Here is a 72,089-nt window from a genome sequence, read left to right as displayed (position 1 = left end):
AGTCTGAAGGCTGACATCATAGAGGGCAACTATCATGTTCTTTTCTAAGTGTTCATCTCAAATTTATAACATACACTTAAAAAATAGTTTGTACAGTAACTACTGAGTGCATGTCTTATCCTTCTACTATACAACTGTAAAAACCCTTTTGGAGATTGGAAGGTTTGACTTATTCAGCTGCATCATCTAGAATAGTGGTTTACCAAACTTGGACTTGAGACCTCTAAATTTTAAAATAAAATAGTAATTGGGACGCCGCCATAAAATTACTAAATTTTTGTTTTGATGAGTAAGAACATAATAAAAACCACCATCATATACTACTGTTCTTATTTCACAAAAGGTAATTTTAAAAAATATATTTAACAAGCAAAATGGAGGGGAGTTCCCCAGTGGTGCAGTGGTTAGTACTCAGCACTTTCACTACAGTAGCATGGGTACAATCCATTAAGAGCCTCAAGCTGCAGCACAGCCAAGAAAAAAAAAAAAAAAAAGGAAAGGAAAATGGATAATTTAGCTATGTGAAAAACACCATACAAAACGTGCATATCTTCTCATTTCACTACAGAACAGTGAACAAATCAGCCTGCACCAATAAATATTTCACTGACTGACATTTGGGAACCATAACCCCTGAATATCTAGCACAATGCCTAGAATACAACTGAACATTAAATGAATGAGGACACGGGACTTCCCTGGTGGTGCAGCGGCTAAGACTCTGTGCTCCCAATGCAGGTGGCCAGGTTCGATCCCTGGTTAGGGAACTAGATCCCACATGGCACAACTAAGAGGTCGCGTGCCACAACTAAAAAAAGATCCTGCATGCCACAACGGAGATCCCCCACGTGGCAACAAAGATCCCACCTGCCACAACTAAGACCCGACGCAGCCAAATAAAATATAAATAAATATTAAAAAATAATAATAATAACAGGGGCTTCCCTGGTGGCACAGTGGTTGAGAGTCCGCCTGCCAGGGCAGGAGACACAGGTTCACGCCCCGCTCCGGGAAGATCCCATATGCCGCAGAGCAGTTAGGCCCGTGAGCCATGGCCGCTTAGTCTGCGCGTCCAGATCCTGTGTTCCGCAATGGGAGAGGCCACAACAGTGAGAGGCCCACGTACCGCAAAAACAAAAAAAAATAGTAATAATAATAAAATAAATGAATGAGGACAGAATGATGGTCTATGGTATTTATCCAAAATTATAAGAGAATACTTACTGCACATGATATTTAAAATAAAAACAGTACTAACCAGTTTTCCCACAAAACACATGTATCATTTAATCAGTCATGGGAACTATCCCAAACAAGGTATATCCTATAGTCTTGAATACAACTGGACCTTAATAAATTTTGACGACAGAATGGTGAGAAGTCATAATTGGCTAGGACTGCTTAAATATGCTTTTATTGCATCTTCTAAATATTAACAACTTACTAAATACAAGGGCACTACAAATTTAAATGTGATTGTTACCTGATAGTCTCGAAGACCAACCAATATAATGTCTGAGGTATTTATCCAAACCTATAAAATAAAATTTATTGTATATTATATTCAAAATAAAAACAAGTTATAGTGTGCAATGTTAAACCATTCTTCCTACAAAAAATATGTACTATTCACCCAGTGTGGAAAACGTATTTACTAGGAAATAGGGAAAAACTATAGAATATAGTATACTGTGGGTGTGTGTGTGTACACATGCGTGTGTGAGACAGACTCCAGTTATAGTTACAGTATATTAAGAAAAAGCTATAGTATACAGTTTGTGTCAAATTTTCTATTTTAGGATGTTAAAAATACATAATTATTTTATTTCAATTACCTGAGAGTTTAAAAATTACAAAAACATCATTATTTGTCAGGTAAATGAAAGACCTTTAATCACAAATCACTCCTGAGATATTTAGTTATTTAACATATATGAAAATCAGTCACCTACACAAATACAGCCACCCAGTCACCAATCTACATAAATACAGGACCAAATCCCACCATTAATTGGAAAAGAACGACTTAACAGACCAAATATATTTTTTAAATAAAAAAATTAGCGTTGAAGGAACTTTTAAACAATGTGATCAATAAACCCGCCTGAACTACTAAAAACTATGATCTAACATATTCCAAATTTTCCTAATATCATGTACAGCTGTTTCCCCCAAACCAAAATCTTAACCAAGGAACACATACTATATTTAATTAGCAATTACTTTAGTCTCCTTTAATCTTAAAACAATTCTCCAGCTTTTGTTGTTTCTTTCATGGCATAACATTTAAGAGTCTACATCATTTGTTTTATAGACTGAATCTGTCTAATTGTTTCCTCAATAGTATACATTTCTGGCATAAATCCAACATAGGTGAAGCAAATAATTCTTTGTAAATATAATCCTCTATTATGAAAGTTATCACGGATCTTCTGTAATTTTATGTATTTAGATTGCCATATAAATCACTATTTTTGAAGTCTTTGGGAACTCACAAAAATGAGTCGCTTGGCCCATATATTATCTAAAGCAGAGCCAAGTTTTTAAAAGGTAAATTTTGTATTGAAGTAAAATAAACCTCCATACCTACCTTTTTCCTCAATTTTCCTCTTATATGACATAACCTCTTCACACCATCAAAACACATTGCTTCCAATCTTCCATTTCCCAACATTTTGATTACCTGAGCATATTCTTAGGGAGGAAAAAAAACAAAAGAAAAAACTGTAAAATACTGTTTAATTTTTCTTAAAATGTTAACAATTGATATTAAGTTGGTAACTTCACTTTTACTGCTAACTTTGGATCAAACCGTAATTTTTTTAAAAAGAAAGGCTTGTTCAGTGAAAATTTTAAGTATTCTACCACGTGAGAGCTATCTGAAAGAGACATATAATAATCTTATCCAAGAAAATGAGACCACACTTCATCTGTTGAACCATTTCTATAGCCTTTTCCAGCTATGCTTATATACTTTACCCTCTTATTTTTAGAGCAAATAAAAACCTACAGAAGTTGAAAACACTGATATAAGCATTAGCCAGTATGGAGCAATCTCTTCTAGATTTAAATGACAAAAGCAGGCATGGGAGTAAGGAGAAAGAAACAGGTAATTAATATAAAACCTTCACACTACTAAATTTCTTCTAAGGACTAACATCACAGAGACCCTGGACTATTTATAATTACACTGAGAGGTAAATGAGATCTACACTGTGGGGCTGATAAGTTGAGTCCCTTTCACCACAGGCCAATGAACCTAGCTTTACTGCTCAGCTCTTCTTCAACATGGGAGAAAATGAGAGAGAAAAGAATTTAAAAATTGGCCCTGAAAACAAACTTCTAATGTAAGGAGACACTGTGAAGGCTAAGTAACTGATTATCTTTAGCCAGACAACATGTTTTCATATAATTAATAAAGATGCTGATTTTCTAGTGGCTTGCAGTATGGCATGAATAAGTACACAGTTTTTTAATAAAGTGCTGGAAATTACTAAAACAAACGGAGAAATGTGAATGTAGATTATACACTAGGTCAGCAATATTCAGTAGAATTTTTCCATTGAGGGAAAATTATATATCTGAATTAAACAATATGTTCATTGATAGCTCAAAATTTAATTTCAATTCATTTCAATAGCCACACATGGCTAGTGGCTACCATAAAAAACAGTACTTACTAAATAACAGTATAATCTTAAGGTTAAATTTCTAGTGACCATTCTACTGTAGCTATGCAGGAGAAAGCCCTTGTTCTTAGGAGACACACGCTGAAGGACTTAGCGCTAAAGTCTGTAACTGTATATAACTATATCTGCTAATAAGAAAGTTAAAAAGGTTAGTAAAAATTTTCATGTACATATACAAAGAGAAAATAAATACACAAAGAAAACTTTAAAAACTAGTGAATCTAGATAAAGAATAGATGGGAGTTTGGTGTACTCATATTCCAACTTTTCTGTAGGCTTAACTTTTCTTTTAAAAGGAAAAAGCTGCTTCAGTCAATTTAGTTTACTCATTTTTAATTTTAGTCTGCACTTACTTAAAAAGTCAGTCAACAATTATCAGTTGTTTTATTAAATTTTATGATCGTGTGCTAGCAGCAGTGGAGTAGTGAGGGTCTGATAGTCTTGGATGTATTTGTCATACTCTACTAAATAATGTATAACATTACCCACTATTACACTAGAGTAGGAAATTTTCAGTGTTGGCAGCCACCCTTACTCTGCTCTAAACCCTGAAATTCACTCTCACTTATATAATGCTTTTCCACATAGAACAAAGAAAACTATGTTTACAGAAATGCCACCAATTAATCCTCTATCAGAAATAGTATACAATGGGTTATTCAATAGACAAATTCTGAAGAAGTGTGGGGTACTATAAATGAATAAAAGCAACTCTTCTGGATTGTGACTAAGATCCATTTTAGGTTAAAGACTGGAATTCATATTATCAAAAAAAGACATTAATAACTTCAAAATTCTTACCTTGTCCATCTTCTTTAAACACTAATTCTCTTTTTTCAGATTCATTCTCATTCTTACCCCTGCGCCTGTTTTTACCTCCTTTACCTAATTGATTTAAAAAGTGAATAAAAAATTAAGTGTAATTATCTATATAATATCTTACAAACTAAACTTGAAACAAGCTAAAATAAGACTTTAAACTTTATAAAAACAGAAAAGTAAAAAAAAATATTTAAAGAGCAGTACGATATTAACAGAACTCTAAGTAAGATTTTTAAAATTTAACCTAATTTGGTTACCCAATAATTACAATTTGTCAAAGGTTTTCTTTTAAATCCCTTACCAGATAAACATATTATCAAGCACATATCTTACTTTGACATTTAGATTTGGATTTTTCTGATATAAAACTACTTATACGGAAGTAGAGAGAACAAAAATCCCATTAACAGGGATAACTATTAACATTTTATTGTCCATGCTTTCAAATTAAAGTTGTATTCCGTATAGTCTCTTCTACAACTTATTTTAATCCCACTCAATAATTTGTTTTGCATGACTTTTCATGTCAATTGAACAATAGAATAAGATGAACATTTTAACAGAGTAAACTTAATTCTTTATTTTGGTTACTTCTAATATTTTACTGTAATTTAGTAAGGCTGAGTTGAGATTATCCTACAAACAAGTGCCTTAGGATAAATTTATAGAAGTAGAATTTCCAGGATAAAGGTTATGTATCCACCTCCTTAGACTTCTGATAAGTATATTCACTTATACTACCATCAGCAAAGAACTATTATCTAGCCCTCTGCTACAACCATATCATGCTAAAGATTTAAAATCATACTTAGCTGTACTTTTGAATTTTTACTTTCACTAAAATTTAATGTAGTCTACTATAACATTATTTCCTTGTGAAACTTCCTACTACATAATCAAGGAATTAGGCTACTTCTTCATAGCATTTTATTCCCATTCCAAAACCTATGCAAGAGCACCCATTTCCAATAGATGGGAGAAAGGCTGTGACAGATAGTAATAAGGGACCCATGGGAAGTGTTTGAAACAAAAATCCCAAACAGAATTTAAAATGTGCACCTGGCACTGTAAAAACTGACATCTATCTTCTTGAATGCACCCTCTACCTGCTGGGGCAGCCTCACATTGCTGTGCTATACTAAAAGGTAGGTGGTCTTCACAATTCCCTGACGTATCTGGATTCACTATCCTATACATTAAGGACACATCATTCAAGAGGGAAAAAAGTGTTTATTTCAAGATATAAAACATGCCAGAACTTCAAAATACACTGGAAGCTCTGTTAGGACAAGGGTAATACCTGCTTTGCTTACTTAGTTATATATCACAGTTTGCCAGTTTTTCACATAAACCAAGAGTAGTTCCTATATTTCTAAATGAATGAAAATTTAAAAATCTTATGTCCTTAGTTTGGCATAATGCTTCAATAAAATGTAGATTTCCTGGAAGTATTAAAAAAAAAAAAAACCCTGGTGGTGCAGTGGTTAAGAATCCGCCTGCCAGTGCAGGGTTCACGGGTTCGATCCCTGATCCAGGAATATCCCACGTGCCGCAGAGCAACTAAGCTGTGCACCACAACTAACTACTCAGCCTGTGCTCTAGAGCCTGCGAGCCACAACACTGAGCCCACACACCACAACTACTGAAGCCCGCGGGCTCTAGGGCCTGCGGGCTGCAACTACTGAGCCTGCATGCTCCAACTACCGAATCCATGCGCCTAGAGCCCATGCTCTGCAACGAGAAGCCACCACAGTGAGAAGACTGCGCACCACAATGAAGAGCAGCCCCCACTCACTGCAACTAGAGAAAGCCCGCGCGCAGCCACGAAGACCCAACGCCGTCAGAAATAAGATATAATAAAATAAATTTTTTTAAAAAAAAGAAAAAAGTGATGTCTTTAAAGGGTAGGAGCATCTTACCCCAAATGTTCTTCTTAAGTGGGTCAGAGGATGTGTTGTTTTTTTTTCTGATTTAAGAATGGATTTCTAAGATTTCTAAAGAAAACAAGCCACATGAGTAAAGCAAAAGTTATTCAACATATGGTCCAAAGTAATTTTATATTCTTACTTGGGTAACCTTCACTGACACTATGTTCACAGGGTTTTTGAATTTTCAAATGAAGAAAAAATATCTATAGAGTTTTATTTCTACATTACTAAACTTCACCTCAAAAATTCAGGAGTCCTAACAACAGGTTTCAACTAAGTAACCTAGAAAATAACAGATTGGTTTTACATACACAGATTGAAATATCAAATTCAGGATGATTATCTCCAGAAAGAGAGGAAGAAAGGAGATTTCAGAGAGGTACACAGATGTCTTTAACTGAAGGTATGTTGTAATTCTTAAATTCAGAAGTATAATTTCCCGGAGTTTAGTCTATATTAACCATACCTTAAAAACCCCTTATTTTACTATCAAGTAATAAAATCCATTTAAAATTGTCTTTTGAAAGAACTGAGAATACAACAATGTATTGTATTCAATACAGATACTGAATATTTCAATATCAATATTGATACTGAAAGATAGTTCATCTTTCTTTCTAAAACTAAGTTCAGGCAAATTTCACAGATCTCTTCCTTAAATCAGATGTTGTAAATCAACTCTAATTAAAATTTCTAATAAAAAATAAGATGTGATTTGCAGATATTCTCTGATGTGATCTTACTTAGGCATCAGTTAGTTTAAAAGTCCTACAGAAGGAGGGAACTTACTATCTAAGTTCCTAAGGATGGAGAAAAGCATAGGAAGACAACATTAACAAAAATTTATTAGACATACAATAAGTGCCAAGTTGTAGTAATCCAAGATTCATAAAACAGGTATTATTCCCTTTAGAATATACAATCTAGTGAGGGAGGCTGAAACTTCATTACTAGAAATACGGGTGGAAACAAGATATTTTTTGAAATGTACTGTTATTTGTGAGATAATCATGAATTATATACATAAGGAAAACACTGGTATAAGCCTTATCTAATTTACCGAACATATGGTTAGAAAGACAACCCTACTGTTGCACTGAATAATTAGCAGGAAAACACTTGCTAGAAAAACAATCTGTGAGCTGGTTTGTGGGCCACAGAGAGCAGTGAACTCAACAGGGCAAGCAAAGAGCTGTGACCAAGTATCGCAAGGCAAAGTAAGTGGTGACAGCTACAAAGAGAAAATGAAGTAGAATCCGTGCAGCAAGCGGTTAAGTAGAAAGGAGACACAGTAGATATGAGTGTCAAGAATGAATAATGAAGGGACATTTCTTGTAGACTGTGAAATGTGGTGCTATGCTGCCTTCTTTGCCCTTATAGTTTCCTAGGAGACGCTGTAGAGATTAAAAATGACAGAACTCAGGTCTCTAGAAAGGAAAACTTCTTTAAGGAGTGACGGTCCGACTGCTCTGCTTTACTTAGGTTAGGACTCCCATTTTGGAAGTTCCAAGCAACGTTATTGTCGAATGTGATAATTCGTGAACGGTTTGCCTCAGAATAACGATGGGTAGAAATATTTACTACCAGAATCTATGCTATGAGAAAAGAAGGCTGAAAACTTTTGTAAATGTATAACATACCTTGTAAACAAGAATGTTCAAGTTTGTGACGGAAGGAGGAAAGTAAACAGGCAGAGCTGAACCTAAATACGTCACAAGCTTTCACCTAGTGTTTACACAGAAGCAATGTCTTCACCAACAGTCCACAAAGAGAATATGTACGAAGATTTAACGGTCACAAAAGCAAGAATCACTGGTTAAAAAGTGGTCCTGGTCAGTCCTGGGAAGGGCCCAACGCCGGAGAGGCCAGGCGGCCCAGGAGAGGCTCTCCAGGTTCGTGACGTGCCGCTAGTTAGCCTGCCGTGAACCAGGAACAAATTTTACACTCTCCGTCTAGAGGCCCTTAGAATAATGGCGTCGGTTGTATAGCAACGTGAGCAAAGTGGAAGGGAGATAGGAGTCGCTTCCCAGCTCCTGTCCCGACAACAGATTCCCACTCAGAGACACCAACCAAGCACGAGAAGGAAGAACTACCACCGCCGCGAGTCACTGCCAACGACACCAAGCCGAGCAAAACCATGGTTTCGGAAGCCAAGGCGTTACCTTTATTCTTGGGCATGGCGGTAACTAAGACCTCAGCGTTTCCAACTGGGTTCCGGTGTTGGTGGCGCTGCCAGGTAATCCTCCGAGGTGCCGAAAGAAATTAGTAGTTGCAGACTCCGAACAGACAACTCAAGCGAGCTCCGCAGGCAGCCACGCTTACTGGCAAGCAAACGGCTGCGCAGGTGGCTTCACGACTTCCCCATCCCCCAAGCTCGACCGCTCCCCTCCGTCCCCGCGACTGCGCAGGCGTAGCCCACAGCTAGTGACTTCCCGCTGCTAGAGAAAGTGAGACACACTGGGGGCGGTTCCGGTAGGAAAATGGAATCTTTAGAGCGCCAGGCCCTGCGCTGACAAGAGGAGGAATCAAGTATAGAGTAGGCCCACGACGTTATCCTACTTGGAAATCACCCGAGCTGTCTCCTGCTCTTGAATACACTTCTGCTACTCTGTAATAATTGCCTTTTCCAGAAAATTTCTTGACTGTTAACTTTTATGTTACCTGTCTTCCTTTTCAGAGAAACAAATTCCAGCATGATGCTCCTGTAAGAAGTCTCTGCCTAATACATGAAAAGCGGTGGAGGAAGCAGTGAGAAAAGGGTGTGTGTCTCTCAAAGCTCCCGAACAAAAGGGCATAGGTTCAGAGACAGGAACCTCTTGAGGTTCATTAGAGATCCCACTCTGAAAGATTTCAGTGATCCAAGGCAGGGGCTCTTGGTAGTAGAGGGGTAGAGCACCAAGAGTGTGACTCCAGTGCCAGTTAGGGCCGGAAGCAGGTTCATCCTGAGTGAGGAGAACTGCTTCCCCAAGCTGCTTAACAGGGAGGAGTGGGAAGAGCCCCTGTAGTTCCTCAGAGCTCCATCACTGAGAACTGGGAGGACGTGAAAGGCTGGTTACTGGGTCAAGGTGCCTGAAATGCCTAAATTAACAATCTCTTTTTCAATCTCTGCCTCTTGGCAAAAACAGTAGAAACTAGAGGGATTTTTTTTTTTTTTTTTTTCATTTAGGAGACTTCATTTGCTGGAGTTGAAGATGAAGAATTTCAGCAGTGTTCCTTTTAGGTGGCTTACCTAGAAGGTGAGAGAGCTGGTTTACCAGATTAACTAAATCTGCGTGGACATAGTTTCCCATTCCATCCTGGTCCTTTTAACCACAAGGGGAAAACAATCCTTATTTAGTCCATTAGTAAACAAGAGTTAAAAGCTACCCAGGGGAATCAACATTTAAAGGAAGAACAAGAATTCAACAATTATTTGAAGTCAATTGTAATAGTCATGAACAGGTTCATCAGATTTTGTGTGCGAGCCTGAATTTCGTTACAACCAGCAGGCTTTGGAAAAGCCCTAGGAATTTCTCCATGAAGTTGCCTGATGACCGTCTGAGCGTGATCATATAATAAGTTAGTGGGCTCATCTCCCAGTTGTAATTCTAGAGACCTTTGAGGACTTTCCCAATTAGGGGTTTTCATCTGAGGCTGGGCATGCCCTTCACAGCACATTATCAGCTGATATAAATCAGAGAAACTAGGTAAGTTTGAATGAATATATTAATTTCGTTAACAAATCTATGAGAGTCTTTGGTTATGTTAGGAAAATCTTTGACTATGGCTTGCAGTTCAGCTTTAGTCCAGTGAGAATAAGAAATTAAGGGTTTAGCTTCTGGATCCTTAGAAGGCTTAATTTTAAAGGGACAAGTTCCGATGGGTACAGAGGAAAAGGGGGTGGGGAGAGTTTCAGGGAAAAAGGAAGTTTGGTTAATAGAATTAGTATAGAGGATTTGAGGGTATAGGGGAGGCATAGGTACAAGAAAAGGAGGAAGATGGCACGGAGGCAGAGCCTGAGACAAAGAAGCCAAGGAAGAGAAGCCTGAGGCTTTGGAAACCATTTTATCTGTCTTTATCATTTCCTTGCCTCAGTTAATCTTAAAAATCTTGTTTTGCAGAAAGAAAATTTTAGACTGCTGATAATGTTCAGAAGCTTCAAAACACCAATCAAAACAAGCAATCCACTTTAGTTCTGGAAATTTTTGAGCCATTGTAGCCCAATGCAGTTTTAAGGAAATTAAGTTAAACTGAACTTTTTATTAGTTGTTCATATTGTTATCTGGGCAAGCCAGATCTAGCATTGGATGAAAACTGCTAAATGAAAAAATTCGGAAATGTCTCTAGAATTATAACCTGAGACCAGCTCACAAACTTAGTATATGATCAGGCTCAGGCAGTCACCAGGCAACTTAATGGAGAAATTCTTAGGGCTTTTCTAAAGCCTGTTGATTGGAACAATATTCAGGCTTGCACACAAAATCTGAAAAACCTGTTTATGAATATTACAATCAACTTCAGACTCTTTTTTTAAAGAAAATTCTGTTCTTCTTTCAGATACTGATTCCATCTGGGTAGATTTAAACTCTATGTTTAATAATGGACTGAATGAGAATTGTTTTCCCCTTCTTTTAAAAAGGACTAGGATGCAATGGGAAACTATGTCCACCCAGATTTAGTTAATCTGGTAAGCCAGCTCTCTCACCTTCTAGGTAAGTCACCTAAAAGCAACACTGCTGAAATTCTTCATCTTCAACTCCAGCAAATGAAGTATTCTACATGAAACAAAAATCCCCTTAGTTTCTACTGTTTTTGCAAAGAGGCAGGAGATTGAAAAAGAGGTTGTTAATTTAAGTATTTCAGGAGGCACTTTGACCCTGTAATCAGCCTTTCACATCCTCCTGAGGCAGGAGATAAGATGGGCCCCCAGATAAGATAAGATAGACATTTACAACTGGCCTCCTGTTTGTATTTCATAGGGCAGGAAAAGTGGGCTTCAGGCCAGACACAACTAGCCTCCTGTTTGCATTTCCTGAGGCAGGAGACAGGTGGGCTCCAGCTTAGGCATTTACAATCAGCCTGCTGTTTGCTCTCTAGAATGGAAGTTACTACAGAAACAGGGTAAACAATCAGGCTTTGTCTTTTGCAGATGCCTTAAGATAACAGTCATGGCTGGAACAGAGAGGGGCAAAACCTTGTTTGAGTAAAAGCCAAGGGATCTCCGCGACTCCCCTCCTTGGGGCAAGGGAGACACTACGCATGTGCAGAAAGACTCCTTGGGGGTTAAAAGTCAGGGAACAACTCCAGGCTATGGTGACTCTTGCTTCTCCCAGATGCCTGCGCGTCAGGGTCCATCTTGGCTGAGAGGTGCGTGCACACCTAGGGGAAAGGTCCTGAGACAAATTAGCCAGGGCTGGGGTGGGAGTAGGGGGACAAAACAAGACGACTGGCAAGAAGGAAGACAAAAGACCTGGAAGAGCTGCCCTTTTATAAAGAATTTAAGAGTTTCCCAAAGGCATGACTCTCTGAGTTCGCCCATGCACCTTTCTGCAAGTACTTTGCTTTTCCAATAAATTTTTACTTTTCTCTTTACCTTCTGCCTTCTCACCTGAATTCATTCTCGAGTAGGCAGGCAACAACTAGGGATCCAGGCCCTAGCCGCTGGCCCCTGTGGTTAGGACTCCTGGTCTGGAAGCTGAGATCTTGCTGTAAGCTTCCATTTACTGTTGCCTGCATCCAAAATCAATCCCAGTTCTCAGTGATGGAGCTCTGAGGAACTACAGGGGCTCTTCCCACTCCTCCCTGTTAAGCAGCTTGGGGAAGCAGTTCTCCTCACTCAGGATGAACCTGCTTCCGGCCCTAACTGGCACTGGAGCCACACTCTTGGTGCTCTACCCCTCTACTACCAAGAGCCCCTGCCTTGGATCACTGAAATCTTTCAGAGCGGGATCTCTAATGAACCTCAAGAGGTTCCTGTCTCTGAACCTATGCCCTTTTGTTCGGGCGCTTTGAGAGACACACACCCTTTTCTCACTGCTTCCTCCACCACTTTTCACGTATTAGGCAGAGGACTTCTTACAGGAGCATCATGCTGGGATTGCTCCTCCCCAAAATGGAAACTAATTATAGAATTGACAGTAGTCATCAACCAGGTGAATTAAATGACCCTTTGACATCTTTTATGTGTTGCATCTCTGTCAGTACGAGAGCACATTCTGGAAAAGCTGATCATTTGTCCCTATTGAATCAGCTACCACCTTTCCTACAGGCAAAAATCTTCAACTGATGTTGGCAAAATTTACAGCAAACTTTCCAAAAAGATTCAAATAAACCCCTCAATACCTCTTCCCATAAAAGGGTTAATAAAGAGGTGCTTCAAAACATAAAGGCCATTACAGAAGACTACGAGACTCAGGATCTTATTATCTCTTGTAATAGCTCCTGTAACACTCTCATATTATCAGTAAGAAAACCTAAGAGCCAGGCTTCCCTGGTGGCACAGTGGTTGGGAGTCTGCCTGCCGATGCAGGGAACACAGGTTCGTGCCCCAGTCTGGGAGGATCCCACATGCCGCGGAGTGGCTGGGCCCATGAGCCATGGCTGCTGAGCCTGAAAAAAAAAAAAAAAAAAAAGGGCCAAGAATGGAGGATTTTTAGGACCTGGGAGCAATGAATAACACTGTTATCCCTTGACATCCTGTCGTTGATACTACGGGGCCCTGTGGGGTTCCTGGGCACAAAGGCCTTCCTGTGTTCCCATTTCTTGATTACAGGAATTAGGCTTCATTCAGCCTCCGTGATTTTTCTTGAGTTCCAAGGAGCAGTTGAAACGGTTGCTAATTAGGGGAGGGAGGGGATGCAGAGACAAAGGAGGAACAGTCAAGGAACAACAGTGCAGCCTTGGGGCAGGGTCCTGGTTCCCCTCAAGGGATACACATAACAATATCTTTGAGCTGTTTTGCAGATGCTGAAACCCCCACCAGATGGGAGAAGTTTACTGTCTGCTGCCCACAAGCACACAGACCCCAGACCGGTTGGACCCATAAGGTGGATGGCTCTGACTACCACTTACCTCCCCACCAACCAATCAGAAGAATGTCCACGAGCTGATCACACCCTCTGTGAACCATTGCTATAAAACTCCTCACTACCCCCTCCAGGGTGGGACATGCAGTTTTGAGGGCATGAGCCCACTCTGGCCCCCTTTGCCTGGCAAAGCAATAAAGCTCTTCTGTTCTGCTTCACCCAAACTCTGTCTCTGAGATTTAATTTGGTGTTGGGGTACAGAAGCCAGATTTGGCTTCATGGTTCCCAACCTTCTTTTTACTAACATTCATTCTCACCGGAAGTAAGTTCTTTGGGCTTGAGCAGAGGAAAATTCAACATAGAATTGGATCAACAGAGTCCAAGTTGATTGAAGTCAGGCGGGTCAATAAAGTTGAACTTCATCATTCCTTAGGTTCCGGTTAGTCTGGTGATTTAGCCCTAGAGGATCCTGTAGCTCAAGAATATGCTTCAGACTAATCCTTACCTTTGAAATAGAAAGGGGAACCTGTACAGCTGATATTTTGTCTCTGGTGTGGTTAAGTTATCTCTCTGCCCTGGTAGTACCTTTTATTTTTACATTCTTTTGTTCCCTTAAAATCATTAACTGATGAGACCTATTCTTCTGTAAGGACAAGTATTGGGTTCAGGCTTAGATCACAAAATGACTTAGGCCTAAAATGCCTTCTCTTACATCAAGAAAGGCATGCCTGATTCTCTTTGTATGGTGACACCCTAACCTATATGCCTACCATGCCTCAGAGTTTTATTGAGTCCTTATTTCTCACAAATTCTGAAGGCTGATCTGGATAATACAGGCTTCCCTAGAGGTTCCCTTTTGTTGCAGTTGTGGACAAAGAATGTCACCTGACATTTCAGTAGATGAAGGATGTTTCAGCCATAAAGTTATCAGCTACTGGGCTTCCCTGGTGGCGCAGTGGTTGAGAGTCCGCCTGCCGATGCAGGGGACACGGGTTCGTGCCCCAGTCCGGGAAGATCCCACATGCCGCGGAGCGGCTGGGCCTGTGAGCCGATGGCCGCTGAGCCTGCGCGTCCGGAGCCTGTGCTCCACAATGGGAGAGGCCACGACAGTGAGAGGCCCCCATACCGCAAAAAAAAGAAGTTATCAGCCACTGCAACTGCCCCAGTGGTGCAACCTGAGGGGACTCAAGATAGAGAAAGACAGAATACTGGCCCTACATTGTTAAGGAATAACTTGAAAGGATTAATTCAGTGGAATTGAAATTCAAAGGAATAATTTCAGTGAGCCTGAGGCAGGAGGTAGATGGGCTCCAGGCTAGTCATTTACAACTAGCTTCCTGTTTACATATCTTGGGGTGAGAAAAAGATGAGCTTCAGACAGAACACTTAAAACTAGCCTCCTGTTCCCATTTTCTGAGGAAGGATGCAGATGGGTTCTAGGCTGGATATTTACAACCAGCCTCCTGTTTGCACTGTGAGATGGAAATAACAACAGAAACAGGGTAAATAGCTGGACTTCGTTTCCTGTGGACACTTTAAGATAACAGTTACAGCAGGGACAGAGGGGCTAAATGCTGTTTGAGAAATAGATCAAGAGGCCACATATTTCTCATCCTTGGGGCAAGGGAGACACTGCACATGCACATTCTCTCCTTCGGGCAAGGGAGATACTGCACATGCCAAGAAAGGCTCCTTGGAGGTGAAAAGGAGGGGTGTATCTCTGCCTTGCTTCAGTCTTAAATAAACAAACTGCTTCTCTGTGTGCTCTCCCACTTGTTGTTCTGTGCCTCTAATAATAAACTTCGCACCTGTTTTTAGAGCTTTTGCCTCCTTATAACATTCTTGCTTTCAAGTGGAGGCAAGAGCCAGGGAAACCTTGCTTCTAGCCTCTAGTCCTTGGTGTTCTAATGACTACGATTCCTGGTTTTCATCAAGGATACCCAGGTTCAATTCCTGGGCAGGGAACTAAGATCTCACTTCAAGCCACTGGTCACTGCTGCATCTCTGAGATCAAGCCCAGACATGCATTTTCACAGATAGAAAGGCATGAAAATTATTACCTTGAGATGTCTGTTTTTTACATGTTTGACTACATGTTTTTGGGTGTTTTTTTGTTTTTGTTTTTCAGCAAAAACTCCTTTATATCCTGGCTCCTCACTTACCTCTTTGGAGCCATACCTAAGAGCTGTCTGAGATGCTTTATCCCAGGCTATAGTCCTCAGTAAGTCCACCAAATAAAACATAATTCTCAACTATTAGGTTTGCTTTTTTTTTTTTAACTTGACAGTTTTGGTGACCAAAAAAGGGACCCAGAGCAGACTTCTCTCCTTTACCTGAACTCTAGGAGGATCCAGAGCCTTGGTCCCAACAACAGAGTCCTCTTCTGCCCATCAGCCTCATCAGAGAGTCCAGACAAATTTGGGTGATTCTCTACTGATCCTTGGGTCTCCTGATTACTGGTTGACAATCCTGAGTTTTTTCAGGTGGTGTTAAACCACTCTCTGGAAGAATAAGTTATCCTCAAAACTTAATTTCAAGAAGAGGTACCTGGGTTATCCTCAGCTCAAAGACTGGGAAGACTTTGCTCAGCTGAAAGACACCAAGTAGAGGCTGGAGTAGGTAGTTAGGTGGGAGAATGACCTGTCATTTTTCCCTTGAATTGGCTTTTTTAATAGAGTTTGTTGGAATAAAAGTGAAGATATCTCATGAAACTTGCAGCTCTGATGAAGGGACATCTCCTCCTGGCTTTCTCAGGCAACTGGGAAACTTGTGGGAGATCTGGAGACAAGACCCTATATCATGCAGCCATCCCTATAGGGTAACCCACTCATTTTAATTAAAAACTTGCTGCACTGGGGAGCCACATAAGAGCTGGCCACTCAATGATCTGAACACCCACATAGTCTCAGGCTACTGAAGGGAAAAACTGAAATAGGTAAGAGAGCTGAAAAAACTCAGGGGTAAAACCTAGAGGTGTCAGCTTTCACTGCAGGTCTGAAGGCTTAAAGCCTGGAGGATTTTCTTGCACAGTAGCTTACACACATGATTGGAAAATTGTTACTGTGTGTGTGTGTGTGTGTGTGTGTGTGTGTGTGTGTGTGTGTGAGACAGCGCTTACTTTCTGCCCATGCAGATCTCTTCTCAAGTTTCTCCAGTGACCGTATGATAAAATGGTTTTCTTCCTCCAGAGTAAGAAGTCTAAAAGACGAAGGCTGAAGTAGGATGTTTCTTATAGCCTCACCTCAGACACCACACATAATAATTTCTGCTGCTTTCTGTTGGTAACACGGAAAAATTCTGCTGCAGTGTGGAAAGGGACTATACAAAGCCATGAATATCAGGTAAGGATAACTGGCACCTTCCTTCAATACTACAAAGGACACTGAAGAAATGATTTCACTGAAGGATATGCACCTTAGTCTACTTTCTGCCCATAAAACATTTAAGTTTCAAGTCTCTTCTATTGAGAAAGGTAGGTCTTTGGTAATGCAACTATCAAAAACTTACAAGCCCTGAACTTATCCCTTATCCCTCTACCACCCAAATAAGAACTACTTCAACCTGAGAAATACATAATAAGATAGAGAAAATATATTTTTTTAATAACTAAATGAACAGAAGTAAAAGGAAGTTGCCACAACATAACTAAAGCCATATGTGAATTCCCACAGCTTGCCTTAGAAGCATAACAAAAATGTCTTTTGCCACTTCTATTCAACATAGCTCTGGAGGTCTGAGATGGAGCAATAATGCAACGAAACTAAACAAAAAATATCTAAATTGGATAAATAAAATGAAAATATTTCTGTTAATAGATTACAAAATTTATTTGTAGAAAATCTAAAAATTCTGCAGAAAAACTGTTAAGCCAAATAGAAAACTCAGCAAAGTTGCAAATTAACATTGAAAATCAGTTGCGTTTCTATACACTAAAAATACAGAATTCTAAGAAAGAGTAAGAAAATAATTCCAGTTACAACAGCATAAAAGGAATATTATTCTTAGTTGTAAGTTTAATCAAAGAGGTGAAAACATACATTTAAAACTATAGAACATTGTTAAATTAATTAAAGACATAAATAAATAAAAATATTCCTTGTATTCATGAATTGGAAGTCTTACTGTAATTATGATGCCACTACTACCTGAAGCAATTGACAAATTTATTCACTCCCTCTCAAAATCCCAAAGGTGTCTTGAAAAAAAAATCCTACATTTATATGAAATGTCAAGGGACTCTCAATTGCAAAATAATCATTTAAAAATAATAAATTTGGAAGTCTTACATTTCCTGTTTTTAAAAATTATTATAAACTTACAGTAATCAAGACAATGTGGTATTGGCATAAAGACAGACATACTGACCAAAGGAATATAATAGAGAACTCAGAAATGAATCCTCATTAATAAATCCTCATATATATGGTCAAGTGATGATTCAATAGGGAAAGGACAGTGTTTGCAACAAGTGGTGTTGGGAAAACTGTATATTCACATTTAAAAGAATGAAGTTGGATGAATTAAATCAAAATGTATAAAGACCTAAACATAGTACCTAAAACTATAAAACTCTCTGAGGAAAACATAGTGGAAAAGTTTTTATGACACCAGCAATAATTTTTGTGTGTGTGACACCAAAAGCACATGCAACAAAAGCAAAAATAAAGAAACTACATCAAAATGTAATACTTCTGTGCACCAAAGAACATAGTCAACAAGGCAGACTAAGGAACTGAAGAAAGTATTTGCCAATCATATATCTAATAATGATTCAATTTCTGGAATATATAAAGAACTCCTAACTCAACAAAAACAAGCAACCCAATTCAAAAATGGACACATGATTTAAATGGACGTTTCTTCAAAGAAGTATGTGAAAAGATGCTCAACACCAATAAATACTAGGAAAATTAACACAAAAAAACAAAATGAGGGGACTTCCCTGGTGGCGCAGTGGTTAAGACTCCATGCTCCCAATGCAGGGGGCCTGGGTTCGGTCCCTAGTCAGACAAGGATATCCCACATACATGCCACAACTAAGAGTTCACATGCTTCAACTAAGGAGCCCGCAAGATGCAACTAAAGGAGCCCACCTGCCACAACTAAGACCTGGCACAACCAAATAAATAAATATTTTAAAAAACCACATTGAGAAATGACCTCATACCCATTAAGATCGTTATTTTAAAACAATTATAAGAGAAAATAAAAGTGTTGGCAATAATGTGGAGAAATTGGAACACTTGTGCACTATTGATTGGAAATGTAAAATGGTATAGCCAAAATGGAAAACACTACCGTAGTTCTTAAAATTAAACTTACAAATTTCATATGATCTAGCAATACCACCTCTCAGTACACAACCCAAAGAATTAAAATCAGAGTCTCAAATAGATATTTGTACACCCCTAAACACAGCATCATTATTCACAATAACCAAAAGGTGGGAGCAATCCAAATATCAATTGATAAATGAATGAATGATATGTAGTAAATACATACAATGGAATATTATACAGCCAAAAAAAGAAGGAAATCATGTGTAATGTTACAACATGAATTGGCCCTGTGGACAGTATGCAAAGTGAAATAAGCATCACAAAAGAAAAAACTGTATGATTCACCTATATGAAGTACCTAAGGTAGTAAAATTTACAAAATCAGAGCAGCAGATTAATGGTTACCAGGAGGTGAGAAGAAAAGGGAAATAGGCTGTTGTGTAATGAGCGTGAGATTTCAGATTTGCAAGAAGAAAGTTCTTGAGATCTGTTTCACAATAATGTAAACATATTTAACACTACCAAACTGTACATCTAAAGATGGTTAAAATATAAATATTATGTGCTTTATCATAATCAAAAAGTGTTCACCAACAGGTGGATAAATAGAATCTGTTATATGCATACGAAGAAATATTCAGTTTTAAAAAGGAAAAAAATCTGAGACCTTCCCTGGTGGCACAGTGGTTGAGAATCTGCCTGCTAATGCAGGGGACATGGGTTCGAGCCCTGGTCTGGGAAGATCCCACATACCGCAGAGCAACTAGGCCCGTGAGCCACAACTACTGAGACTGCGCGTCTGGAGCCTGTGCTCTGCAGCAAGAGAGGCCGCGATAGTGAGAGGCCTGCGCACCGCGATGAAGAGTGGTCCCCACTTGCCACAACTAGAGAAAGCCCTCACACAGAAACGAAGACCCAACACAGCCATAGATAAATAAATTAATAAAATTCTATCCCCAACATCTTCTAAAAAAAACCAAATCTGAGATATGCCACAATATGTGTAAGTCTTGAGGACATTATGCAAAATAAAATGACCCAGTTACAAAATGACAAATTCTGTAAAATTTCACTTATATTAAGTATCGAGAGAGAGAGTCAGACTAAGACAGGGATGGTGGGGAGTGCTAGCTCTTTCTTTAAAAGGATACTATTTCTATCAAATTAGAGCCCCATTTTTATGGCATCATTCAGCCTTAATTATGTCCTTGAATTTTTTTTAATACAAAAGACTTTATTTGTCAAGACCTAAAAAATAAACAAACAAACAAGAACAACGAAAATAAAACACTAAGGTAAATTCATACCAGACCTCTGTGGTTTCCAAATGCAGACACACTGAGGATTAAGGTGTTAAGGCTTCAACATACAAACCTCAGAGAAGGGCAGACAAACATTCAATCCCTAACAACAAGTATTATCAAAATTAGGAAAAAACATTGTCATAATACTCCTTTGTGATATCAGAATTTATTCAAGTTTCTGCAATTATCCCAATGATGTCTTTCATATGAAAAAAAGTGAATTTTTCTTATCCAGAAAACAATCTAAAATTATGCATAGCATTTAATTATCATTATCCTTGTCACCTTCTCTATAATCATTTATCAGTTTTTCCTTATATTTTATGATCTTAACATTTGTCAAGAGCACAGGACATTTATTTTGCAGAAAGTCCCTCATTTTAGATTTCTGGTATTTTCTCTTGATTATAATCAGGAACTCATTCTTCACAAGAATATTACAGAAGAGATGTGTCCTCAGGACAACTGAAAACACGTGATGTTAGCATCATCTTTTTGTTAACTTCTATCCCTCAATTAAAATGGTGTCTGCTAGAACTCTCCAAGAAAATTACTGTTCTTCCTTGGTAACTAGTAATTAACTTATAGGTATTTACTCTGAAACAATATAAATGTCTTGTTTCTTATCAAACTATCACCCACAAACTACAGCTTTCTTTGATGATTCTTTCCTGAATCAAGGGCATACGATGATTGCAAAAATTAATAGCTGGTATTCTACTGAAGGAAAGTGCTTTTTTCTTCTACATAATTAATTAATAAATTAGTATTTCTTGAACATGGATTCATGGATTTTTTTTGCTGAATGGATTAGGATCTATTACAATTTATAATTATTTAATATACAAATCTCCCCATATTTGATAAGTGGAAATGCTTACATGCTGTTGTCCATATCCTTTCAAAATGTCAGTTTCTTACTTTCCGGAAGTGTATTCTAGAATATCTGAAAATACTTCAGTTTCATTTTTTACTTCCCTTGCCCTATCCTGGAATCAGTCATTTTCCCAATAAGTCCTACATTTAGTGGGGATAAAATTTATTTAAAAGTTTACATTGCAGGGCAAAATGGCATGTATCTGTTTCCTCTTGCTTTTTGCCATTAAGCATAATCATGTACCCTGAAGTTAATGCCAGAGTAGATCAAAGGAGAAAATTATAGCAGCAGAGCATCTTGAATGTTTCACCTAATAGAGGAAGGCCAACCATATCCAACTTTTCCTGACCCTATTCAACAGCAGAAGGCAAATCATTTCTTCCCTGAGTCAAACGTGAATCCCAGCACATATATGGAATCTAAAAAAATGGCACTGATGAACCTAGGGGCAGGACAGGAATAAAGATGCAGATGCAGAGAATGGACTTGAGGACGGGGGAGGGGGAAGGGTAAGTTGAGATGAAGTGAGAGACTGGCATGGACATATATACACTACCAAATGTAAAATACATAGCTAGAGGGAAGCAGCTGCATAGCTCAGGGAGATCAGCTTGATGCTTTGTGACCACCCAGAGGGGTGGGTTAGGGAGGGTGGGAGGGAGATGCAAGAGGGAGGTGATATGGGGATATGTGTATACATATAGCTGATTCACTTTGTTATAATGCAGAAACTAACACACCATTTTAAAGCAATTATACTCCAAAAAGATACAAAATAATAATAATAATAAAAAAAGACAAAGAAAGACACACATACACACACAAGAAAAGAAAATTCCATGTAAACAAAACACTGCTGTCAAGAGATATCAATTGAAAGCCATGCCAGAAATAAATCAAGGGGGCACTATCTTTAACCAGAACTAAGTATCCCTTTTTCAACTAAGATATGCGGCTCTGTCAAAGACACTGCATCATTCAAGTAGAACCAACAGGGGCGTACTTCTCTCTCATCAACACACATCTGACTACATTCTTGAGCGGAACTTCTGAGAATCAGTGGAATCTCAGCTGTATCAGGTAAACGAAAAAGAACAAAGGTCTGAATGTCAAATGGCAATTGAAACTGCAACTGACAAAATAGTCCAAGCCATATGTATTATACATAAACAGGGTCATTGCCTACTAAAATAAAAAGATTTAAAGACCCAAAGACTCCTAACATAATTGACAAAATATCCAGAATACAATAAAAATCAACTATTATATCAAAAATAAGAAAATTACAACTGAAATCAGAAAAGGTAATTAACTGATACAAGCACTGAGTTGAAATTATATGACAAGATTTTTAAAGAAACCATCATGAAAACATTTGTATAGCGATTACAAATTGAATAAAACAAGTAAAAAATAGAAAAATCTTGACAAAGAAAGACAAATTATAAAAAGAACAAGTGAAAATTATAGAACACAAAAACATCAATACAATAACCAAAATAATAAAATTTGTACAGTGAACTCAATAGTAAAAGATAACAGGATAGGGTTATCGAGCTTGGGAACAAAAGAATAAAATTCAGGTAGTCTAACCAATAGAGGGAAAATATCCTAGAAAAAGAATGACCGGAATCTTAGAAACATGAAAGAAATAACCAAAAAGGTCAATTTTTGTATCATTACAATCTAAAAAAGAAAGGAGAAAGAGGGAAGTAGGGAAAGATTATTGGCAGAAGCCAGATCAAATATCTTCCCAAATTTGACAAGACACACAAATGTAAAGACTGAAGGAGATGAGTGAACCAGAGATAGGATAAATTCAGAGAAATCAACACCAAGACATATTGTAACTAGACTTTTGAAAATTAAAGATAAAAATACATCTTGAAAGCAGCCAGAGAGAAATGATGTATTATCATAAGAGAACAACTCAACAACAGTGAATTTATAATCTGAACTAATGGATGTAAGAAAGAAGTAGCAAAATATTTTTCATGGGTTGAAAGAAAGGAAATGCTAACAGAAGGAATTTTGGAGTATCACAAACGAAGGAGAAACAACAAAAAGTGCAGCAATGTGGATACATACAATGTTTTCTTCCCCATAAGTTTTATGATAATATTCGATAGTTGAAACAAAAATTGTAACACTATCTGATACTCAGAATTTTAGTATTTAAAAGTAGGAAATATAAAGGATGTAAATGGAAATTAAGCATTTCTTTTGAAGTGAAAAATGTTGATACCAGTAGATTGTGATGTCACACATGTATGGTAATATCCAAACCACCATAAAAACTATAAAGGTACACTTAAAAGCACTATAAATATATAAAGATGAAAATTTTTAAATCCTAAAATAGATGGAATGCTAAAAAATTCTTAAAAAAAAAAACACCCACAGGAAAACTCATTTTTTGTTAATGGTATAAAATTATCTCCCAAACAAACTGTGAACTTGGATACTACATCATGGTTTTTCATTAAAAAATACTGTGTTGAAAATGGAATGTCAAGGGTTGATATACAATTGATCAAAATCTAAGGACAATATTAAAAATGAATAAGAAAAATTTTCATTTGGTAAAGTTAGTCAAAAAGATGCATAATCATGTCACATTGGATGAAAGTAAAATGTGGAAACATTGTGTTTATATTTCCCTAAAATAACACCAAAACCTTAGGTTTTATGAAGATGTCAGACTCCCCCCAGAAATATATTTTATTTTTACATCTAAATTTACTTGGAATAACTGAAGCATAAGGCAAGGGTTATTTTAAATACTTAGTCAAATAATAACTACATAATTTATATATTAAAATACAACTAGGAGAGTGATAATTGAAAGTCACAAAAATATAAATAACCACTGTACACAATTTAAAATTTCTTAAGGTGAGCACTTATAAGATTGGACAGTATAAGACATGTTTTTCTAGGTACAACTGAAAATAGAAATGTAAACAAAACCAAAACTTTGGTTCAAAGATGTAGAATAAAGTTTAAAGTTAATGTTAAGAAGTGTATCTTCAGGAATAAAATGTTCAATATGCTTTTTCAAGGTGATGCAAGAAATTTTCCCCTATTGAAGTATGAGGAAGCATTCTAGCTTACACATGATTTTGCTTGAACTTTATGCTAAATAAGACAGCCTGTCTTATAGCCTGTCAAACAAATATTGTACATCTGCTTTAACCACCCAAGAAAAGAGTCACTCATCATCCAGTTACACAAAGAGTTAAGTCCAAATCCACTGCAGTTGTCCACCAACAGTGGACCCTGTGGGGAATTCAGGATGGGAAAAATAAGATGAAGAATTCTGTGCTTTGGATCTATGGGCTTCTCAATAGTTAAGATGCATATTTAAGGAAGAATTTTATTGATCCCAGATTCCAGCATCTCCCGTACATAGAAAAACACTAAAATCACTTGCTTGAGGCATCTGGTTTCTCTGAACAACCATATGTTTGACCACATGTATTTTCCAGTTAAAAAAATTTATATATGTACAATTATTATATCAGACAAAATAGACTTTAAAATAAAGACTATTACAAGAGACAAAAAAAATAAAAGACACTACATAATGATCAAACGATCAAGCCAAGAAGAAGATATAACAATTGTAAATATTTATGCACCCAACATAGGAAAACCTCAATACATAAGGCAAATGCTAAGAGCCATAAAAGGGGAAAGCAACGATAACACAACAAGAGTAGGGGATTTTAACACCCCACTTTCACCAAGAGACAGATCATGCAAAATGAAAATAAATAAGGAAACACAAGCTTTAAATGATACATTAAACAAGATGGACTTAATTTATATTTATAGGACATTCCATTCAAAAACAACAGAATACACTTTCTTCTCAAGTGCTCACAGAGTATTCTCCAGGATGAAGCATATTTGGGTCACAAATCAAGACTTGGTAAATTTAAAAAACTTGAAATCATATCAAGTATTTTTTCCAACCACAACTCTATGAGACTAGATATCAATTACAGGTAAAAAATTGTAAAAAATACAAGTACATGGAGGGTAAACAATACACTACTAAATAACCAAGAGATCACTGAAGAAATCAAAGAGGAAATCAAAAATTACCTAGACACAAATGACAATGAAAACATGACAACCCAAAACCTATGAGATGCAGCAAAAGCAGTTCTAAGAGGGAAGATTATAGCAAGTCAATCCTACCTCAAAAATAAGAAACATCTCAGATAAACAATATAACCTTATACCTAAAGCAATTAGAGAAAAAACCCAAAGTTAGCAGAAGGAAAGAAATCATAAAGATCATATCAGAAATAAATGAAAAAGAAATGAAGGAAACAATAGCAAAGATCAATAAAACTAAAAGCTGTTTCTTTGAAAAGATAAAGAAAATTGATTAACTGTTAGCCAGACTCAACAAGAAAAAAAGGAAGAAGACTAAATGAATAGAATTAGAAATGAAAAAGGAGAAGTAACAACTGACACTGCAGAAGTACAAAGAATCACGAGAGATTACTACTAGGAACTATATGCAAATAAAATGGACAACCTAGAAGAAATGGACAGGGCTTCCCTGGTGGCGCAGTGGTTGAAAGTCCGCCTGCCAATGCAGGGGACACGGGTTCGTGCCCCGGTCTAGGAAGATTCCACATGACGTGGAGTGGCTGGGCCCATGAGCCATGGCTGCTGAGCCTGCATGTCCGGAGCCTGTGCTCCGCAATGGGAGAGGCCACACAGTGAGAGGCCCATGTACCGAAAAAAAAAAAAAAAGGACAAATTCTTAGAAAAACACAACCTTCTGAGACTGAACCAGGAAGAAATAGAAAATATAAACAGACCAATCACAAGCACTGAAATTGAAACTGTGATTAAAAATCTTCCAACAAACAAAAGCCCAGGACCAGATGGCTTCACAGGCGAATTCTATCAAACATTTATAGAAGACCTAACACTTACCTTCTAAAACTCTTCCAAAATATAGCAGAGGGAAGAACACTCCTGAACTCATTCTATGAAGCCACCATCATGCTGAAACCAAAACCAGACAAAGATGTCACAAAGAAAGAAAACTACAGGCCAATATCACTGATGAACATACGTGCAAGAATCCTCAACAAAATACTAGCAAACAGAATCCAACAGCACATTAAAAGGATCATACACCATGATCAAGTGGGGTTTATCACAAGAATGCAAGGATTCTTCAATATACCCAAATCAATCAATGTGATAAACCATATTAACAAATTGAAGGAGAAAAACCATATGATCATCTCAATAGATGCAGAAAATGATTTTGACAAAATTCAACACCCATTTATGATAAAAACGCTCCAGAAAGTAGGTATAGAGGGAACTTTCCTCAACATAATAAAGGCCATATATGACAAACCCACAGCCAACATCCTTCTCAATGGTGAAAAACCAAAACCATTTCCTCTAAGGTCAGAAACAAGACAAGGTTGTCCACTCTCACCACTATTATTCACATAGTTTTGGAAGTTTTAGCCAGAGCCATCACAGAAGAAAAAGAAATAAAAGGAATCCAAATCAGAAAGAAGTAAAGCTGTCACTGTTGCAGATGACATGATACTCTACATAGAGAATCCTAAAGATGCTACCAGAAAACTACTAGAGTTAATCAATGAATTTGATAAAGTAGCAGGATACAAAATTAATGCACAGAAATCTCTTATGTTCCAATACACTAATGATGAAAAATCTGAAACACAAATTAAGGAAACACTCTCATTTACCATTGCAACAAAAAAAATAAAATACCTAGGAATAAATCTACCTAAGGAGACAAAAGACCTGTAGGCAGAAATCTATAAGACACTGATGAAAGAAATTAAAGATGATACAAAGAGAGAGAGAAATATACCATGTTCTTGGATTCGAAGAATCAACATTGTTATAATGACTATACTACCCAAAGCAATCTACAGATTCAGTGCAATTTCTAGAAAACTACCAATGGCATTTTTCACCAAACTAGAACAAAAAATTGCAGGATTTGTATGGAAACACAAAAGACCCTGAATAACCAAAGCAATCTTGAGAAAGAAAAATGGAGCTGGAGGAATCATCAGGCTCCCTGACTTCAGACTATACTACCAAGCTACAGTAATCAAGACAGTATGGTACTGGCACAAAAACAGAAATATAGATCAATAGAACAGAATAGAAAGCCCAGAGATAAACCCATGCATATACGGTCACCTTATTTGTGATAAAGGAGGCAAGAATATACAATGGAGAAAAGGGAGCCTCTTCAATAATTGGTGCTGGGAAAACTGGACAGCTACATATAAAAGAATGAAATTAGAACACTCCCTAACACTATACACAAAAATAAACTCAAAATGGATTAAAGATCTAAATGTAAGGGCGGACACTATCAAACTCTTAGAGGAAAACATAGGCAGAACACTCTATGACATACATCACAGCAAGACTCTTTTTGACCCACCTCCTAGAGAAATGGCAATAAAACAAAATAAACAAATGGGACCTAATGAAACTTAAAAGCTTTTGCACAGCAAAGGAAAACATAAACAAGATGAAAAGGCAACCCTCAGAATGGGAGAAAATATTTGCAAATAAAGCATCTGACAAAGGGTTAATCTCCAAAATATACAGGCAGCTCATGCAGTTCAATATCAACAGAACAAATAACCCAATCCAAAAATGGGCAGAATACCTAAATACACATTTCTCCAAAGAATTATACAGATTGCCAACAAACACATGAAAGCATGCTCAACATCACTAATCATTAGAGAAATGCAAATCAAAACTGCAATTTGCTATCCCCTCACACTAGTCAGAATGGCCATCAATAAAATATCTACAAACAATAAATGCTGGGCAGGGTGTGCAGAAAAAGGAACTCTTGCACTGTTGGTGGGAATGTATATTGTTACACCCAATATGGAGAAAAGTATGGAGGTTTTTAAAAAACTAAAAATAGAAGTACCATAGGACCCAGCAATCCCACTACCGGGCATATAGCCTGAAACACCATAATTGAAAGAGTCATGTACCGCAATGTTCATTGCAGCTCTATTTACAATAGCCAGGACATGGAAGTAACCTAAGTGTCCATCAACAGATGAATGGATAAAGAAGATGTGGGACATATATACAATAGAATATTACTCAGCCATAAAAAGAAATGAAATTGAGTTATTTGTAGTGAGGTGGATGGACCTAGAGTCTGTCATACAGAGTGAAGTTTGTCAGAAAGAGAAAAACAAATACCATATGCTAACACATACATATGGAATCTAATGAAGAAAAACAAAGTGGTTATGAAGAACCTAGGGGCAGGACAGGAATAAAGACGCAGGCATAGAGAATTGACTTGAGGACATGCGGAGGGGGAAGTGTGAGATTTGATGAAGTGATAAAGTGGCATGGACTTATATATACTACCAAATGTAAAATAGATTGCTAGTGGGAAGAAGCCACATAGCACAGGGAGGTGAGCTCCGTGCTTTGTGACCACGTAGAGGGGTGGGCTAGGGAGGGTGGGAGGGAGACGCAAGAGGGAGGAGATATGGGGATATATGTATATGTATAGCTGATTTGCTTTGTTATAAAGCAGAAAGTAATACATCATTGTGAAGCAGTTATACTCCATAAAGATGTTAAAAAAAGTGAAGAAACATCTAATACAAGATCAATACCAAAGCAAGAACATAAATGGATTGATCATGGATGGATTCATGCATCCATCCATGCATTGTAAGACGTGGCCTCAGAAGAGAACTGACAGCATGTATATAGTGACTGGCTACGTTCTCTGTCAATAGGTTATAAAAATGTATAGTCAATACTGTAAAGGATTTTTTTTTACCGTAAATACTACAGAAGTGGCCTTTTATTTACTCATAACTTCACAAAAGCATCAACCACTTTTCATACATGCCAGACAAAGCTCATTTAAACAAAAAGTTTACTTTTTTCCAAAAGCAGTGTAGTGTCTATTTGAAAAGCAGGTCTTCTCTTTCATGTGTATAGTATTAAACTTAAGCTCTAGTGTGTCAAGTCTGGATTTGTTTAAAATATATGTGTAGGTACATATATGCAGAAATAAACTAGTGTACTTTGTTGACAGCACAAAAATATTTATTCTTCAAAACATGATAGAACTAGTATGATTAATGAAAATTTATCACAAAATAAAAAGATTCTATGCAATAATCCAACCAGGAGAAGTGGTAAGCATATTCCACCTGTGAAAATTCCAGTTTGTGTTCTAAATGTCTAAAGTCTATGGGACACCATGTTGCTCACATAATTCTCATATGCATAGAATTACTTACGCTACTAAGCTATCTCTTCTGCAGCTAGGATCACATTCAATTTATATTTCATTCTGAAGGCATTTAGATTTTCTAAAAGAATCTTTGGCTTTGTTACATTTTTAAAACAAAATTCTGAGGAGGCTATTCATTCTGTCCACACCCTGAGGATATTTCTACTGTATAGTCCATCACTTACAGTTCATGTTCCCTCTGCCCTACCCATGCATACTGTTCACCTATGTACTGCATTTGTTTTAGCAGGCTCTAGTGTTGGTCTTGAAGCTGCTTTTGCTGTTCTTTCATTTGGGTTTACATAAAGCTCCGAAATTTCACACCTGAGAACAGCCACATCAGCATTACTTATTTAAAGTGCTGTTAGAGTTTGGTAAGCTCTTGTGTTTAAGGGCTTTGCTTGGAGAACACTGAGTTATTGTTAGGGCTGCAGAATGTTCTGCAACTGGAGGAAAAACCATGAGTATTCCAGACTAATTCGATAATGGTAATTTTTTCTGAAGAATTAAAACAATTTTCTCATCAAAATATTCCATTGCCGTGGAGAAAATACCCCTAACTCTTTAAGTCCTTCATGAGCTCGTTGGGAGAATCTGGTAGAACTGACATTTCTCAGCTCACCATAATTTCATCAGTAACATTTTCTGATGAAGCAACAGAGATTCGAATCCACATACTTTAGGAAAGTCATATTTAATACTAAAAATCTTGTTTCAGTAAAGATGTTGCAGTAAAGATGCAGTAAAAATCTTGTTGCAGTAAAGATGTCTTCATGAGCAGGTAATTAATAGTTTTTTTGTTTGTTTCTGATTCTCTTCTTGCAAGTTGTGCTTTAAATTGTTACTGAAATATATTATACCTCTCTATTTACACAAATTCCTGATTCAACATTCTCTGGCAGACCAAATTCATTCTTTCATAGATGAGGTAGACCTAGCTAATTTAATCATAGGACATAAAGCTGATGATGTTTTTAGTAGTTATGGTGGGCAACTGCCATCAATGTTTGTTTTGAGGCAGCTGGTCTAGAGTCAGTGCTGGGGTTGGACACTACTGGGACGCCTGTTGCTAAACTGGAATAGGAGGGTGAGGGCAGTTGCTGAGCAGATTGCATGGTGGAAGAGAAGCCATTGTGAATGTGACTGCCATCTCCTTCTTCAACTATTCACTGCTTTGTTTCTCTATTGTCTTCAGGAAGGCCCATTTAAAAACATGTTTATTAATGTGTTATAAAATTCACATATTATAAGAAAACAATTCTATATTATTTAGTTATCTTACAGAGTAATGAAACTTTTACAGTCTTTAAGTATTATATTTCTATCAGCACAGAAACACTCTTTGGGCCTATTTGTAGTCAGTCTTTTCTCTCACTCCGAAAAACAAAAAATATGTTTTTTGGATATTAACTTATCAGATATAGGGTTTCTAAATATTTCTCTCATTTCATAGATTAACTTTTCACTGATTGCCTGATCACAATCTTTACGTACAGAAACTTTTTAGTTTGATACAGTCCCACTTGGGATTTCTGTTGCCTGTGCTTTTGATAGCATATTCAAAAAGACATTGACAAGGCCAATATCAAGGAGTTTTTACTATGTTTTCTTCTAGGAGTTTCACAGTTTCACGGCTCACATTTAAATCACTGATCAGTCTTGAGTTGATTTGTGTGATTGGTCTGAAAAACCAGTTTCATTTTTTTGTATGTTTAGATATCCAGTTTTCCCAACACCAGTTATTGAAGAGACTCTCATTGTCCCCACTATATATTCTAAGCACCTTTGACATGTAACAGTTGACCATATATATGTGGGTATTTTCTGGGCTCCCTATAATAAATATTCCAGTGGGCTCCCTATAATAGTCCAAAAAATACACACACACACACACACACACACACACAAACACACATATATATTTGATTTATGTTAGCTTTCAATATAGTCTGAAGTCAGGAAGAGTGATTCCCCCTTCTTTTTTCCTTACTTTTTTTTTTCCAAAAATGCTGTGGCTTTTTTTTTTTTATTCCATTGCTTTGAGCCACAACTGTTCTACTTCACTGGGGAAAAAAATGCCATTGGAATTTTGATAAAGATTGCTTTAAATCTATACATGACTTTAAGTACTATGAACAATATCACATTAATTCTTCCAAGCCAAGAATAAGGATATCTTTCCATTTATTTGTACTTCTCCAATATCTTTCATCAATGTCTTATAGTTTTCGGTTTACAGAACTTTTACCTCATTGGTTAAATTTATTATTAATTATTTCATTGTTTTTGATAATATCATAAATGGGATTGTTTATTTAACTTCTATTTTGAATACTTCATCATTAATGTATTGAAATGTAACTGATTTTTGTACACTGCAACTTTGCTGAATTAATTAATTAATTCTAATAACTTTTTGGTGGAGTGTTTAAAATTTTCTCTATGTAAGATTACATCATCTTCAGACAGACTATGTTTTTTAAAATTTGTTTCCTTTTCTTTCTTCACTTTTGTTTTTCTGTTTGTATTTATTTTTCTTTGTTTCTCTTTCTGTCTTTTTCCTTCTCTTTCTCCTTCTTTTTCTTTCTTCCTTTCCTTCCTTTCTTTTCCTTCTTTCCTTCCATCCTTTCCCTCTTTCTTTCTCTCTTCCTTCCTTTCTCCCTTACTCACCCCTCCCTCCTCCCCTTCCTTCCTTCCTCCCTTTCCCTCTCCCTTCCTTATTTCCTTCCTCTCTCCCTCCCTTCTTTCCTTTCCTTCCTTTTTTTTCTACCTTTCTTTCTTTCTCCCTTCCTTCCATCCTTCCATCCTTCCTTCCTTGTTTCTCTCTCTCTCTTTCTTTCTGTCTAATCAATTGATCTAGCTGGGACTTCCAATATCATGTTGAAGACAATTGGTAAGCAGGGGTACCCTTGTTTTTTCCTGATTTTAGAGAAAAAAAACCCAAAAAAACTCTCAGCTTTTCACAATTATTATGATAGCTGTGTATTGTCATATAGGAAGTTTATTACATTGAAGTACATTTCTTTTATACCTAATTTGTTGAGGTTTTTTATTATGACAGATTATTAAAATTTGTCAAGTGCTTTTCTGAGTCTATTGAGATAATCATGTGATTTTACTCTTTTGTTAATGTGGTATATCATGTTTATTGATTTCCATATGATAAACTATCCTTACATCCTATTATGTCTCACTTGATATGTTTGATCCATTTTATGTGCTGTTAAATTCCATAACCTAGTATTTTGTTGACAATATTTGCATCTATGTTCATCAGCAACATTTTCTTGTAATTTTCTTTTCTTGTAGTGCAGTATCAGACTATGCTTTCAGGGTAATGCTACCTCAAAAATCAGTTTGGAAGTGTTTCCTCCTCTTTAATGTTTTCAAAGAATTTAAAAAGTATTGGCAGTAATTATGCTTTCAGAGTTTGGCAGAATTCATCTATGAAGCCATCTGGTCCTAGATCTTTCCTTAATTGGGAAAATTTTTTTTTAATGATTTCACCTCCTGATTCCATAATTTTCTGTTCAGATTTTCCATTTCATTACAATTCAGTTTTGGTTGGTTGTATGTTTCTAATTTTTTTTCTAAGTTGTTCAATTTGTTTTAATATGACAGTTTTCGGTGGTATCACTCATGATACTTTCTATTTCTCTGGTATAGATGTAACATTTCCTCTTTCATTTATTATTTTGTTTCTTTAAATCCCTGTTAATTTTTCTTTTTGGTTAGTCTACCTAATATTTGTCACCTTTATTTATTTTAAAAGAAAAACACTTTTTTTTTGGATTTTCTTCTACTCTCTTTCCAGTCTCTATATCATTTACTTCTGATACAATCTTTATATTCTTCCTTCTGCTAACTTTGGGCAGAGTTTGTTCTTTTTTCAGTACCTTGAGGTTGTTTAGTCAAGGACATGCTTTAATTGAGACCTTTCTTTTCCCTTAATCAAGGAACCATTTGTTGAAGAGACTATCTATTCTGAATTGGGTATTCTTGGCTCTATTGTCAAATATTAATTGATTGTATATACTGGTATTTAGTACTGAGCATTTTATTCTGTTCCCTTCGTTGATATGTCTATTTTTCTGGCAGTATCATTCTGTATTTATGGCTTTGCAGTATAGTTTGAAATTGGAAACTTGATACCTCTAGCTTTGTTCTTTTTCCTCAGAATTGCTTTGGCCATTTGGGGTTACTTGTGTTTCCACGCAAATTTTAGAATTTTTTCTGTTATTTCTGTGAAGACTGTCTTTGGTATTTTGATGGGATTTGAATCTGTACATGGCTTTGGGGAATATGGTCATGTTAATGATATTAATTCTTCCAATTTATAAACATGAGATGTTATTATTTGTTTGTGTCTTCAATTTCTTTCAGAAAAATTTTGTAGATTTTCTTGTGCAGATATTTCCGTTCCTAAGCTTTCATAATATATTTTATGTCAAACATGCTAGATTGATAAGTAATTGCCAACAATCTACCTTATTTAAAGCATCTACTTGAATAAACCTCATCTCCTTTATCTAGGAAAGGATACTCTATCGCACTATTGTTGCAGAAGCATAGATTTAATTGCATCATTATGTTGAAAAACAAATATTGAAATTGATGTGGTTTAAAACCACCAAGGAACTGACCTTTTTCTAGTTATTGTATTGTTATAATTTAAATATTAAAACAAATAAGAGGTTTCTTGACAAATCAGTCTATCTCCCTGGTGTGCCATGAGAACTTCAAAACTTTGTTGTCATCATATAAATGAACTAAATCACATATTGAAAGGGAAAACGCACAATTTTATGTTAAGGTGACACCAGCAGTTCACTTCTTTTCATTATTTGTGCGGAAGGATGTTTCTCAGAGTAATTCAGTGTCTTTAGCACTTGAAGCTTCTGATCTACTTGTCCTGAAGACCAGCTACTGCTAAAGTAATGCTAGCCTAAAAACAATGAAGCATTTTTGATGAAAATACCTTCATGTTAAGGGGGAAATGCTGTTAACCTACTCAAGACATGTATCTGTGATGTTGATAGTCTTGTTTTAGATTTTATAGTTGTTTTGGTTTTCTAAGGAGAAATGGCACAATGCATGTTACATTATATACATTTATCACTGATTTACTTAATGTTAACATATAGATAAACACTAAATAAGTGGTAATACTTGGAAAGAAGCACTTATACCATAAGTCTTAGGAAATAATGCTTGTAATAAACTTAACTATGTTACATATCAACAGGCAAAATATAGAATGTTACATAGTGTAATACGATATGATGTGATTAAATTATAGTTCCTGCTGTTAAAAAATTTATTCCTCAGTATTTTACTGTTTTGATGCTATTGTGAATTGGTTAGTTTATTTAATTTCTTTTTGCTATTTTTCACCATTGGTGTAAAGAAATGCAATGATTTCTGTATGTTGATTTTGGATCCAGCAACTTTAGTAAAATTGTTGATTAATGTCAACAAATTTTTGACTGACTGGGATTTTCTATACGTAAGATTATGTCACCAGCAAAAACTGACAACTTTACTTCCTTTTATCCAATTTGGATGCATTTTATTTCTTTGTTTTGCTTAACTGCTCTAACTAGAACCTACAGTACTCTATAAATAGGAGGGGTGAAGGAATTCCCTGGTGGCTCAGTGGTTAAGAATCCACCAGCCAATGCAGGGAATACAGGTTCAAGCCCTGGTCCAGGAAGATCCCACATGCCATAGAGCAAATAAGGCTATGCACCACACCTACTGAGCCTGTGCTTTAGAGCCTGCGAGCCACAACTACTGAAGTCTGCATGCCTGGAGCCCGTGCTATCCAGCAATGAGAAGCACACCCACGCAACATTTAGAAAAGGCCGCCTGCAGCAACAAAGACCAAACACAGCCAAATAAATTAAATAAATAAATTTATAAATAAGTAAATAAATAAATAGGAGTGGTGAAAATGGGCAGCCTTGTCTTGTTTCTGATGTTAGAAGAAACATTTTCAGTTTTCTTCTATTTAGCATAATGCTAAATGTGGGTTCATTCTAAAAGGCCTTTCTTATATTGAAGTCTATTTCTTCTATTCCCCATCTATCAAGGGTTTTATCATGAAAGAATATTGTATTTTGTCAAATGTTTTTCTGCCTCTGTTAAGATGATCATGTGATTTTTAACTTTCATTTTATTGGTATGATGCATTACATATATTGATTTATGTATGTTGAACCGTCTTTGCATCCTAAGGATAAATCTCATTTGGTCATGGTGTATAATGCTTTAAACGTGTTCTTGAATTCAGTTTGCTTATATTTTGCTGAGAAATTTTGCATCTATATTTATTAGGAATATTGATCTATAATTTTCTTTTTGTGGTATTCTTATCTGGTTTATGTATGAAAGTAAGGCTGGCTTCTTAAGATGAATTTGGAAGTATTCCCTCCTCTTTGATGTTTTAGAAAAGTGTGAGAATTGGTGAAATTCTTCTTTATGTGTGTGGTACAATTCTCTAGTGAAGCCATTTGGTCCTGGAGTTTTACCTGCTGGTAGGTTTTTGATTACTGACTCGGACTCTTTATTCATTACTGCTTTGTTCAGATTTTCTATTTCTTCTGGACTCAGTCTTTGTAGGATGTGTGTTTCTAGAAATACATCTATTTCTTCTAGGTTATGTAATTTTGTTGCATATAATTGTTTATAGTAGTCTTATGATTCTATGCATTTGTGTAGCATTAGTTGTGATGTATTCTCTTTTATTTCTAATTTTATTTAATTGAATCTCTGTTTTCTTCTCTAATTAAAGAATTGTCCATTTTGTTTATATTTTCAAAGAAAAAGCTATTAGTATTGTTGATCCTTTCTACTGATTTTTCTGATCTTTATTTCATTTATTTCCTTCCCTCTGCTAAGTTTGGGCTTAACTTGTTCTTTTTCTCTAGTCCCCTGAGGTGTAAATTTAAATTGTTCATTTAAGATTTTAAGATCTTTCTATTTTCTTAATATATGGTATATATTGTTGCTATAAATTTTTCTCTTAGAACTGCCTTAACCCACACTATTTGATATGCTGTATTTGTATTTTTATTTGTTTTGAGTTACATTTTCATTCCCCTTTTGATTTCTTCTTTGCCTTATGATTCTTTAGTAATGTGCTGTTTGGTGTCCACATGTTTTAAGATATTCTCACTTTCCTCTCTGTCAACTTCTAGTTTCATAACATATTGGTCAGAAAAGATAATTGGTATGATTTCAATCTTATAAAAATTTCAGGTTTTTGTTTTGTGGTCTCTTATATAATCTATCCTGGAGAATATTACATATGTACTTGAGAAGACTGTATATTCAGCTGCTGTTGGATAGATTGTTCTTAGAATGTCTATTAAGTTTGTTTGTTCTAAGTGTGGTTCAGTTCCAATGTTTTCTTATTGATTTACTGTCTGGATTGTCTACTGTTGATAGTGGTATATTGTGTTTTCTACAAGTATTGTATTGTTGCCTATTTCTCCCTTCAGGTCTATTGTTATTTCCTTAGTATATTTTAGTGCTCAGGTGCTGGAAGTGTATATCTTTACAGTTTTTATGTCTTCTTGTAGTACTAACACTTTTATTATTATATGATAATCTTTTTTGTCTCTTGCTACACTCAAGCTAAAGATGACTTGAAGTCTATTTTTCTGATATAAGTATGGTTACACCACCTTCTTTTGGTTTTCATTTAGTTGGAATATCATCTTCCAGTCTTTCACTTTTGAGCCTGTATGTGTCTTTAGAGCCGAAATAAGTCTCCTTTAGGGAGCATATAGTTGGATCTTGTTTTTGTTGTTGTTTTTATCGATCCGGCATTCTTCTGAATGGTGAGTTCAATCTATTAACATTTAGAATAATTACTGATACATAAAAATTTACTACACTTAAAAAGATTTACTGTTTTCTAATTCTGTCTTTTTGGTTCAGCTCGAACAACTCTTTTCAACATTTCTTGTAAGGCTGCTCTAGTGATGGTAAATTTCCTCAGCTTTTTTTTTTTTTTTTTTTAGGTCTGAAGGACAACTTTGTCAAATAAAATAATCTTGGCTGACATTTTTATCTTTTAGTATTTTGAATATCTCATTCCACCCTCTCCTGGCCTGTAGAGTTTCTGCTGAAAAATCGATCTTATTTTTCTGATTGACTTTTGACAGTTTTCATACTATGCATCTTGGAGAAAGTTTGTTTTCATAGAGATAATAAATTAGCATTGTGGACTTTTATACCCCATTTCTTCCCTAGATTTGGGGAGTTCTTGGCTATTATTTCTTTAAATAAACTCTCTCCTCCTTTCTTCTTCTCTTCTTCTTCTGGTATACCCACTAATATTATGATGGCTCTCCTAATGGAGTCTGATAGTTTTTGAGGTTTTCTTCAATTTTTAAAAAAACTTAGTTCCCTTTCCTCTTCCACCTGAATTATTTCTATATTTATATCCTGTCTCACTTATTCTCTCTTTTCTATCTGATATGCTCTATTTCTTATGGTAGATAATGCATTCTCCATCTTATTCATTGAGTTCTGCAGCTCCAAAATTTGGTCAGTCCTTTTTTACAATTTCAATGGGCTTGTTAAAGTACTCCTTCTGTTCATCGTTTTTATTTCTGATACCACTGTGTTGTCTTTCTGAGTTTTGTTGTAGCTCACTGAAATTTTTCATAACAGGTCTTTTGATTTCTTTATCAGTTAGATCACAGTATTCTGTGTCTTTGGGTTTGGTTGCTGGAAAATCATCATTTTGTGCTACAATACATCCTAATTCTTTATATTGTTGGATACAATGTGTCACTGTCACATTTGCATTTGAGGTGGTGAACACCATTCTTATTTAGGCAAGGTTTTGTTTAATTTTTTTTACCAACAGATTGGTAATTAGGACTTTTCCTTTTCTTTTCCAGAAGGTGGTGTTATAGCACAAGGTTTTGGCTTCTCTTATCAGAGCTGAGTCGCTGCTGACTGTGATATCTGTCTCTGTTGTTCACACACACACAAACACACACACACACACACACACACACACACGCACTCACATGGCGGAGAAAAAAGAGGTGGCATCATAGTTGGAGGAGGTGTGTGCTTAGAACATGGGACTTTGGGTGTGCCCAAGGCTTTGTAGGGGGATCCTCAAGTGCAGGACTTCCAGAGGTCTGCAGGTGGTCCTTTTAGGTGAGTCCCTGAGCCAACAGCAGGAAACACTTTAACTTTGTTTCCTTTGTCTGCTTACTTCCTTTTCCTTTCCCACCCCCAAGTTATCACAGTTCCTTCTCAAGGAGAGCATCAGGTCCCTCCAGCTGTGACATGTGCAGCTGGGTGACCCACACGCACCACCTACACTTTCCACTTCCTCTGCCAGAAAGAAAGACAGTGCTGGCCTGCTGCTGGACCTGTTTTCACCTCTCTGCTGCCACTGACTCAGCCACTGTCAGCTCTGTCACCATTCCCCTCACTTCACAGCTACCTCTGAGGATTAATCCACAGACTTTAAGAAACACAGGTCTCTTGGGTGTCCTGGTATGTTGTGCAGATATACTCTTTTTCAGTTATGGATGTGTAATTAGTTGTAAATCAAAGGGGAGAGAAAAAGGAATGACTCATGTCATGTGATTCTGATATGTATTATATATAATATTTTCCCACTCATCTGTTGATGAGTCCTTTGAGTACATATTCAGAAATGGAATTTCTGGATCATATGGTAGGTATATTTTTAATTTTTTGAGGAACTTACATATTGTTTCCCATACTGACTGAACAAATCTGTATTGCAAACAACAGTACCCAGTTTTTCCCATTTTCACATTTTTTCACATCCTGGCCAATGCTTGTTAGCTCATGTCTTCTCGCTGATAGCCATTCTGAGAGGTGTGACGTGGTATCTCATTGTGGTTTTGATTTACATTTTTCTGATTATTTGTGATCCTGGACATCTTTTCATGCACCTATTGGCCATTTGCCTAGCTCCTTTGGAAAAAATGTTTATTTCCTCTGCCCATTTTTATTTTTTTCAATTTTTATATTTTTTACTTAACTTTTGAATAGGTAGTATATTCACATGGGTCAAAAGACTATATAATAAAAGTTCCCACCCAGTTCCCTGCCAACAGTTTATCTTTTACAGGCAATTAATTTGATGACTCTTATGAATTTTTACAAGACTATTTTATGCATGTGCAAGCAAATACACAATGCTCTGCAATTTAATTTTCACACAAACACACAGAGAGCTTTCTCGTCCTTTTTTATGGCTTTGTGGTATTCCATTGTATAGATTTGACATAACTGATGGATATATAAGTTGATTATAACTGTACAGTAAGGAACACTGTGTGTAAGTTGTATCACATAGCTGTGACTATATCTGCAGCATGAATTCCTAGGGGTACAATTGCTGGATCAAATGATATCTGTACATTTGTAAATGAGTATAACATTTTGAGGAGGAATTTTGGAGATAGCTTTAAAATTTTAAATTTTTATTCCTTGGGACCCAGATACTATCCTGCAGAAGTACTTTTTCTTGTTGTGTTAGCTTGTTGTGTTAGCCTCTACTGTACAGTGAAGTGGAGTTCCCTGTGCTATACATCAGGTTCTCATTAGTTATCTATTTTATACATAATAGTGTATATAAGTCATTTGGGAGATTAGGATTGACATATATCCTCTGCCCATTTTAATTTTTATTGTTTTTGAATTTTATTTATTTATTTTTTTATACAACATGTTCTTAATAGTTATCTATTTTATACATATTAGTGTATGTGTGTCAATCTCAATCTCCCAATTCATCCCACCACCACTGCCACTTTCCCCCCTTGGTGTCCATACATTTGTTCTCTATTCCTCTGCCCTTTTTTTTTTTTTTTTTTCGGTACGTGGGCCTCTCACAGCTGTGGCCTCTCCCGCTGCGGAGCACAGGCTCCGGATGCGCGGGCTCAGAGGCCATGGCTCACCGGCCTAGGTGCTCTGCGGCATGTGGAATCCTCCCGGACCGGGGCACGAACCTGTGTCCCCTGCATGGGCAGGCAGACTCTCAACCACTGCACCACCAGGGAAGCCCTCCTCTGACCATTTTTTAATGAGGTTGTTGTTGTCATTAAGCTGAGTTTTTTTTTTTAATCTACTTTGGATAAAACAACACCTCATTTGGTATATGGCTTGCAAAAAATTTCCCCCCATCAATAGATTGCATTCCATTTTTAATTGTTCCTTTTTTTGTGCAGTTTTCAAGTTTAATATAGTCCCGTTTCTTGATTTTTGCTTGTTTTGTATTTCCATTTGGTGTCACATCCAAATAATCATTGCTAAGATCAGTGTCAAGGAACTTCTTTCATAGTTTCTTCAAGGAGTTTTATGGTGTCAGGTCTTAACTATAAGTCTTTAATACATTTTATGTTAATATTTGTGAGCCATGTAGGATAGGGGTCTAATTGTGTTGTTCTGCATGTGTTTATCCAGTTTTTTCAGTATTGTTAAAGACACAGTCTTTTTCTCATGGGTTATTGGCTCCCTTGTTGCATATTAATTGACCATATATTCAGGGGATTAATTCTGGACTCTTAAGTCTGTTCCATCGGTTTATCTCTCTATTTTTATGGCAGTACCATACTGTTTTTATTACTGTAGTAGTTTGAAATCAGAAAGTGTGATACTTCTGGCTTTGTCCTTTTCGTCACAATTGTTTTTGCCATTTGGTGTCTTTTGTGGTTCCATACAAATGTTAGGATATTTTTCTTATTTTTTGAAGAATGCCGTTGTTATTTTGGTGGAGAGTCCTTTCAATCTATGATTGGCTTTTGGTGGAATGGACATTTTAACAATATTAATTCTTCTAATTCATGGGCACAGCATATCTTTTTATTGTGTCTTCTATGATTACTTTAAACAACATCTTTAGTTTTCACTGTACATGTCTTATACTTTCTTTATTAAATTTATGTCTAAACATTTTATTGTTTTGTGCTACTATAATGGAATAGGTTGCTTTATTTCTTATTCAGATGTTTCATTGTTAGTGTATAAAATGCAAACTGATTTCTCGTGTGAAATATATATTCTTCAACTTAATTGAAATCATTAAGGTCCAACAGATTTGGGGTTTTTTTAACATCTTTATTGGAGTAAAACTGCTTTACAATGTTGTGTTAGTTTCTGCTGTATGACAAAGTGAATCAGCTATATGCATACTTATATCCCCATATCCCCTGCCTCTTGTGTATCCCTCCCACCCTCCCTATCCACCCCTTTAGGTGGTCACAAAGCCCCGAGCTGATCTCCCTGTGCTATGCAGCTGCTTCCCACTAGCAATTTCACATAGGGTGTTGTATATATGTCAATGTTACTCTCTCACTTCGTCCCAACTTACCCTTGCCCCTCCCCATGTCCTCAAGTCCATTCTCTATGTCTGTGTCTTTATTCCTGTCCTGCCCCTGGGTTCATCAGAACCTTTTATTTTTTAGATTCCGTATATATGTGTTAGCACACGGTATTTGTTTTTCTCTTTCTGACTTACTTCACTCCCAACAGGTTTTTTGTTGAGTATTTGAAGTTTTCTGTATACCAAATTTTATTGTCTGCAATAGTAATATTTTACTTCTTTTTTTCCAACTTGGATACCTTTTATTTCTTTCTCATGCCTTATTACTCAAATTAAAATCCAGTACTATATTGAATAAGAATGGTGAGAGTGGACATTCTTGTCTTGTTCTTTTTTTTTTTTTAATTTGTATTCTTTTTTTAAAAAATTAATTTTTGGCTGCATTGGGTCTTTGTTGCTGCGCACAGACTTTCTCTAGTTGCGGCGAGCGGGGGCTACTCTTCGTTGCGGTGCACGGGCTTCTCATTGCGGTGGTTTCTCTTGCTGCACAGCACAGGCTCTAAGTGTGCGGGCTTCAGGAGTTGAGGCTTGCAGGCTCTAGAGCACAGGCTCACAGCCTCAGTAGTTGTGGCACATTGGCTTAGTTGCTCCACGGCATGTGGGATCTTCCCCGACCAGGGCTTGACCCCACATCCCCTGCACTGGCAAAGAGATTCTTAACCACTGTGCCACCTGGGAAGCCCTGTTGTCTTGTTTTTGATCTTAAAGGAAAAGCTTTCATTTTTTTCTCATTAACCTTTGAATATAAGGTTATCTGTGAGTATGTTATATATGACCCTCTTTACATTGAGGTACATACCTTCTATTCCCAATATGTTGAGGGTTGTTGAAAGAACTTTGCATATTGATCAAATGCTTTTTCTGCATCTATTGAGATGATCTTGTGACTTTCATCTTTAATTTTATCGATGTGATGCATTACATGTATTGATTTGTATAAGTGAAGCATTCTTGAATCCCAGAGATAAATTCCACTTGGTCATGATATATAATCCTTTTCATGTGTTATTGAATATGGCTTGCTAAAGTTTTAAGTTGTTTTAGTTTTTGTGTAGTAAGTTTTATATCTTGGCTTTTTCAAGTCTGTTTTCTGTGAATTATTTTTTTCCTTTGAATGGGTAATCTTTTCCTCTTTCTATGTGTGTCTTTCAGGTTTCTTTCTTTTTTTTTTCTTTCAGGTTTCTTGATGTTGAAAACTGAACACCTATAACTCATAACTATAACTCTTAAACCAGATTTTCTCCCTTTCTAGGTTTTTTTAAAATTGTTGTACAGTGTCTCCATACTTATGACTAATCTGAGGTGAAATCTTTATTAGGTCTTCTCAGAATTTTTCCTTATGTTCTTGTCTTTCCCAGATCAATGTAGCATCTTTCTAAACTTTCTAATATGTATGGTTGTTTTTAATGTTCAAGATAATGTGACCTCTTTAAGTCACCTGGAAGCTACTTTGTCCCATGGGTGTTAAAACAGTGATGGCCATCCTCCATATCCACACTTCAGTCATCAGAAGAGCAATTCACAATCAGAACACAACCCTTATATTTCAAAGACAAAGTCCTTATTTCCCACCCTGGTAACAGCAAGTGGTTCCAGAATCTTTAGTTTGCATCTTATCAAGAGGTTGGGGGTAAAAATGGTTAGCTGCCACCATACTGACAGCTAAAAATGATCAATATTAACCAAACTGTCACCTGGAAATTGCAAACATTTAAATAAACTCAAGTTCCAAAATATTTACTTCAGAGAGTTTCTACCAGTACAATTGTAGAGATGGATTCCTGACACTTTCTATTCCATCATTTTCTCTGATGTCACTTTCTTTCCTCAGGAAATGGTTTAAATGTCATTTCAGTTTTCAAAATCTGTGCCAATATATAGATTTAGTTGGAAGCCTAAGAATTAGGGAATAGTCTATTCATTTACTCAGTTCTTAAAGTATATTATATGTTATTTAGAGTCAGATCAAAACATGTACATCTTGGTAATAAATATAAAGTTTATAAATAAGCCTCCTCTCTCTCTGTGTTCTCTCCAATACTTTCTGGTTACATGGGGCTCACTTTTTCAGTGTTCTAAACAGTCTTGGTTTTGAAGTCTGATTAGAATAAATACAGGTTCTGGCAGAGAAAAAAGTTCTTGATGCAAATGACTAACTAGAACATGACAAGAGATCTGTTAGAGCAAATTCCTCATAGGCAAGTCCAATAATATTTTTTCTTGCTCATTTTACTTTCATATTATTTTTTAAAAGTTAGCTCTCAGAAGTAAAGTCATTGATAAAGACCAAAAGAATGTTCGCTACAGTATGTAAATAATAATGCAAGATAAATGGCTTGGTACCAATGTGTACTGAAGTATAAGTAACCAAATAATATTGTGGAAACTACTAAATAATATGTTAAGAGTGAATACCGTAATCAAGAAAATCATGTGAAAATTACATAATATCATATGTAGGAATTTAGAAAACAATCAAATAATAAAAGCTTATTTAGTCTAAAAGCTATAAAATGTCCAATGGGACCTCAAATACCAGCTCAAATTTTCTTTGCCAATCTCTCCACTATGAATTTTAAAGGTCCTTAATATAGTTTGGCAGAAACCCAAATTACATGCCAAATACTAAGTAGGGATACTATTCAAGATATATTTACAAAAAAATTCCTGCATTAAGAAAATAATGTTGCTAAAATATTGCAAATTATATTGCCTAACTTTTTGTGTGTGACCTTGGTATCATACCAAACACATACGATGGACTTTCCCTAACACAAAGATTTCTGTATTAGCTAGACTTTAGTTAGAGTATGTAACTTTAAGGAATGAATGCAAAATTAGTGAAACAGCCATGGGGAGGGGTATACACATTTTTAAAAATTAAAATATAGTTGATTTATAATAATACATTAGTTTCAGGTGTACAGAATAATGATTCAGTATTTTTTGCAGATTGTACTACTCCATTACAGGTTATTACAACATAATGGCTATAATTCCTTGTGCTGAATAGTATAGCACTTTTGCTTATCTATTTTGTACATAGTATTTTGTACCTGTTAATCCAATATTCCTAAATTGTCCCTCCCCCTTTCCTTCTCCATTTTGGTAAACATAAGTTTGTCTTATGTACCTGTGATACTGTTTTCCATAGTGGCTGCAGCAATTTATTTTCCCACCAACAGCGTACAACTGTTTCCCTTTCTCCTGATCCTGTGTTTTGATATTTGTAAGCATTTTGATTATAGCCATTCTCACAGGTGTGAGGTGATATCTCATCTGGATTTGCATTTCTGTAATAATTAGCAATGTTGAGCATCTTTTCTTGTGCCTGTAATCCATCTGCTTGTCTTCTTTAGAAAAATGCCTGTTTGGGTCTTCTGCCCATTTTTTGATTGGGTTGTTAGATACGGAGTTGTATGAGCTGTATGTATATTTTGGATATACAAACCTTTGTTGGCTGAATCAATCTTTTCATTTCATGTGTGATTTCCTTTGCTGTGCAAGAGTTTTAAGTTTAATTAGACCCCATTTGTTTATTTTTCCTTTTATTTCTTTTACCTTAGGTGACTAATCCAAAAAATTATTTCTATAATTTCTTCCAGTCCAAGAACAATGGATATCTTTTCACTTTACTGTATTTAAGAGTATTGTTATTCATCAAAGATATTTGCCTGTAATTTTTTTTTTTGGTAGTATCTTTCTGTGACTTTTACATCAGGGTAACAGTGGCCATGTAGGATGAATTTGGGAGTGTTCTCTCCTCTTCAATTTTTTGGAAGACTTTTTTTTTTTTTTCGCGGTACGCGGGCCTCTCACCGTTGTGGAGCACAGGCTCTGGACGCGCAGCCTCAGCGACCAAGGCCCAAGGGCCCAGCCTCTCTGCGGCATGTGGGATCTTCCCGGACCGGGGCACAAACCCGTGTCCCCTGCATCGGCAGGCGGACTCTCAACCACTGCGCCGCCAGGGAAGCCCAATTTTTTGAAATACTTTGAGAAGAATAGATATCAGTTTTTCTTTACATGTTTGGTAGAATTCCTTTGTGAAGTTGTCTGGTCTTGGACTTTTGTTTGATAGTATTGTTTTTATTACAAATTCAATTTTGCTTGTACTTATCAGTCGGTTCAAATTGTCTGCTTCTCCTTGACCCATCTTAACAGACTATATATTTCTAGAAATTTATTCATTTCTTCAGAGTTCTCCAATTTGTTGGCATATAACTGTTCATAGTATTCCCATATTATTTTTTTTTTTTTTTGTATTTCTGTGGTATCAGTTGTTACTTCTCTTTCATTTCTTAATTTCTTTATTTGGGTCCTCTCTGTTTTATTCTTGGTGAACCTGGCTCAGCACTTATCAATTTTGTTTATCTGTTCATAAAAATCAGCTCTTGGTTTCATTGATTCTTTTCTCTTATTTATTTATTTATATCTCTGTTTTATTTAGTTCCTCTCTGATCTTTAGTTTTCCTTCCTCCTGCTGACTTTGGGCTTTGTTCTTTTTCCATTTCTTAGGTGGTAATTTCAGTTGTTTATCCGAGATTTTCTGTTTCTTTTTTGAGGAAGGTCTGAATTGCTATAAATTTCCATCTTACTATTTCTTTTGCTGCCTTCCATAGAATTTGGAAGGTTGTGTTTCCATTTTGGTTTGTCTTGTATTTTCTGATTTCCTCTTTGATTTCATCATTGAACCATTGTTTTTTTTTACTAGCATGTTGTTCAGTATCAGTATGTTTGTTCTTTCTCATTTTTCTCTGTGTAGTTGATTTCTAGTTTCACACCCTTGGGATTGCAGGAAAGAAAGCTTGATATAATTTCTACCTCTTAAATTTGTTGAGGTTTGTTTCGTGTCCTGGTATTTGATCTATCCTGGAGAAAGATCCATTTACACTTGTGTTCTGCTGTTTTGGAGTTATAACATTCTGCAGATGTCTATTAAATCCAACTGGTCTATTGACCACTGTTGCTTATTGATTTTCTGTCTGGATAATCTGTCCATTGATGTCACTGGGGTGTTATAGTCTCCTACTATTGTTATATTATTCTCAATTTCTCCTTTTATTTCTGTTGGTATTTGCTTTATATATTTAAGTACACCTGAATTGTGTGCATATATGATAATGAGTATAATATCCTCTTCTTGTATTTGTCCCTTTATTGTTATATAATGCCCTTCTTTGTGTTTTGATATAGCCTTTATTTTAAAGTCTATTTTATTTGATATGAGTATTGTATCCTACTTTCTTTTAATTTCCATTTGCATAAAATATCTTTCTCCATCCCTTCACTTTCAGTCTGTGTGTGTCTTTAGAACTGAAGTGAGTCTCTTGTAGGCAGTATTTTGAAAGGCTGATTTTTTATTTTTTTATACAATCAGCATCCCTGTATCTTTTGATGGGAGCATTTAGTCCATTGACATTTAAAATGATTATCAATAGGTATATACTTATTACCATTTTATTCCTTGTTTGACAGTGTTTTGTCATTATTCTTTGTTCATTTCTTCTTTTTGTTTTTCCTTTTGTGGTTTAATAATTTTCTTTTGTAGTATGCTCGGATTCTTTTCTTTTTATTTTGTGTATCTATCATAGGTTTTTAATCATGGTGCCCCTTGTCTATATATGTTGACCCATAGTTATATCTACTTGACTTAAACTGACAGTCATTTAAGTTTAAACACATTCTAAAAGATCTATATTTTCTCCCTTCCCCATATTTTGTGTTTTTATGTCATATTTTACATGCTAATTATTACCCCTTTACTCTTTCCTGTAGTCGTATTTGCTTTTATAATTATTTTGTCTTTTAATCTCTGCATTGGCTTATTTAAATCATTTCAAATTATTTTATATATTTGCCTTTCTTGTGTAATTTTCCCTTTCATATACATTGTGATTTCTTTATCATTTAGAGAAGATACTTCAAAATTTATTTGAGAGTAGGTTTGGCATAATTTAATTTTTGCTTGCCTAAGCATTTTTAAATGTCTCCTTCTATACTAAATAATGATCTTTTTGGGTAAAGTCCTGGGTTGCAGGTTTTCCTTTCAGCAATTTGAGTATATTATACTGCTCTCTTCTGGCATGCAAGGTTTCTGCAGAGAAATCAGCTAATTTCCTTGTGGGGATTCCCCATGTATATGACACTTTAATTTTCTCATTGCATTTTTCTTTAATTTTTTGCCATTTCAATTATATGTCTTTGTGTGGATCTGTTCATGTTGATCTTGTTTTGGACTCTCTGTGGTTCCTGTACCTGGATGTCTGTTTCCTTCTTTAGGTTTGGGAAGTATTCCATAATTTCTTCAAATATATTTTTTATCATCTTCTCCTACTGTTCTCCTTCTGGAAACCGTATTTTGGATAAGTTGACATATTTTATATCATCCCATAGATCTAATGTATTTTTTTATAATTGTCTTTCTGTCTTCTCTTCTGATGGGGTGATACCCATTATTCAATCTTCCAGATCATGTATGCATTTTTCTGTGTCATTTAGTCTGCTATTTATTCCTTCTAGTCTGTTTTTAATCTCAGGTATTGAATTATATACATATATATATATTTTTTTTCTAAATTATTTATTTTATTTTTGGCTGTGTTGGGTCTCCGTTTCTGTGTGAGGACTCTTCCTAGTTGTGGCAAGTTGGGGTCACTCTTCATCATGGTGCACAGGCCTCTCACTATTGTGGCCTCTCTTGTTGTGGAGCACAGGCTCCAGACGCGCAGGCTCAGTAATTGTGGCTCACGGGCCTAGTTGCTCCATGGCATGTGGGATCCTCCCAGACCAGGGCTCGAACCCATGTGCCTGCATTGGCAGACAGATTCTCAACCACTGTGCCATCAGGGAAGTCCCAAATTATATATTTTTGATTGGGTCTTTTTTTTTTAATAGTTTCTATTTCCTTTTTAAAATAATTTGTGTTTAGTTCAATCCTCTTCCCGAATTCAGTTAGCATTTTTACTACCAATGTTTTGAATTCTTTGTCTTATAAATTGCTTATATCTCTTTCATTTTTAATGAGTTTTGTCTTGCTCTTTCTATCAAGAGTAGTTCCTCTGCCTTTTTATTTTACTTAATTTTCTCTGTGTCTATGAATTTAAGGGAAACAGGTATCTATTGTGGTGTTGAAGTGGCCTTCCTTTGTTGGAGCATTCCTGTTTAGAAAGCATGTGCCCCATGCCTTTAGGGGCAGTGCTGGATTTGATGTGGACACCATTCACATCTCTCAGGGTGTGCCGGAAGCTATCATCTTGGTAGTGAGTGTGGCTAGTAATAGAGGAGCTAGAGCCCATGCAGTGTGTGAGGCAGGCCTTTTCAGGAGCAAGGTGTTCTCCCAATTTACTCAAGAAGAAGTTGTCAGGGTTGGGCTCAACCTGGCTGTGTTCCATTTAAGTGTGTGTGTTTCCTTCTCCCCACCACTGAGGATTTTACCTCAAAGAAGGGGAGTGCTGAAGCAAATGGGGCTCATGCCCTTACAGAGGTCTGATGCTCTGCCTGTGTAGTTGTCTAAGGCTCTGCTCAGATGCAGCCCATGGTCACATTCTTCCCCTGTTGCAGCTGGCCCTCATCCAGTGCTAGGTTATGGCATAGAGCGGGTGAGCCTGGAGTGTTCACTCAGCTTGTGCTAAGGCATGCAGTGAGGTATTTGTGGGAATTCAGGCAGCTGCACTGAAGTCAGAAATCTTGGCTCTTTCTGGGTTTAGCTATAGTAAGTGCTAACAATGGCTAATGCCACCCCACCTGGGCTATGCCTCAGGTCTCTGGATAGCCTCTGCATCCCTAGATCGAGTATTTTCCCAGGTCCAGGACACTCTAGACCCAGTGCCAAGCTGTGATATGGAGTGAGTAGGGCCTGTGTGTTCACTTGGCTTAGACTAGGGAGTGTAATAAGGTGGTAGCAGACTTCTAGTGCAGACTCCTCTCTCCCTTGCCTAGGGGCAAGCCAGCACCTATACACTTCTGCAGTGTAGTCTATGCTTCTCTAGCATTTCTATCTGTCCCAGCAGTTTTCCAAGCAGCCAAAGCAGGTTGTCTCCTATACAAAGAACCCCCAGACTGGTACTCACAGTCTGCCGCTCAACCTGCTCACCCCAGTGCAAGCATCCATCCATGTGATCTCCCTTTTTTTCTTAGTCCCTTCCCAGTGGCACAAGTCCTGACCTGATGTTTTCCTTCCCATTCTACTCAATTACATGTGTATCATTCTTATACCCTTGGTTGTATAGGAGTCCTTCATCAGTGCCCAGTTACTTTTCCATTAGAATTACTCCTCATATTGATGTATTTTTGATGTGTTTGTTGAGAGAGATTAGGTTCTCATCCTCTTCCTCCATCATCTTTATGTCTTCCCAATATCAATTCATCTGTTGGTGAACGTTTGGGTCATTTCTAAGTTCTGGGCATTTCAAATAATGCTGATTTAATCATTGGTGTTCAAATATATGTTTGAGTCTGTGTTTTCAAATATTTTATGTACATACCTAGAAGTAGAGTTGCTAGATTATATGGTATACTATTTTCCACGGCAGCTGCACAACTTTACATTTCCACTAGCAATGTATGAATTTCTGCAAATCTTGATGAACATTTGTATTGGTATTTTTCTCCCATTAAAAAAAAGTAAGAGCCAGAGGAGAGATTATGGTAGCAGAGTAGAAGGACACTGAGCTCACTTCCCCCCATGAACACATCAAAAATATACCTAAATGTAGGGACTTCCCTGGTGGTCCAGTGGTTAAGACTCTGTACTTCCATTTCACGGGGTGTGGGTTCAATCCCTGGTTGGGGAACTAAGGTCCCACATGCTGTGTGGTCTGACCAAAAAATATATATATATATAATCTATTATATATATATATATATATATATATATATATATATAATCTATATATATATATAAAATCTATTTCTAAATGTGAAATAATTACCCTGAAAAAAACCTGAAGACTGACATAAAGCTTCTTCTATAACCAAGGCTGTAGAGCAAAATCCACAGTCTTATGGAAAGGGAAAAAAAGCCATCTGGTCAGGACCTGCACCCCTGTCAAGGGACCCAGAAGAAGAGGAAGATGTCACAGGCTCAGGGATCATCCTTGGGGAGTGAGGGTTTGAGCCACTCATTAGGCATCCCAGTTCTGGGGTCAAACACTAGGAAGATGAGTCCCTTTACTGGTCTGAAACCCAGTGAGGCCTACTGGAAGTCTGTAAGAAGCGAAGACTCCACTCCTCAAGAGTGCAAGGGCATACTTGTTTACTCCCAGTCACAACATGAAGGTAGGAGATTGAAAACTTCCTGGGACTATGGCTGGCTTGGCAGGACATGCCCAGAGTTCACCCTAGCCCACACCAAACCTGCTCTATACTCCCTTGTCCCAGCACTATTCTCCACTAAGACAGAGGCTGCCATTGTCAACCAGAGTGTGCACACTTAGAGGAAATGGAGCCAGCTCAGACATGACTTTGCCTCTGATAAGGGTGGATGCAGCCATTATGACCATGCACACCCCTGCCCACATTAAGGAGGAGTAAAACTAACTCCAGGGAAAAGACATCACTGGAAGGAGAAAACAATTTCAATAGTGTGACACAAATACCTCTAGCCCCATTGCAGCCTCTAATCAATGTATGCACACTTGGGGTAAAAGTGAAACAAGTACAAAAGTGCAACCCCTCAGTCTCCTGCCACTATGCCAACCAAGATGGAGCTGACATCACACACAAGGGAGAAACCCAACTCCTTTAGGGTGCCTGATGGACTTGTGCTAGGGCAGTGACTCCCACTGAGCATAAGAGAAACCCTAGCTTATACCTAGCTCTGACTCTACCCTGTCCATCTCCAGTCCTATTTCCCACGAAGGTGGTAACTGCCAGCAAACCCAAAAGGGAAAAAAATAACCCATTCTCACTTCCGACCCAGCTCTCCCATTAAAGCTACTGTGAGGGAACATTTTTGCACAAAGACATCACTTCAAAACCAGGATAGGTAACTGTTTCACCTAATTTCATAAGGACAGAAAAAGTTAACCAACATGAGAAGATGGCGGAATATGTTTCAAATGAAATAACAACAACAAAAACATCTGGGAAAGAAATCTAATGAAACAGATAAATAATGTACCAGATAGAGTTCAAAGTAACAGTATTGACAATGGTAATCGAACTGGAAAGATAATAGATGAACACAGTGAGAATGTAAACCACAAACTAGAAAATATAAAGAAGAACCAGTCAGAGGTTAAGAATAAAATAACTGAAATGAAAAGTACACTAGAAGGAATTAATAGCAGACTAGGTGATACAGAAGAATGCATGTTATCTGAAAGATAAAATAATGGAAACTGCTCAATCAGAACAATAAGGAGAAAACCAAATTTTTAAAAATGAGGACAGTTTAAGGAAACTCTGGAACAACTTCAAGTATACTAACTTTCACATGTTAAGGGTTCCAAAAGGTGAAAAAAAGAGAGAAAGGGGTAGGAACTTCCCTGGTGGCACAGTGGTTAAGAATCTGCCTGCCAATTCAGGGGACATCAGTTTGATCCCTGGTCCGGGAAGATCCCACATGCTGAGGAGCAGCTAAGCCTGTGTGCCACAACTACTGAGCCCATGCTCCGCCGTTACTGAAGCCTGTGTGCTCTAGGGCCCGTGTGACACAACTACTGTGCCCATGCACCTAGAGCCCGTGCTCTGCAACGAGAGAAGCCACCACAACGAAGAGTAGCCCCCGCTCGCCAGAACTAGAGAAAGCCCGCGTGCCGTAACGAAGACCCAACACAGCCAAAAGTAAAAAAAAAGAAAACCTTCTAAAGAGAAAGGGGTAGAAAATGTATTTGATGAAATTATGACAGAGAACTTCACAAACTGAGCAATGGAACAGATTTCCAGTAATAAGAATCACGAAGAGTCCCAAAAAGATGAACACAAACAGACTCACACCAGGACATATAATAAAAATGGTAAAATTAAAGATAAAGAAAGAATTTTAAAGGCAGAAGGGAAAAAACAACAGAACTTCCATAAGGCTATTAGCTAATTTTTTTCCAGAGACTTTGAAAAAGGAAGTGACATGATATATTTAAAGTATATATTCGTCTTTCTGATAGTAGCCTGTGATGAAGAAAAGTTTCAGATTTTAACAAAGTCTAATGTATTCTAACTTTTGTTTGTCACCTGAACTTTTTGTGTTATATCTAAGGAATCATTGGCAAATCCAATGCCATGAAGATTTTCCTGTATATTTATTTCTAAGCATTTACAGTTTTGGCTTCCATGTATAGGGTTTTTAACAATTTGGGTAAATTTTATATATGGTATAAGGCAAACATCCAAATTGACTGGTCTTGGCACGTTTCACCTCTGATGAAAATCAATTTAGCAAGACAAGAGTTGGGGTTTTCTCCTCAGGTCCTGTATATATTTGTCTTTACACCAGTACTACATTATTTTTATTACTGTAGTTTAAAACTAAGTTTTCAAATGGGAAAATTATTTATTAGCTCTACTGAGACAGGCTGGGACCTGGGATCCTATCCTGCAACACTTGCATCTGGATGCACCTCTCCTTTAGCAACAAAATACAAAGAAACTCTATGGGACTAAAAATAACTGCGTGAACATGCAGTTAAGGTAAATTCTGGACCAAAGATACAGAGATCAAAAAAACCCTCAACTGCCACTTCTGAAGAGCCAGGAGCAAAAGCAGGGCGGTCAGAATCAAAAACAGGGCACTGTGCATGCCCCCTTCACTCAACACCACCAAAGAGGTGGGCAGACTACCTAAGCCACACCTCCAGCCCAACCCCTGGACACACCCCTACCCTCACCCCGTATAAGGAACCAGCTTGCCCCTCTCAGGGAGTGAGCAAGCAAGGGCACCTGTTACTTGTTCTCGCTCCCCCGTGCTGCAGCAGAGGCCCCAGTAAAGGCTTGCCTGAATTTCTTGTCTGACCCCTGATCAATTTCTATTGCCTGAATTTCTTGTCTGACCCCTGATCAATTTCTATTGATTAAGGAGGCCAAGGACCCTGGGCAGTAACACTATCATGACTCATTTTTCTTAATTTTGTTTCTAGGAACTTGTCCATTTCATCTAGGTTATCCAATTTGTACACATAGAATTGATTATTGTTTTTTTTTTTAATCAAATAAAGGGTAATTTCCAAACTTTCATTTCTGATACAGTAATTTTTGTCTTCTCTTTTTCATTAGTTAAATTAGCTAAAGCTAGTCAATTTAGTCAATCTTCTGCAAAAGATAACTTTTGATTTTGTTAATTTTTCATGTTGATTTTCTGTTCTCTATGTTTTTTATCTCCATTCTAAATTATATTGAATCCTTCCTTTCATTAGCATTGGGTTGAGTTTTCTCTGTCTTTCTATTTTCTTAATGTGCAGATTGGGTAATTGATTTGAGATTCTTCTTTAAAGTATGCAATTACAGCTAGAATTTTGTTTTTCAATCTGCCTTTGCTATATCCCATCAATTTTGGAATATTTTATTTTATTTTAAATTTTCTTAAGGTATGTTCTAATTTCGCTTGTATATTTTAATGTGTTGTTAGAGTATATTATACAATTTCCACATATCTATAAGTTTCCAACTTATAGATATGTGGAAATTGACCCCTTATCTCCTATTACTGATCCCTAGTTTTAGTTCATTGTAATCTGAGAAAACACATTTTACAATTTTTGCCTTATAAAATTTATTAATAGTTGTTTGGTGGCTTAACTCCCTCATGGAGAATCTTACAAGAATCTTACAAGTGCACTTTTTAAAATGTGTATTTTGCTTTTGTTGGTAGAGACCTAATATAAATATCTATCTGTCCAATTGGTTTATAGTGTTGTTCAAGTCCTATATTTCCTTCTTAATCTCTATTTGTTTGTTTCAAAGTTGTGTTTTGAAAGCTTCAACTGTTATTATAGAATTATCCATTTCTCCCTTAATTCCATACATACTTCTTTTCTCTATTGGTTTTTGTTCTTTGGTACATATACATGTATAAAATGTTCCTTTTTTGTTTCTTGTAATAGTTTTAGACTTAAAGTATATTTTGTCTTGTAATAATATAACCGCCACAAGTATTTGATTGCTAATTAAATGAATTTTTTTCTAACCCTTTATTTTCAACCTATCTGTGTCTTTTGCTCTAGGTAAGACTCACTTTACAGGAAGCATATAGTTAGTGTTCTTAAAAAAATTTATTCTGCCAATATGTTCCTTTGATTATAGACTTTAATCTATTTACATTTAGAGAAATTAATGATAAGGGAGACCGTACTCCACATATTTTGTTGTTTGTTTCCTATACATGTAGTTTTTGTCCTTTATTTTCTCCATTACATTTCTTTATGTTTTGTTAAATTTCTGTAGTAGATTGTTATCTTCTCAGTTGCTTTTGTGTACATTCTATAGAAATTGTAGTTATGATCATTATGGGGATTGCATCAAATATTCTAAAGCTATAATAATATAATTTAAATTATTACCAATTAAACTTAAATTCCGTACTAAATCTCTACCCTATACAATGATGCAACTATTTTAACCCTCCTTTATGTTACCAATATCAAAAAATTTCCTTATATGTTTTATGCCCAATGAAAAAGAGTTATAATTATTTATATATATTTGCCTTTAAAATCCTGTACAAAGAACAACTGAGGTTAGAAACAAAAATTGCAAAATATTGACTTTTATTTTTCTTTAATGGAGATATTCACATTCTTACATGGTTTTTAATTACTGTCTAGAATTATTTTAGTTTAACCTGTGGATATTTCCTTTAGTAATTCTTAGGACAGGTCTATTAAATAAACACTGTCAGCTTCTGTGTATCTGGGAATGTCTAAATTCTTGTTCATTTTAAAAGGGAAATTTTGGTGGATATAGAATTCTCAGTTGACAGTTTTTTTTTCTCTTTCAGCAGCTGAAATATATAATCCTAGTTCCTTTTGCTTGCCAATGTTTTACATGAGAAATGCCTGTGTGATTTTCAGGGATGGTGTTCTATGCATACATGTCCAGGAGGACCATTCTCTGATTATTGGGTAGTTCTCGGTGCAGTCCTACGAACGGCTTAGAGGGATTCTAATTTCTCCAGGCCCTCTCCCGCATGTTTTCCCTGTAGACATTTTGATCACAGCCATTCTGCCTGGTCTTTTTTTAGCTGTATAACCTCTTGGTCACAGAGGCCTTAGGGAATAGAGGAAGTATTCCTTTAATTTAAATTGAATTTCTTTTTATACTGGAACATCCTTAATTAACACTGCTGTGTTTCATTGGCTATACAGCCACTTGAATCCATTATACATGTATATCTATATATCTGTATGTATATATCTCTATCTATATCTATATATGCTTTTTACAATTCTCTCTCCATACAGCTTATTTCAGAGTGCTGGGACCATTTGACTGAGTAAAACTTAAGTCCTGGCTGGTGTTCTCTTTTATATGTATATTAGTGTGCATATGTTAATCCCTACCTCCTTGTTTATGCCTCCCCCAAATTTCTCCCTTTGGTATCCATACTTTGGTCACTACGTCTGTGACTCAGTTTCTGTGTTGTAAAGTAGAGTTTATTTGTGTCAAGTTTTAAACCCCACCCAAAACAGATATCCCAGTATATGTGTCTTTCTCTGTCTAATGGACTATGCTGAATATGATCCATCCAGGTCTTTCCACCTTTTTATATTTACATTTTTCATCCTTTTTTATGGCTGTGTAATAGTCCTCTGTATATATGTACCACATCTTTTTTCAATCATCTGTTGATTGACTGTATGCTGGCTGCCATATCTTGGTTATCATAAATAGGTCTGCAAGCAACGAAGGGTTGCAGGGGTGATTTGCAAGGATGGTGTTCTAATTGTATCTGTCACAGAGGGCCATTGGGTTGCCACAGGGTAGTTCTTGGTGTATCCACTTAGGGAAGCTGCATACAGTTTTCCATAATGCCACTTTCCAATATGCAGTCCTATGAACGGCTTAACGGGATTCTCATTTCTCCAAGCCCTCTCCCACATGTATTGCCGGTAGACATTTTGACCTTACCGATGCTGACTGCTGTGCAGCGATACCTTTCTGTAGATTGCATTTTCCTTTCTGAAATACTTACCAATGTAGGTCACCTTTCCTTGTGTGTGAGTTATTTGTTAAGCACACTTTGAATAAAATGTTCGTCTTGAAATTGGCTTGTTGAAATTGGGACCAGATTTGAATCCTTTTTCAATGACAAACCCCAGGACCTTTCTGGAGGGTAGATGTCCATTACAGCACCACTAAAGTTTTGATAATGAAGTTCCACTAAGCTCCAGTTTTTAAGTTGTTGTTAAAAGATGCAGCCAAAGATCGGCAGGACGTTTTTCAACCATAGTCTGCTTATCTGGGAATCCAGTCGTTCTGGAAAATCGTGTCCCAGAATCCAAAGTAGAGTGGTAGGTACCAAAACAAATACCCAAGGGATTGTGTTCCATTACATCTTCCCCCTTAACCTCCAGCCACTTGACAGATCACCAACCTGGCAGAATCCCCTAGATGAGAGTGTTGCCGTCGGCAAATGGGGGGGACTCTGAAGTAAGTGGCTGGACGTGGGAACACCAGCACCAAGATAACTGGAGAATGTGTTTTCACAGCACACTTGCAGCCTCATGGTCCATCATTCTTTGGGTGCATTGGCCTTAGGTAGCTATAGCAAAGCACTCCTGGATATGGAGATAGTTGTGCTATTCAGAGTGGATGAGGCACTACAGATGCAAGCTTGACCCCTTTGCTGGAAAATCCACCCCAGCTGCCTCAGTGCAACCATAGTACAGCTTTGCGACCCAACACATCCGAGACTCTAGCGGTGTGACTCCGGCTGGATCCTCGAAGACTTAGGGAATACAGGGGTTATGCCCTTAATTTAAAATGAAGTTTTATCTTACACGGGAACACACTTAACATACACTGTTGTCTTTCATTGGCTGTACAGCCACTTGAATCCATTATACATGTGTATGTATCTATGCTCTTTTCTCTTCTCTTTCCACTTAGTTTATCCCAGAGTGTTGGGGACAGTGACTTAGTTCAACTTTATTCCTGACTGGTATTCTGTTTTACGTATATTAGTGTGCATATGTGAATCCCAGTCTGTTAGTCTATGCCTCCATCCAACCTTCTCCCTTTGGTACGCATACTTTTGTGTCTACGTCTGTGAGACGGTTTCTGTGTTGTAAAATATAGTATATTTGTGTCAAGTTTTAAACCCCACCCATGAGTGATATCCCAGGATATGTGTCTTTCTCTTCCTAACTTACTTTCCTGAATGTGATCAAATCTAGGTCCATCCATGTTGCTGTAGTGGGCATTTTTTCATACTTTTTTATTGTTGTATAATCCACCATTATATATATGTACCCAATTGCCTATTTTCATTCCTCTGTGGGAGAGCATTGTGGTTTCTGCGTATCAAGGCTATCATACACGGCTCTGCAAGGAACAAAAAGGTGACTTTCTGATTTTCAGGGATGTGTTCTGCATATATACATCCATGAAAGCCATTGTCTGATCATAGGTTAGTACTCGTTGTATATATGCGGGAAACTGCATACTGTTTTCCATAAGACCAGTTTCTAATGTGCACTGCTACATATGCCTTGGGGGAATTCTCATGTCTCTAAGTCCTCTCTCGTATGGGTTGCCTGTAGACATTTGACCTTGCCCATTCTGACTGCTGCGGAGTGATACCTTGCTGTAAGTTGTGCTTCCCTGTCTCAAATACTTAGTGATGTAGATCACTATTCCTTGTGAGTTTATTTTGAAGAACACAAGGAATAAAATGTACCTCTTCAAATTGGCTTGTTGAAAAAGGACCCTGATTTGATTCCTTTATCCACGACCTTCCCCAGGGTATTTCTGGAGGGTAGGTGTACTTTATAGCGCCTCAGGATTTTTGATTATGAAGTTCCACTAACCACCGGTTTTTAAGTTGCTGTTACAAGACGCGGACACTGGGGGGCAGAATATTATTTTAGAACTGCCTGGTTATCCGGGAATCCTGAACTTCGGAAAACTCGTGTCCCGGAATGGAAATTAGAGCGGAATGTGCCATCACAAACACCCAAAGCAGTGTGTCTCATTACTTATTCCCACTGACACTCTAATATTCGAGAGATCCCCATCCGGCAAATTCCCCGAGACGAGAGTGTTGAGGTAGGTAACTGGGACGATTTTGAGGAAGAAGGCTAGAGGTGAGAACCCCAGCCCCAAAACATCTGGACACCGGGTGTTTTCACAGCGGTCTTTCAGGCACAGGATCTGTCATTCTTTGAGTTCATTGTGCTTGGCTAGCCGTAGGAAGGCACTCCTATATATGGAAATAGTGGTGTCGTCCAAGGTGGATGAGGCATTACAGCTTCCCGTGGGACTGCTTTGCTGGCAAATCCTAACCAGCTGCCCTGGTCCCACCATAGTCCAGCGTTGGGACCCAAGCCTGTTCACCCTTCAAGGATGTGACTCTAGACAAGGTCAACAAGGCCTGAGGGGAATAGGGGCGCATTCGTTTATTTTATTATTAATTGAATTTTTATTTTATAGTGCAACATAATTAATTCGTGTGTTGTGTTTGGTAGTGCTCCAGACTCTTGATTCTGTTCTATATGTACATATACCTATTCTCTTTTGGAATGTGTTCCCATGTAGTTTATTCCACAGTGTTGGGAACACTTGTTTGAGTTCAATGTAGGTCCTGGCTTGTATCAGTGTGATATATATTAGTGTGCATGTGTTAAACCCAGCCTCCTAGTTTATACCTCTGCCAACCTTCTCCATGTGGTACAAATTTGTTTCTACGTCAGTGACTCGGTCTGTGTTTTTAATGTATAGTTTCCTTGTATCAACTTTTAAACCCAACGATAAGTGATATCCTATGAAATTTCTTTTTTGGTCTAACTTAGTATCCTGAATGTGACCCATCCAGGTCCTTCCACGTTTTTACATTTGCATTTTTTCATCCTTTTTTATGGTTTTATAATAGTCCTCTGTATATATGTACCACATCTTTTTTCAATCATCTGTTGATGGGCCGTCTTTTTGGTGCCATATCTTGGTTATCATAAATAGGTCTGCAAGCAATGTAGGAGTGCCGGTGTGATTTGCAAGGATGATGTTCTAGTTGTATCTGTCCCGGAGGGCCATTGGGTTGCCACAGGGTAGTTCTTGGTGTATTCACTTAGGGAACCTGCATACAGTTTTCCATAATGCCAGTTTCCAATATGCAGTCCTCTGAACGGCTTAGCGGGATTCTCATTTCTCCAAGCCCTCTCTCACATGTATTGCCTGTAGACATTTTGAACACAGGCATTCTGACTCTTGTGAGGTGATACCTTTCTGCAGGTTGCATTTCACTTTCTTAAGTGGTTAGTGATGTAGATCACATTTCCTTGTGAGTGAGTTATGTTTTAAGAACACTGTGAGTAAAATATACCAGTTGAAATTTGCTTGTTGACAGAGAGCCTTGATTTGAATCCTTTTTTCTGTGACTTTCCACAGGACATAACTTGAATATAGGGTCCTTTACAGAGCCGTTGACTTTTTGATTATGAAGTTCCCCTAAGAACCGGTTTTTAAGTTGTTGTTACAAAAACGGCCACAGATCGGCAGGATTTTTTCCAAGCAGAGTTCGGTTATCGGGGTTTCCAGTTGTTGGGGAAAATCGTGTCCCAGATTTCAAATTACATCGGGAGGTGCCACAACATGTACCCAAGGAATTGTGACCCATTATTTCTTCCCTTTTACCCTCCAACTACTTGAAAGATCCCCATCCCGGCAAAATAGACAAGATGAGGGTTTAGCCATCTGTATTGGGGTGACTCTGGAGAAGGAAGCTGGAGGTGGGAACCCCAGCACCAAGAGACCTGGACACCGGGTGTTTTCACAGCTCTCTTGCAGCCACAGGTTCCATTATTCTTTGGGTGCATTGTGGCTAGCTAGCTGTAGGAAAGTACTCCTGCACATGGAGGTAATCTTGCTGTTCATCTTGCAGGAGGCACGACAGGTGCAAACTGGAACGTTCTGGTGGCAAATCGGCCCCGGATGCCTCACTCCCACTGCTGTACAGTTTTGGGACCCAAGACCACTGCGGCTCCATATATGTGACCCCTGGCTTAGTCACCGAGGACTTAGGGAATACAGGAAGTATTCCTTTAATTTAAATTGACTTTTTAAAAATTCTGGAACATCCTTAATTTACACTGCTGTGGTCCTTTGGCTGCACAGCCACTTGAATCTGTTATGCGTGTATAGCTATATATCTGTATGTATATATCTCTATCTATATCTATATATGCTCTTTTCAATTCTCTCTCCATATAGCTTATTTCAGAGTGTTGGGAACATTTGACTGAGTGAGTCTTAAGTCCTGGCTGGTGTTCTCTTTTATATGTATATTAGTGTGCATATGTTAATCCCAACCTCCTTGTTTATGTCTGCCCCCAAACTTGTCCATTTGGTGCCCATACTTTGGTCTCTATGTCTGTGACTCAGTTTCTGTGTTGTAAAGTAGAGTTTATTTGTGTCAAGTTTTAAACCCCACCCATAAGAGGTATCCCAGGATATGTGTCTTTCTCTGTATAACTTACTATCCTGAATGTGATCAAATCCAGGTCTTTCCATGTTGCTGTAGTGGGCATTTTGTTCATATTTTTTATGTCTCTGGAATACTCCACTGTACATATGTACCATATTTAATTTTTCAATCAACTGTTAATGGGCCGTCAGTTGGTTCCATACCTGGTTTATCACACATAGGTTTGCATGGCCCATAGGGGTGCCGGTGTGATTTGCAATGATGGTGCTCTATGTATGTCTGTCTAGGAGGCCATTGTTGGACCATATGATAGTTCTTGGTGTATTTATTTAGGCAATCTCCATACTGCTTTCTATAATGCCTGTTTCCAATGTGCAGTACTACGAAAGGCTTAGCGGGATTCTCATTTCTCCAAGCTCTCTCCCACATATAGTACCTGTAGACATTTTGACCTTGCCCTTTCTGATGGCTCTAGGGTGATACCTTTCTGTAGGTTGCATTTTCCTTTCTGAAATACTTATCGGTGTAGATCACCTTTCCTTGTGTGTGAGTTATTTTTAAGAACAGTTTGAATATATTGTACCTCTTGAAATTAGCTTGTTGAAAGTGGTCCCTGATTTGAATCCTTTTTCAATGACCATTCCAAGGACCTTTCTTGAGTGTAGCTGTCCTTCACAGCAACATTGACCTTTTGATTATGAAGTTCCCCTAAGCACTGGTTTATGAGTTGTTAAAAGAAGCCTCCAACGATAGGCAGGATTTTGCTCAACCAGAGTCTGGTTAACCGGGAATCCAGTCATTCGGGAAAATCATGTTCCAGAATTCAGAGCAGTGCAGTAGGTAAGAAAACAAATACCCAAGGGATTCTGTCCCATTACATCTTCCTCCTTACCCTCCAAACACTTGACAGATCACCAACCCACAGAATCCCCTAGATGAGGGTGTTGCTGTCAACAAATGGGGTGACTCTGAGGTAGCTGGATGGACGTGGGAACCCCAGCACCAAGATACATGAACAATGCTGTTTTCACATCGCTCTGGCAGCCTCATGGTCCATCATTCTTTGGGTGCATTGCTCTTAGGTAGCTATAGCAAAGCACTCCTAGATGTGGAGATAGTGGTGCTGTTCAAAGTGGGTGAGGCACTACAGATGCAAGCTTAACTCCTTTGCTGGAAAATCCTTCCCGACTGCGTCAGTCCCACCACAGTAGAACTTTGCAACCCAAGCCATCCGAGACTCCAGGGAATAGACCCCGGCAGGGTCACAGAAGACTTATGGAATACAGGATTTTAATTAAATTAAATTAAATCTTTTAATTTAAATTGAAGTTTTATCTTATATAGGAACACAATTAATTTACACTGCTGTGTTTCATTGGCTGTACAGCCAATTGAATCCGTTATACATGTATATGTATAACGTTATACATGTATATGTACATGTACATATACATGTATACATGTATATGTATCTATGCTTTTTCCTATTCTCTTTCCAGTTAGGTTATTCCAGATTGTTGGGAACAGTTGACTTAGTTCAACGTTATTTCTGACTGGTTTTCTCTTTTACATATATTAGTGTGCATATGTGATTCCCAATCTGCTAGTCTATGCCTCCAGCCAACCTTCTCCCCTTTGTATGCATACTTTGGTGTCTACGTCTGTGACTCGGTTTCAGTGTTGTAAAGTATAGTTTCTTTGCGTCAATTTTTAAACCCCACTATAGGAGATATGCCGGGATATGTGTCTTTATCTGTGTAACTTACTGTCCTGAATGTGATCAAATCTACATCCTTACATGTTGCTTTAGTGGGCATTTTCTCATACTTTTCTATGGCTGTGTAATCGTCCATTGTATGTATGTACCCCATTTTCTATCGTCCTTCCTTTGTGGGTGGGCATTGTGGTTTCTGCATATCAGGGCTATCATACGTGGCTCTGCAAGGAACGAAAGGTTGCCTTTGTGATTTTCAGGGATGGTTCTGCACATATACATCAATGAAAGCCACTGTCTGATCATAGGTTAGTACTCGGTGTATATATGCGAGAAACTGCATACTGTTTTCCATAAGGCCAGTTTCTCACGTGCACTGCTACGAATGCCTTTGGAGAATTCTCATTTCTCCTAGCCCTCTCTAGCATGGATTGCCTGTAGACATTTGACCTTGCCCATTCTGACTGCTGCGAGGTGATACCTTTTGTAAGTTGGATTTCTCTTTCTCAAATACTTAGTGATGTAGACCATTATTCCTTGTAAGTTTCTTTAAGAACACTGGGAATAAAATGTACCTCTTGAAATTGGCTGTTGAACAAGGGTCCTGATTTGAATCGTTTTTCAAGGACCTTCCCCAGGACATTTCTGGAGGGTAGGTGTACTTTATAGTACTTCAGGATTTTTGATTATGAAGTTCCACTAAGCACCGGTTTTTCAGTTGCTCTTACAAAAAGCGGCCATAAGGGGGCAGAATTTTTTTTAGCACTGTCCGCTTGCCCGGGAATCCTGGCCTTCGGAATACTCGTGTCCCGGAATGGAAATTAGAGTGGAATGTGCCCTCACAAACACCCAAAGGAGTGTGTCTCATTACTTGCTCTCCCTGACACTACAATATTTGACAGATCCGCATCCCGGCAACTTCCCCGAGACGAGAGTGTTGAGGTAGGTAACTGGGACGATTTTGAGGAAGAAGGCTAGAGGTGAGAACCCCAGCCCCAAAACATCTGGACACCGGGTGTTTTCAGATTGGTCTTTCAGCCACAGGATCCGTCGTTCTTTGAGTTCATTGTGCTTGGCTAGCTGTAGGAAGGCACTCCTACATATGGAGATAGCGGTGCCGTCTATGGTGGAAGAGGCATTACAGCTTCACGTGGGACCCGCTTTGCTGGCAAATCCTCCCCAGGTGCCTCGGTCCCACCACAGTCCAGCGTTGGGACCCAAGCCTGCTCACCCTCCAATGATGTGACTCCAGGCAAGGTCAACGAGGCCTGAGGGGAATAGGGGCATAATGTGTTTTTTTATTATTAATTGAATTTTTATTTTATAGCGCATCATAATTAATTACTGTGTTGTGTTTTGTAGAGCTCCAGACACTTGACTCTGTTCTATATGTACATATATCTATTCTCTTTTGGATTGTGTTCCCATGAAGGTTATTCCACAGTGTTGGGAACAGTTGTTTGAGTTCAACGTTGGTACTGGCTGGTATAAGTTTGATATACATTAGTGTGCATGTGTTAAACCCAGCCTCCTAGCTTATATCTCTGCTACCCTTCTCCATGTGATACAAATTACTTTCTATGTCTATGACTTGTTCTGTGTTTCTGAAGTATAATTTACTTGTATCAAGTTTAAAAGCCAACGATAAGAGATATCCTATGAAATGTCTTCTTCTGTCTAACTTAGTATCCTGAATGTGACACATCCAGGTCCTTCACCGTTTTCATGTTTGCAGTTTTCATCTTTTTTATGGCTGTATACTAGTCCACTGTATATGTGTACCACATCTTTTTTCAGTCATTAGTTGATGGACCGTTTGGTTGGTGCCATATCTTGGTTATCATAAATAGGTCTGCAACAATGTAGGGGAACAGGTTTGAATGGCAAGGATGCTGTTCTATTTGTATCGGTCCAGAGGGCAATTGGGTTTCCATAGGACAATTTTAGGTATATTAATTTAGGGAACTGCATACAGTTTTCCATAATGCCAGTTTCCAATATGCAGTCCTATGAACGTCTTGGCAGGATTCTCATTTCTCCAAGCCCTCTGTCACATGTATTGGCTGTAGACACTTTGACCACAGGCATTCTGACTCTTGTGAGGTGATACCTTGCTGCAGGTTTCATTTCCCTTTCTTAAATTGTTGGTGATGTAGACCACTTTTCCTTGTGAGTGAGTTACTTTTTCAGAACACTGGGAATAAAATATACTTGTTGGAATTAGCTTGTTGATAGAGAGCCTTCATTTGAATCCTTTTTCAGTGAACTTCCACAGGACATAACTGGAATGTAGGTGTCCTTTACAGCGCCATTGACTTTTTGATTATGTAGTTCTCCTAAGTACCGGTTTTTAAGTTGTTATTACATCAAGCGGCCAGAGATCAGCCAGATTTTTTCCAAGCAGAGTTCGGTTATCAGAGTTTCCAGTTGTTCGGGAAAATCGTGTCCCAGGATTCAAATTACAGCAGGATGTGCCACAGCATGTACCCAAGGAATTGTTTCCCATTACTTCTTCCCCTTTACCCTCCAACTACTCGACAGATCCCCATCACAGCAAAATCGCTGAGTTGAGAATTTTGCAGTCGGTAATTGGGGCGACTCTGAGGAAGGAAGCTGGACGTGGGAAACCCAGCAACAAGAGACCTGAATGCCGGGTGTTTTCACAGCGCTTTTCTAGCCACAGGTTCCATCATTCTTTGGGTGCACTGGGCTTAGCTAGCTATAGGAAAGCGCTCCTGGATGTCGAGATGATATTGGCATTCATAGTGGACTAGGCACTATAGGTGCAAGCTGGAACACTCTGGTGGGAAATCCGCCCCAGCTGCCTCAGTTCCACCACAGTACAGCTTTGGAAACCAAGCTTCCTGCGGTCGAGGGATGTGACCCCTGTCTTGGTCACCAAGGCCTTACGGAATACAGGAAATATTCCTTTAATTTGAATTGAATTTTTATTTTATACTGGAACATCCTTAATTTGTACTGCTGTGGTTCTTTGGCTGTACAGCCACTTGAATCCGTTATACGTGAATATCTATATATATCTCTATCTGTATATCTCTATCTACATCTATATATGCTCTTTTCAATTCTCTCTTTGTAAAGCCTATTCCAGAATGTTCGGAACATATGACTGCGTAAAACTTAAGTCCTGGCTGGTGTTCTCTTTTGCATGTATATTAGTGTGCATATGTTGATCCCAACCTCCTTGTTTATGCCTCCCTCCAAAATTCTCCTTTTTGTACCCATAATTTGCTCTCTACGTCTGTGATTCATTATTTGTGTTTTACAGTATAGTTTATTTGCATCTAGTTTTATACCCCACCCATAAGCGATATCCCAGAATATGAGTCTTTCTCTGTCTAAATTACTATCCTGAATGTGATCAAATGCAATTCCTTCCATGTTGCTGTAGTGGGTATTTTGTTCATGTATTTTTATGTCTGTGTAATACTCCACTCTATATATGTACCACATTTTATTTGTCAATCAACTGTTGAGGGCTGTCAGTCTGTTCCATATCTTGGTTATCACCCGTAGGTCTGCATGGCGCATAGGGGTGCCGATGTTATTTGCAAAGATAGTGGTCTATGTATGTCTGTCTCCGAGGCCATTGGGTCACCATATGATAGTTCTTGGTGTATTTATTTAGGGAACCTCCATACTGCGTTCCATAATGCCCGTATCCAACGTGAAGTCCTACGAACGGCTTAGCGGGTTTCTCATTTCTCCAAGCCATCTCCCACACATATTGCCTATGGACATTTTGACCGTGCCCATTCTTACTGCTGCGGGCTGATACATTTGTGTAGGTTGCATTTCCCTTTCTGAAATACTGACCGATATAGATCACCTTTCCTTGTGTGTGAGTTACTTTTTAAGAACACTTTGAATAAAATGTACTCTTGAAATTGGCTTGTTGAAAATGGGCCTTGATTTTCAGCCTTTTTCAAAGACCATCCCCAGGACCTTCCTGTGGGGTAGATGTCCTTCGCAGCGCCACTGACTTTTTTATTATGAAGTTCCCCTAAGCACCGGTTTTTAAATTGTTGTTAAAAGAAGCGGCCAAAGATCGGCAGGATTATTTTCAACTAGAGTCTGGTTATCCGAGAATCCAGTCATTCGGGAAAATCGTGTCCCTGAATTCAAAGTAGAGGGGTTGGTACCAAAACAAATACCCAAGAGATTGTGTCCCATTACGTCTTCCCCCTTAACCTCCAACCACTTGACAGGTCACCATCCTGGCAGAATCCCCTAGATGAGAGTGTTGCTGTCGGCAAATGGGGCGACCCTGAGGTAGGAGGCTGGACGTGGGAAACCCAGCACCAAGATACCTAGACAATGCGTGTTTTCACAGCACCATTGCAGGCTCATGGTCCATCATTCTTTGGGTGCATTGGCCTTATGTAGCTATAGCAAAGCACTCCTGGATGTAGAGATAGTGGTGCCGTTCAGAGTGGATGAGGCACTACAGATGCAAGCTTGACCCCTTTCCTGGAAAATTCTCCCCAGCTGCCTCAGTCCCACCACAGTACAGCTTTGCGACCCAAGCGTTCCGAGACTCCAGGGATGTGACCCCGGCCCAGTCACCAAAGACTTAGGGAATACAGGAGGTATTCCTTTAATTTATATTTTTTATATATATTTCCAATATTTTTAATGCATTAATATATTTTTACACAAATCATATTGTACATATCATCTTATGTTTTTAGTTAAGATATGAACACTTTCTTATTTAATATTAATCAACATCACTTTTAACAACTTTTAAGACTTGTATACATTCATGATGTTTTCTGAAGCATACATTTCCAGGTAGAATTTTAAAGTCAAAAGGCAATGTTTAAGCCTTCTGGTATTGATTGCCACACACAGCATCTATTCACATCTCACCAGCAGCAATAGAGTCCCAATTTCCCTGAATCTTTGTTAGTTTTATGAGGGAAAAAAAGTGCCATCTCAACTCCTGCTTTAATATACATTTTTAATTCTAGCAAGGCTAATATTTATTGTCCATTGGCATTTATTCTTTTGTGATTCGCCTATTTAAGTACTACTTTTTTCTATTGGGACTTTTTCATGGGGAGATAGTACAGAGAAGTGGCTCCCCAGACTCATTCTGGATTCCTACTGCCTGGGTTTAAAGTCTGAGCTCACCACTTTGTAGCTACATGACCTTGAGTAAGCCATGACCTCAAGCCTTCATTTCTTCATTTGCAAAATATGGGCTGAGAAGTAATACATATACACAAAGCCCTTTGCAAGTACCTATTATGTTTCTTACCAATATATGTAAGAACCCTCTATATAAAGAATATTTGCCTTTTGTAATATATGTTGTATCAATTCCTACTTAACATTTGTTCTGCCCTTTTCAGTTTGATTGGATCTTCCTCTATGGAAGAGGAATATGAGTTGAATAGTTTTACCATGCTATTTTGTTATTTAACCTAGCCCTTTCTTTTGTCACATTCTGTCTCCAAGCATGGACATCTAGTCCTCCTGCCATTCTTACTGGTTAGTACATGCTCATGCCCCAATAGAAACATTACTTCTTTATTTATCCTCATTAAAACTCTTCCTATGTAGAGGACTCGAGATTCCCAAAGGCTTGAATTTTTGGTAAGGTGTGTCGTAACTCTGTCCTATTAGGTATTTTAAATAACATGTCTTTCTGTTGCTGACTAACCTATACACCTTTCTGCATTGCACTGTGAAGCACCAGTCTAGGGACCCTTTTCCTGCTGGGTCCCTCAGAAGAGGGCAGTCTCTCTGGATGGATCGTGACTGTTACTGTTATTTCCCTTTAGCATGGTCTTTCCCTTTCACAAGACTGTGAAATACTGCTGATATGACAAAATTGAACACATGGGAGGCGCCTGGAGAGTAACAGACCCAGCAATGGAGGAAGTTTTTAGTGCCTGAGCCTAGGGGTGCACACTAGGAACTGTGAGAGTACAGACCCAGAAACAAATGAAATGGCAGCCGTAGCGGCTTCCGACCCGGAGCCTGGGGAGTTAGGAGGAAGCCGGCAGAAGCGCTGGTCACGTCTTAAGAATCAAAGGAGTCTTTATGTCTGTGAGGGTGAGATTTGGAACTCTAAGACTCTTAACTTCTAGACTGGGCTCTTTCTGGCCCCCTGCCCTCACCCACATGGAAGCCCTAGCCTCCAGATTGGACAAGGAAACTATATTTTAACCCTTACCCTGGGGTCATACAAACCAAGACAAAGCTCCTCACCACCCCATGCTCCAAGGACTCCAGGTTTTGTCTATTAACATATTTCTCCACTGGCTCATTTTTCACTATAGGCACTGTAGTAAACAGAGATTCTGGCCACATGCATGCTTTTCCTACAGACAGGAATCCACTTCAAAAGGAACTCAAAAAGAATACTCCAGGCAAAATGGCCTTTTCTTTTCCTCAGATGTGCCAGACTGTCTTCCTGGCCGGCCTACATTCCTGGCCACTCATCCTTCAGACAATTTTTCTCAGAAGCCTCCCCTGATCCAAGGTTGGGCCAGGTACTCCTTAACATCACACAGCACTGATTGTACCACAGTTCACTGCCTGTTTGTGTTGTCTGTGAAACTGAAGATATGGTCTTATTTTCCACTGTATCCCTAGTGCCTGGAACAAAACAGCCACTCAAAAAATAACTGTTGCATAACTTAATTTGTATTTCCTTTTCACTATCTCACTTCTGGTCTGCCGTGGGCTCAATAAGTTATCGATGAAACTGTTTCCCCATATCTTGCTGCCCTGCCACTGTTCTTAACTGGTCAGTAAAATTTTTGTATTCCTGAGACAAAATATCCCTCATAATCTCCACACCATCCTCCAAATCTGGCCCACTGACAATTAGATGCAGTGACAGAGTTGCTGTGCCCTTTGTGACATTCTCATGGAAAATGATATTTCAATGTTATAGTCCCATCTTTCGCAGTTCCTGAGTATTCTTACTGGTAAGAGAAAGGTGGAAGCAATGATTCTTCTGTCTGCTCTTCTAATTAGTCACAGGAAAACTTTCAGGGGACAATGTGCATGAGCACTGGCAAGTGCTATATAAAGTCAGATTGATTTGAGATCTAGTACTGTACAACCACCTCCATGGAGTCTTACTCCAAAGTAAATTAAACCCTTTTAACTAACAAAGATAGAAGCCTGACTGAAGTGTTTACAGTATTCATTGTATTCATAAGTCACTTTGCAGTGTGGACTCTCTGATGGCACATGAGGACTGATCTGTGCCTGAAAGCCTTCCCACATTCACTACATATGTAAGCCTCATCCCCAGAGTGGATTCTCTGATGTTGAACAAGGGCTGAGCTCCTTTTGAAGGTTTTGCTGCATTCATTACACTGATAAGGTTCCTCTCCACTGTGAATTCTCTGGTGTCTAATGGGGTTTGAGCTCAGACTGAAGGCTTTTCCACACTCACTACATTAATAGGGTTTCTCTCCACTATTCTATGATGGGTTATCAGCTCTAAACTCTGCCTGAAAGCTTTTCCACACTCATTACATTCATAAGGTCTTTCTCCTGTATGAATTCGCTCGTGTCTAATAAGATTTGAGCTTTGGCTAAAGGTTTTCCCACACTCATTACACTCGTAGGGTTTCTCACCAGTGCAAATTCTTTGATGGATAATGAGAGATGAACTTTGACTGAATGCTTTGCCACATTCATTACATTTACAAGCTTTCACACCAGTATGGATTTTCCCATGTCTACTGAGGGCTGAGCTCTGGTTGAAGGCCTTCCCACATTCACTACATTCATATGCTTTCTCACCACTATGAATTCTCTGATGAATGATAAGATAGGACCTCAAACTAAAGGCCTTCCCACACTGGCTACATTTGTATGGCTTTTCTCCAGTATGGATTTTCTGTTGTTGAGTTAGAGCAGAATGCTGTTTGAAGCTGTGCCCGCATACGTCACACCTGTAAGGTCTCTCTTCTATAGGAACTTTCTGATATGTTATAGAGTTTGTATTTAGAGTCAAGCTTCTCTGGGGCTCAGGATGGTCTTTGTTTCCTAGAGATTTGTGTATGAAGATTACTTGACTAAAACTGCCCCCTTGGGAAGGGGATCTTCTTAATTTCTCCCCTGTAGCACTTCCTTGCTGCCACTCTGAATAGCTTTTTTCATGTTCACTAATTCCTCCAAATGAAGGCTTCTGGGGAAGTCTTTGCGACTTCTCTCCTGAAATGTCCTTCTTTGTTGCTGATCCATTGTTCTCACAATCGCTTCTGTGAGAAAGGCAAGGTTCCGAGAGTTTCAGCTGTGTCTTTAAAGGCTGGAGTTCAAAGTTTGTTAACTCCTGGGATGGTCCAAGACATGTCAAATCCATCCATGGCACTGCTGGTCCCTGTGGATTAGCTGGGACATGCTGCCCTGGATCATCAAATTCCCTCTCCAAATCCTCCAAGAGTCACAGCTTCCTCAGCACTTTTTGGACTGTGTTGCTGAACCCAGATCTGCAGCTCCTCAGGCAGGATGCTCAGGAACTGCTCCAGCACCAGCAGCTGCAGGATCTGCTCCTTCATGTGCAACTCTGGCCTCAGCCACTGAGAGCAAATCTCCTGGAGTCGGCCCAGAGCCTCCCGGGGCCCAGATGTCTCCTGGAAGCAAAACTTTCAAAACTGCTGGTGAAACAATTCCTGGCAGGATTGGGTACTCCCATTCTGCTTACGTTTCTGACCCCAAGAAAATCTTTCTTCTACTTTCACAAGTATTAGCTCTTGTTCCTGAGAATTCGGAGGTACAGGGCTTGAAACTGCTCTGAATTCCATAGCTGTTCTGGGCTGAAAAGCTTAGCAAAAAGCTCACTACAACTGCGTCCTCTACTTCAGAATTGTTTTTGAGTAATCTCTTCTTTCCGCAAAGCTCAGGAGCTGCGGGGCACGAGCCGGGAACCTGCAGCTGCGAACCACAAACACAGGAAGTGCGCCTATTCCTTTAATTTAAATTGATGTTTTAATTATCAATTCAACACAGTTAATTTACACTGTTGTGTTTCATTGGCTGTACAACCACTTGACTCTGTTATACATGTATATGTATCTTTGCTCTTTTCTATGCTCTTTCCATTTAAGTTATTCCAGAGTGTTGGGAAAAGTTTACTTAGTTCAACGTTATTCCTGACTGCTATTCTGTTTTACATATATTAGTTTGCA

The 72,089-nt window shown here is 37.8% G+C and overlaps 1 protein-coding gene and 2 pseudogenes across 1 annotated transcript in view; all 3 read right to left on the bottom strand.

Moving 5' to 3' along the window:
* LOC117310593 (uncharacterized) overlaps positions 1-7,190 on the bottom strand; it is a 16,858-nt gene extending 9,668 nt beyond the window's left edge. Inside the window, exons 1-5 of the mRNA XM_073799778.1 lie at positions 7,183-7,190; positions 6,431-6,477; positions 4,491-4,574; positions 2,591-2,694; positions 1,484-1,534 (exon numbers count right to left, since the gene is read on the bottom strand). Of these exons, the coding sequence (XP_073655879.1) occupies positions 1,484-1,534; positions 2,591-2,694; positions 4,491-4,574; positions 6,431-6,477; positions 7,183-7,190 (294 nt within the window). The remainder of the gene's footprint in view (positions 1-1,483; positions 1,535-2,590; positions 2,695-4,490; positions 4,575-6,430; positions 6,478-7,182) is intronic.
* Positions 7,191-29,410: 22,220 nt separating this feature from the next.
* LOC117310624 (F-box only protein 28 pseudogene) lies at positions 29,411-63,046 on the bottom strand (annotated as a pseudogene).
* Positions 63,047-70,109: 7,063 nt separating this feature from the next.
* Positions 70,110-71,705, bottom strand: LOC117310618 (zinc finger protein 397 pseudogene; annotated as a pseudogene).
* Positions 71,706-72,089: the final 384 nt, after the last annotated feature.

The sequence above is a fragment of the Tursiops truncatus genome (assembly GCF_011762595.2).
Source record: "Tursiops truncatus isolate mTurTru1 chromosome Y unlocalized genomic scaffold, mTurTru1.mat.Y SUPER_Y_unloc_1, whole genome shotgun sequence".
Taxonomy (NCBI): domain Eukaryota; kingdom Metazoa; phylum Chordata; class Mammalia; order Artiodactyla; family Delphinidae; genus Tursiops; species Tursiops truncatus.
Note: the sequence above shows the minus strand (reverse complement) of the source record. Positions and strands in the feature narration are given on the sequence as shown.